This window comes from Lissotriton vulgaris, unplaced genomic scaffold, assembly GCF_964263255.1.
Source record: "Lissotriton vulgaris unplaced genomic scaffold, aLisVul1.2 SCAFFOLD_343, whole genome shotgun sequence".
Classification (NCBI taxonomy): Eukaryota; Metazoa; Chordata; class Amphibia; order Caudata; family Salamandridae; genus Lissotriton; species Lissotriton vulgaris.
Window position 1 is genome coordinate 121,776 of NW_028245779.1, and position 72,089 is coordinate 193,864.

Here is a 72,089-nt window from a genome sequence, read left to right on the forward strand (position 1 = left end):
ATCCATCTTGAGTATCAGAGTCCCACATACAGAGTGCAGGAAGGCAGGTTAAATAAGCTTCCCGTCTTTCAAAGTAAGTCAATCGCTCTAACATAAGACAACTCATTCCAGCTTCAAAGACATTAATTTCCTGTGATGATAAATTGCTTGCACTAGTATCTCAAGTAGGATTTTCAGCCTTGTAGACAGTCAACGTCTTTCATAAACTATCATTTGTGCCAATAGCGTCATCCATAAGGCTTCAGTCTGGACAAATAATATTTATGCAGAAGACCCCACTAAAAGGTGCTGAGAGCCATCAGACGCCCTGAAATTCTTTCAAACACAAGCAAAGCGATTAAATGAGAGTTTCACCTACCATGTAAATTGATCAAGGAAGTCGAAGGCTGGCGACTTTTTTTTTTTTGGGTCTCAGCAATGCAGGGAAATGGTTTCCGGCATCACTCCCTCTGCTGGTCATTCAGTATAATCTGCAGATGGAAAAGTCAACTGTTAGTTCATTAACAGAACTTGAACATTTCCAAACTAATGCAACACAACAAATATATTTGTATACTGTGCCAATAATCAGTGCTATGGCGCCTGTTACAATGCGAAAATCCACAGCTCACTTAAAAATTCAAACCTCAATTTTATTTTCAACCTAGCATACTTCTCTCAATCCAAAGCCTTATTTGCTATGACTCTCTACACCACGCTAGAACTAATGTTAGGATGTAAATAAAAAGATGTAAATGCTAGCCATGTGACAGGGGATCCTTCTCACTGCAATTATGTTAGGTTATGGTACAGCAATAACTATGGAGTGACCTGATACGCTTTTGTAGGAAGGCTTATGCTATAGTTAGTGGTAATATTAAAAACTATGAACAACAGATTCTAACATCTTTGTTGTTGCACATCCCTGTCAGTTAACCAATAGAGAACTCGAGAATATTACTATCACCTTCAACTACAAACAAATGGTATACAACGTTTAGCACGCATTTTTTACCACGCACTACCATTACAACGCAGGCATTACCACGCATACCATTACAACGCATTGCGCTGGGGGGCGCTCTAGGATAGGGAATAAGTTTAATTTTATATCCAACACCTTCCCTAGTGTCCACGGGGACTGGAGTTGGAATATAAAATTATACTTACCACTATCCAGCACCTCAAAGCGCTATGCGTTGTAACGGTATTCGTTGTAAATACCGCGTTGTAAAGGTATGCGTGGTAATAGTATGCGTGCTAACGTCATACATCCCAAACAAATGTATAAGTCTCTAATATTGCCCTAGTTTCTTTCATTTTAACATCTTTGTCTTCAGCTGGAAGTCCTGTCTAGCAGGCTACCTATTTCAATTCCATGAAAAATTTATCCATTTGCTTGATCTCACGTCAGATGCCATCATGCTGTAGCTTTATGACATCAGAGGAACTCATGACCAATCACCCTGGTGACTACAACACAGGACAATGAGACATTAGCAATTCCGCCCTAGTTAACTATCTGCTTTTATGACTGCAAGCCAAGGTGGAAGTGTATTGGGAAAGTACTCTGCACCATTGAAAGAACTGGGCTCCCCTTTTGAAAGTGGGTTAGAGTGACAAGAACACAGAGTATCCGAAAGAGCAATCCATCTTGAGTATCAGAGTCCCACATACAGAGTGCAGGAAGGCAGGTTAAATAAGCTTCCCGTCTTTCAAAGTAAGTCAATCGCTCTAACATAAGACAACTCATTCCAGCTTCAAAGACACTAATTTCCTGTGATGATAAATTGCTTGCACTAGTATCTCAAGTAGGATTTTCAGCCTTGTAGACAGTCAACGTCTTTCATAAACTATCATTTGTGCCAATAGCGTCATCCATAAGGCTTCAGTCTGGACAAATAATATTTATGCAGAAGACCCCACTAAAAGGTGCTGAGAGCCATCAGACGCCCTGAAATTCTTTCAAACACAAGCAAAGCGATTAAATGAGAGTTTCACCTACCATGTAAATTGATCAAGGAAGTCGAAGGCTGGCGACTTTTTTTTTTTTTGGGTCTCAGCAATGCAGGGAAATGGGTTCCGGCATCACTCCCTCTGCTGGTCATTCAGTATAATCTGCAGATGGAAAAGTCAACTGTTAGTTCATTAACAGAACTTGAACATTTCCAAACTAATGCAACACAACAAATATATTTGTATACTGTGCCAATAATCAGTGCTATGTCGCCTGTTACAATGCGAAAATCCACAGCTCACTTAAAAATTCAAACCTCAATTTTATTTTCAACCTAGCATACTTCTCTCAATCCAAAGCCTTATTTGCTATGACTCTCTACACCACGCTAGAACTAATGTTAGGATGTAAATAAAAAGATGTAAAAGCTAGCCATGTGACAGGGGATCCTTCTCACTGCAATTATGTTAGGTTATGGTACAGCAATAACTATGGAGTGACCTGATACCTTTTTGTAGGAAGGCTTATGCTATAGTTAGTGGTAATATTAAAAACTATGAACAACAGATTCTAACATCTTTGTTGTTGCACATCCCTGTCAGTTAACCAATAGAGAACTCGAGAATATTACTATCACCTTCAACTACAAACAAATGGTATACAACGTTTAGCACGCATTTTTTACCACGCACTACCATTACAACGCAGGCATTACCACGCATACCATTACAACGCATTGCGCTGGGGGGCGCTCTAGGATAGGGAATAAGTTTAATTTTATATCCAACACCTTCCCTAGTGTCCACGGGGACTGGAGTTGGAATATAAAATTATACTTACCACTATCCAGCACCTCAAAGCGCTATGCGTTGTAACGGTATTCGTTGTAAATACCGCGTTGTAAAGGTATGCGTGGTAATAGTATGCGTGCTAACGTCATACATCCCAAACAAATGTATAAGTCTCTAATATTGCCCTAGTTTCTTTCATTTTAACATCTTTGTCTTCAGCTGGAAGTCCTGTCTAGCAGGCTACCTATTTCAATTCCATGAAAAATGTATCCATTTGCTTGATCTCACGTCAGATGCCATCATGCTGTAGCTTTATGACATCAGAGGAACTCATGACCAATCACCCTGGTGACTACAACACAGGACAATGAGACATTAGCAATTCCGCCCTAGTTAACTATCTGCTTTTATGACTGCAAGCCAAGGTGGAAGTGTATTGGGAAAGTACTCTGCACCATTGAAAGAACTGGGCTCCCCTTTTGAAAGTGGGTTAGAGTGACAAGAACACAGAGTATCCGAAAGAGCAATCCATCTTGAGTATCAGAGTCCCACATACAGAGTGCAGGAAGGCAGGTTAAATAAGCTTCCCGTCTTTCAAAGTAAGTCAATCGCTCTAACATAAGACAACTCATTCCAGCTTCAAAGAAACTAATTTCCTGTGATGATAAATTGCTTGCACTAGTATCTCAAGTAGGATTTTCAGCCTTGTAGACAGTCAACGTCTTTCATAAACTATCATTTGTGCCAATAGAGTCATCCATAAGGCTTCAGTCTGGACAAATAATATTTATGCAGAAGACCCCACTAAAAGGTGCTGAGAGCCATCAGACGCCCTGAAATTCTTTCAAACACAAGCAAAGCGATTAAATGAGAGTTTCACCTACCATGTAAATTGATCAAGGAAGTCGAAGGCTGGCGACTTTTTTTTTTTTGGGCCTCAGCAATGCAGGGAAATGGTTTCCGGCATCACTCCCTCTGCTGGTCATTCAGTATAATCTGCAGATGGAAAAGTCAACTGTTAGTTCATTAACAGAACTTGAACATTTCCAAACTAATGCAACACAACAAATATATTTGTATACTGTGCCAATAATCAGTGCTATGGCGCCTGTTACAATGCGAAAATCCACAGCTCACATAAAAATTCAAACCTCAATTTTATTTTCAACCTAGCATACTTCTCTCAATCCAAAGCCTTATTTGCTATGACTCTCTACACCACGCTAGAACTAATGTTAGGATGTAAATAAAAAGATGTAAATGCTAGCCATGTGACAGGGGATCCTTCTCACTGCAATTATGTTAGGTTATGGTACAGCAATAACTATGGAGTGACCTGATAACTTTTTGTAGGAAGGCTTATGCTATAGTTAGTGGTAATATTAAAAACTATGAACAACAGATTCTAACATCTTTGTTGTTGCACATCCCTGTCAGTTAACCAATAGAGAACTCGAGAATATTACTATCACCTTCAACTACAAACAAATGGTATACAACGTTTAGCACGCATTTTTTACCACGCACTACCATTACAACGCAGTCATTACCACGCATACCATTACAACGCATTGCGCTGGGGGGCGCTCTAGGATAGGGAATAAGTTTAATTTTATATCCAACACCTTCCCTAGTGTCCACGGGGACTGGAGTTGGAATATAAAATTATACTTACCACTATCCAGCACCTCAAAGCGCTATGCGTTGTAACGGTATTCGTTGTAAATACCGCGTTGTAAAGGTATGCGTGGTAATAGTATGCGTGCTAACGTCATACATCCCAAACAAATGTATAAGTCTCTAATATTGCCCTAGTTTCTTTCATTTTAACATCTTTGTCTTCAGCTGGAAGTCCTGTCTAGCAGGCTACCTATTTCAATTCCATGAAAAATGTATCCATTTGCTTGATCTCACGTCAGATGCCATCATGCTGTAGCTTTATGACATCAGAGGAACTCCTGACCAATCACCCTGGTGACTACAACACAGGACAATGAGACATTAGCAATTCCGCCCTAGTTAACTATCTGCTATTATGACTGCAAGCCAAGGTGGAAGTGTATTGGGAAAGTACTCTGCACCATTGAAAGAACTGGGCTCCCCTTTTGAAAGTGGGTTAGAGTGACAAGAACACAGAGTATCCGAAAGAGCAATCCATCTTGAGTATCAGAGTCCCACATACAGAGTGCAGGAAGGCAGGTTAAATAAGCTTCCCGTCTTTCAAAGTAAGTCAATCGCTCTAACATAAGACAACTCATTCCAGCTTCAAAGACACTAATTTCCTGTGATGATAAATTGCTTGCACTAGTATCTCAAGTAGGATTTTCAGCCTTGTAGACAGTCAACGTCTTTCATAAACTATCATTTGTGCCAATAGCGTCATCCATAAGGCTTCAGTCTGGACAAATAATATTTATGCAGAAGACCCCACTAAAAGGTGCTGAGAGCCATCAGACGCCCTGAAATTCTTTCAAACACAAGCAAAGCGATTAAATGAGAGTTTCACCTACCATGTAAATTGATCAAGGAAGTCGAAGGCTGGCGACTTTTTTTTTTTTGGGTCTCAGCAATGCAGGGAAATGGTTTCCGGCATCACTCCCTCTGCTGGTCATTCAGTATAATCTGCAGATGGAAAAGTCAACTGTTAGTTCATTAACAGAACTTGAACATTTCCAAACTAATGCAACACAACAAATATATTTGTATACTGTGCCAATAATCAGTGCTATGGCGCCTGTTACAATGCGAAAATCCACAGCTCACTTAAAAATTCAAACCTCAATTTTATTTTCAACCTAGCATACTTCTCTCAATCCAAAGCCTTATTTGCTATGACTCTCTACACCACGCTAGAACTAATGTTAGGATGTAAATAAAAAGATGTAAATGCTAGCCATGTGACAGGGGATCCTTCTCACTGCAATTATGTTAGGTTATGGTACAGCAATAACTATGGAGTGACCTGATACCTTTTTGTAGGAAGGCTTATGCTATAGTTAGTGGTAATATTAAAAACTATGAACAACAGATTCTAACATCTTTGTTGTTGCACATCCCTGTCAGTTAACCAATAGAGAACTCGAGAATATTACTATCACCTTCAACTACAAACAAATGGTATACAACGTTTAGCACGCATTTTTTACCACGCACTACCATTACAACGCAGGCATTACCACGCATACCATTACAACGCATTGCGCTGGGGGGCGCTCTAGGATAGGGAATAAGTTTAATTTTATATCCAACACCTTCCCTAGTGTCCACGGGGACTGGAGTTGGAATATAAAATTATACTTACCACTATCCAGCACCTCAAAGCGCTATGCGTTGTAACGGTATTCGTTGTAAATACCGCGTTGTAAAGGTATGCGTGGTAATAGTATGCGTGCTAACGTCATACATCCCAAACAAATGTATAAGTCTCTAATATTGCCCTAGTTTCTTTCATTTTAACATCTTTGTCTTCAGCTGGAAGTCCTGTCTAGCAGGCTACCTATTTCAATTCCATGAAAAATGTATCCATTTGCTTGATCTCACGTCAGATGCCATCATGCTGTAGCTTTATGACATCAGAGGAACTCATGACCAATCACCCTGGTGACTACAACACAGGACAATGAGACATTAGCAATTCCGCCCTAGTTAACTATCTGCTATTATGACTGCAAGCCAAGGTGGAAGTGTATTGGGAAAGTACTCTGCACCATTGAAAAAACTGGGCTCCCCTTTTGAAAGTGGGTTAGAGTGACAAGAACACAGAGTATCCGAAAGAGCAATCCATCTTGAGTATCAGAGTCCCACATACAGAGTGCAGGAAGGCAGGTTAAATAAGCTTCCCGTCTTTCAAAGTAAGTCAATCGCTCTAACATAAGACAACTCATTCCAGCTTCAAAGACACTAATTTCCTGTGATGATAAATTGCTTGCACTAGTATCTCAAGTAGGATTTTCAGCCTTGTAGACAGTCAACGTCTTTCATAAACTATCATTTGTGCCAATAGCGTCATCCATAAGGCTTCAGTCTGGACAAATAATATTTATGCAGAAGACCCCACTAAAAGGTGCTGAGAGCCATCAGACGCCCTGAAATTCTTTCAAACACAAGCAAAGCGATTAAATGAGAGTTTCACCTACCATGTAAATTGATCAAGGAAGTCGAAGGCTGGCGACTTTTTTTTTTTTGGGTCTCAGCAATGCAGGGAAATGGTTTCCGGCATCACTCCCTCTGCTGGTCATTCAGTATAATCTGCAGATGGAAAAGTCAACTGTTAGTTCATTAACAGAACTTGAACATTTCCAAACTAATGCAACACAACAAATATATTTGTATACTGTGCCAATAATCAGTGCTATGGCGCCTGTTACAATGCGAAAATCCACAGCTCACTTAAAAATTCAAACCTCAATTTTATTTTCAACCTAGCATACTTCTCTCAATCCAAAGCCTTATTTGCTATGAATCTCTACACCACGCTAGAACTAATGTTAGGATGTAAATAAAAAGATGTAAATGCTAGCCATGTGACAGGGGATCCTTCTCACTGCAATTATGTTAGGTTATGGTACAGCAATAACTATGGAGTGACCTGATACCTTTTTGTAGGAAGGCTTATGCTATAGTTAGTGGTAATATTAAAAACTATGAACAACAGATTCTAACATCTTTGTTGTTGCACATCCCTGTCAGTTAACCAATAGAGAACTCGAGAATATTACTATCACCTTCAACTACAAACAAATGGTATACAACGTTTAGCACGCATTTTTTACCACGCACTACCATTACAACGTAGGCATTACCACGCATACCATTACAACGCATTGCGCTGGGGGGCGCTCTAGGATAGGGAATAAGTTTAATTTTATATCCAACACCTTCCCTAGTGTCCACGGGGACTGGAGTTGGAATATAAAATTATACTTACCACTATCCAGCACCTCAAAGCGCTATGCGTTGTAACGGTATTCGTTGTAAATACCGCGTTGTAAAGGTATGCGTGGTAATAGTATGCGTGCTAACGTCATACATCCCAAACAAATGTATAAGTCTCTAATATTGCCCTAGTTTCTTTCATTTTAACATCTTTGTCTTCAGCTGGAAGTCCTGTCTAGCAGGCTACCTATTTCAATTCCATGAAAAATGTATCCATTTGCTTGATCTCACGTCAGATGCCATCATGCTGTAGCTTTATGACATCAGAGGAACTCATGACCAATCACCCTGGTGACTACAACACAGGACAATGAGACATTAGCAATTCCGCCCTAGTTAACTATCTGCTTTTATGACTGCAAGCCAAGGTGGAAGTGTATTGGGAAAGTACTCTGCACCATTGAAAGAACTGGGCTCCCCTTTTGAAAGTGGGTTAGAGTGACAAGAACACAGAGTATCCGAAAGAGCAATCCATCTTGAGTATCAGAGTCCCACATACAGAGTGCAGGAAGGCAGGTTAAATAAGCTTCCCGTCTTTCAAAGTAAGTCAATCGCTCTAACATAAGACAACTCATTCCAGCTTCAAAGACACTAATTTCCTGTGATGATAAATTGCTTGCACTAGTATCTCAAGTAGGAATTTCAGCCTTGTAGACAGTCAACGTCTTTCATAAACTATCATTTGTGCCAATAGCGTCATCCATAAGGCTTCAGTCTGGACAAATAATATTTATGCAGAAGACCCCACTAAAAGGTGCTGAGAGCCATCAGACGCCCTGAAATTCTTTCAAACACAAGCAAAGCGATTAAATGAGAGTTTCACCTACCATGTAAATTGATCAAGGAAGTCGAAGGCTGGCGACTTTTTTTTTTTTGGGTCTCAGCAATGCAGGGAAATGGGTTCCGGCATCACTCCCTCTGCTGGTCATTCAGTATAATCTGCAGATGGAAAAGTCAACTGTTAGTTCATTAACAGAACTTGAACATTTCCAAACTAATGCAACACAACAAATATATTTGTATACTGTGCCAATAATCAGTGCTATGTCGCCTGTTACAATGCGAAAATCCACAGCTCACTTAAAAATTCAAACCTCAATTTTATTTTCAACCTAGCATACTTCTCTCAATCCAAAGCCTTATTTGCTATGACTCTCTACACCACGCTAGAACTAATGTTAGGATGTAAATAAAAAGATGTAAAAGCTAGCCATGTGACAGGGGATCCTTCTCACTGCAATTATGTTAGGTTATGGTACAGCAATAACTATGGAGTGACCTGATACCTTTTTGTAGGAAGGCTTATGCTATAGTTAGTGGTAATATTAAAAACTATGAACAACAGATTCTAACATCTTTGTTGTTGCACATCCCTGTCAGTTAACCAATAGAGAACTCGAGAATATTACTATCACCTTCAACTACAAACAAATGGTATACAACGTTTAGCACGCATTTTTTACCACGCACTACCATTACAACGCAGGCATTACCATGCTTACCATTACAACGCATTGCGCTGGGGGGCGCTCTAGGATAGGGAATAAGTTTAATTTTATATCCAACACCTTCCCTAGTGTCCACGGGGACTGGAGTTGGAATATAAAATTATACTTACCACTATCCAGCACCTCAAAGCGCTATGCGTTGTAACGGTATTCGTTGTAAATACCGCGTTGTAAAGGTATGCGTGGTAATAGTATGCGTGCTAACGTCATACATCCCAAACAAATGTATAAGTCTCTAATATTGCCCTAGTTTCTTTCATTTTAACATCTTTGTCTTCAGCTGGAAGTCCTGTCTAGCAGGCTACCTATTTCAATTCCATGAAAAATGTATCCATTTGCTTGATCTCACGTCAGATGCCATCATGCTGTAGCTTTATGACATCAGAGGAACTCATGACCAATCACCCTGGTGACTACAACACAGGACAATGAGACATTAGCAATTCCGCCCTAGTTAACTATCTGCTATTATGACTGCAAGCCAAGGTGGAAGTGTATTGGGAAAGTACTCTGCACCATTGAAAGAACTGGGCTCCTCTTTTGAAAGTGGGTTAGAGTGACAAGAACACAGAGTATCCGAAAGAGCAATCCATATTGAGTATCAGAGTCCCACATACAGAGTGCAGGAAGGCAGGTTAAATAAGCTTCCCGTCTTTCAAAGTAAGTCAATCGCTCTAACATAAGACAACTCATTCCAGCTTCAAAGACACTAATTTCCTGTGATGATAAATTGCTTGCACTAGTATCTCAAGTAGGATTTTCAGCCTTGTAGACAGTCAACGTCTTTCATAAACTATCATTTGTGCCAATAGCGTCATCCATAAGGCTTCAGTCTGGACAAATAATATTTATGCAGAAGACCCCACTAAAAGGTGCTGAGAGCCATCAGACGCCCTGAAATTCTTTCAAACACAAGCAAAGCGATTAAATGAGAGTTTCACCTACCATGTAAATTGATCAAGGAAGTCGAAGGCTGGCGACTTTCTTTTTTTTTGGGTCTCAGCAATGCAGGGAAATGGTTTCCGGCATCACTCCCTCTGCTGGTCATTCAGTATAATCTGCAGATGGAAAAGTCAACTGTTAGTTCATTAACAGAACTTGAACATTTCCAAACTAATGCAACACAACAAATATATTTGTATACTGTGCCAATAATCAGTGCTATGGCGCCTGTTACAATGCGAAAATCCACAGCTCACTTAAAAATTCAAACCTCAATTTTATTTTCAACCTAGCATACTTCTCTCAATCCAAAGCCTTATTTGCTATGACTCTCTACACCACGCTAGAACTAATGTTAGGATGTAAATAAAAAGATGTAAATGCTAGCCATGTGACAGGTGATCCTTCTCACTGCAATTATGTTAGGTTATGGTACAGCAATAACTATGGAGTGACCTGATACCTTTTTGTAGGAAGGCTTATGCTATAGTTAGTGGTAATATTAAAAACTATGAACAACAGATTCTAACATCTTTGTTGTTGCACATCCCTGTCAGTTAACCAATAGAGAACTCGAGAATATTACTATCACCTTCAACTACAAACAAATGGTATACAACGTTTAGCACGCATTTTTTACCACGCACTACCATTACAACGCAGGCATTACCACGCATACCATTACAACGCATTGCGCTGGGGGGCGCTCTAGAATAGGGAATAAGTTTAATTTTATATCCAACACCTTCCCTAGTGTCCACGGGGACTGGAGTTGGAATATAAAATTATACTTACCACTATCCAGCACCTCAAAGCGCTATGCGTTGTAACGGTATTCGTTGTAAATACCGCGTTGTAAAGGTATGCGTGGTAATAGTATGCGTGCTAACGTCATACATCCCAAACAAATGTATAAGTCTCTAATATTGCCCTAGTTTCTTTCATTTTAACATCTTTGTCTTCAGCTGGAAGTCCTGTCTAGCAGGCTACCTATTTCAATTCCATGAAAAATGTATCCATTTGCTTGATCTCACGTCAGATGCCATCATGCTGTAGCTTTATGACATCAGAGGAACTCATGACCAATCACCCTGGTGACTACAACACAGGACAATGAGACATTAGCAATTCCGCCCTAGTTAACTATCTGCTTTTATGACTGCAAGCCAAGGTGGAAGTGTATTGGGAAAGTACTCTGCACCATTGAAACAACTGGGCTCCCCTTTTGAAAGTGGGTTAGAGTGACAAGAACACAGAGTATCCGAAAGAGCAATCCATCTTGAGTATCAGAGTCCCACATACAGAGTGCAGGAAGGCAGGTTAAATAAGCTTCCCGTCTTTCAAAGTAAGTCAATCGCTCTAACATAAGACAACTCATTCCAGCTTCAAAGACACTAATTTCCTGTGATGATAAATTGCTTGCACTAGTATCTCAAGTAGGATTTTCAGCCTTGTAGACAGTCAACGTCTTTCATAAACTATCATTTGTGCCAATAGCGTCATCCATAAGGCTTCAGTCTGGACAAATAATATTTATGCAGAAGACCCCACTAAAAGGTGCTGAGAGCCATCAGACGCCCTGAAATTCTTTCAAACACAAGCAAAGCGATTAAATGAGAGTTTCACCTACCATGTAAATTGATCAAGGAAGTCGAAGGCTGGCGACTTTTTTTTTTTTGGGTCTCAGCAATGCAGGGAAATGGGTTCCGGCATCACTCCCTCTGCTGGTCATTCAGTATAATCTGCAGATGGAAAAGTCAACTGTTAGTTCATTAACAGAACTTGAACATTTCCAAACTAATGCAACACAACAAATATATTTGTATACTGTGCCAATAATCAGTGCTATGTCGCCTGTTACAATGCGAAAATCCACAGCTCACTTAAAAATTCAAACCTCAATTTTATTTTCAACCTAGCATACTTCTCTCAATCCAAAGCCTTATTTGCTATGACTCTCTACACCACGCTAGAACTAATGTTAGGATGTAAATAAAAAGATGTAAAAGCTAGCCATGTGACAGGGGATCCTTCTCACTGCAATTATGTTAGGTTATGGTACAGCAATAACTATGGAGTGACCTGATACCTTTTTGTAGGAAGGCTTATGCTATAGTTAGTGGTAATATTAAAAACTATGAACAACAGATTCTAACATCTTTGTTGTTGCACATCCCTGTCAGTTAACCAATAGAGAACTCGAGAATATTACTATCACCTTCAACTACAAACAAATGGTATACAACGTTTAGCACGCATTTTTTACCACGCACTACCATTACAACGCAGGCATTACCACGCATACCATTACAACGCATTGCGCTGGGGGGCGCTCTAGGATAGGGAATAAGTTTAATTTTATATCCAACACCTTCCCTAGTGTCCACGGGGACTGGAGTTGGAATATAAAATTATACTTACCACTATCCAGCACCTCAAAGCGCTATGCGTTGTAACGGTATTCGTTGTAAATACCGCGTTGTAAAGGTATGCGTGGTAATAGTATGCGTGCTAACGTCATACATCCCAAACAAATGTATAAGTCTCTAATATTGCCCTAGTTTCTTTCATTTTAACATCTTTGTCTTCAGCTGGAAGTCCTGTCTAGCAGGCTACCTATTTCAATTCCATGAAAAATGTATCCATTTGCTTGATCTCACGTCAGATGCCATCATGCTGTAGCTTTATGACATCAGAGGAACTCATGACCAATCACCCTGGTGACTACAACACAGGACAATGAGACATTAGCAATTCCGCCCTAGTTAACTATCTGCTATTATGACTGCAAGCCAAGGTGAAAGTGTATTGGGAAAGTACTCTGCACCATTGAAAGAACTGGGCTCCCCTTTTGAAAGTGGGTTAGAGTGACAAGAACACAGAGTATCCGAAAGAGCAATCCATCTTGAGTATCAGAGTCCCACATACAGAGTGCAGGAAGGCAGGTTAAATAAGCTTCCCGTCTTCCAAAGTAAGTTAATCGCTCTAACATAAGACAACTCATTCCAGCTTCAAAGACACTAATTTCCTGTGATGATAAATTGCTTGCACTAGTATCTCAAGTAGGATTTTCAGCCTTGTAGACAGTCAACGTCTTTCATAAACTATCATTTGTGCCAATAGCGTCATCCATAAGGCTTCAGTCTGGACAAATAATATTTATGCAGAAGACCCCACTAAAAGGTGCTGAGAGCCATCAGACGCCCTGAAATTCTTTCAAACACAAGCAAAGCGATTAAATGAGAGTTTCACCTACCATGTAAATTGATCAAGGAAGTCGAAGGCTGGCGACTTTTTTTTTTTTTGGGTCTCAGCAATGCAGGGAAATGGTTTCCGGCATCACTCCCTCTGCTGGTCATTCAGTATAATCTGCAGATGGAAAAGTCAACTGTTAGTTCATTAACAGAACTTGAACATTTCCAAACTAATGCAACACAACAAATATATTTGTATACTGTGCCAATAATCAGTGCTATGGCGCCTGTTACAATGCGAAAATCCACAGCTCACTTAAAAATTCAAACCTCAATTTTATTTTCAACCTAGCATACTTCTCTCAATCCAAAGCCTTATTTGCTATGACTCTCTACACCACGCTAGAACTAATGTTAGGATGTAAATAAAAAGATGTAAATGCTAGCCATGTGACAGGGGATCCTTCTCACTGCAATTATGTTAGGTTATGGTACAGCAATAACTATGGAGTGACCTGATACCTTTTTGTAGGAAGGCTTATGCTATAGTTAGTGGTAATATTAAAAACTATGAACAACAGATTCTAACATCTTTGTTGTTGCACATCCCTGTCAGTTAACCAATAGAGAACTCGAGAATATTACTATCACCTTCAACTACAAACAAATGGTATACAACGTTTAGCACGCATTTTTTACCACGCACTACCATTACAACGCAGGCATTACCACGCATACCATTACAACGCATTGCGCTGGGGGGCGCTCTAGGATAGGGAATAAGTTTAATTTTATATCCAACACCTTCCCTAGTGTCCACGGGGACTGGAGTTGGAATATAAAATTATACTTACCACTATCCAGCACCTCAAAGCGCTATGCGTTGTAACGGTATTCGTTGTAAATACCGCGTTGTAAAGGTATGCGTGGTAATAGTATGCGTGCTAACGTCATACATCCCAAACAAATGTATAAGTCTCTAATATTGCCCTAGTTTCTTTCATTTTAACATCTTTGTCTTCAGCTGGAAGTCCTGTCTAGCAGGCTACCTATTTCAATTCCATGAAAAATGTATCCATTTGCTTGATCTCACGTCAGATGCCATCATGCTGTAGCTTTATGACATCAGAGGAACTCATGACCAATCACCCTGGTGACTACAACACAGGACAATGAGACATTAGCAATTCCGCCCTAGTTAACTATCTGCTATTATGACTGCAAGCCAAGGTGAAAGTGTATTGGGAAAGTACTCTGCACCATTGAAAGAACTGGGCTCCCCTTTTGAAAGTGGGTTAGAGTGACAAGAACACAGAGTATCCGAAAGAGCAATCCATCTTGAGTATCAGAGTCCCACATACAGAGTGCAGGAAGGCAGGTTAAATAAGCTTCCCGTCTTCCAAAGTAAGTTAATCGCTCTAACATAAGACAACTCATTCCAGCTTCAAAGACACTAATTTCCTGTGATGATAAATTGCTTGCACTAGTATCTCAAGTAGGATTTTCAGCCTTGTAGACAGTCAACGTCTTTCATAAACTATCATTTGTGCCAATAGCGTCATCCATAAGGCTTCAGTCTGGACAAATAATATTTATGCAGAAGACCCCACTAAAAGGTGCTGAGAGCCATCAGACGCCCTGAAATTCTTTCAAACACAAGCAAAGCGATTAAATGAGAGTTTCACCTACCATGTAAATTGATCAAGGAAGTCGAAGGCTGGCGACTTTTTTTTTTTTTGGGTCTCAGCAATGCAGGGAAATGGTTTCCGGCATCACTCCCTCTGCTGGTCATTCAGTATAATCTGCAGATGGAAAAGTCAACTGTTAGTTCATTAACAGAACTTGAACATTTCCAAACTAATGCAACACAACAAATATATTTGCATACTGTGCCAATAATCAGTGCTATGGCGCCTGTTACAATGCGAAAATCCACAGCTCACTTAAAAATTCAAACCTCAATTTTATTTTCAACCTAGCATACTTCTCTCAATCCAAAGCCTTATTTGCTATGACTCTCTACACCACGCTAGAACTAATGTTAGGATGTAAATAAAAAGATGTAAATGCTAGCCATGTGACAGGGGATCCTTCTCACTGCAATTATGTTAGGTTATGGTACAGCAATAACTATGGAGTGACCTGATACCTTTTTGTAGGAAGGCTTATGCTATAGTTAGTGGTAATATTAAAAACTATGAACAACAGATTCTAACATCTTTGTTGTTGCACATCCCTGTCAGTTAACCAATAGAGAACTCGAGAATATTACTATCACCTTCAACTACAAACAAATGGTATACAACGTTTAGCACGCATTTTTTACCACGCACTACCATTACAACGCAGGCATTACCACGCATACCATTACAACGCATTGCGCTGGGGGGCGCTCTAGGATAGGGAATAAGTTTAATTTTATATCCAACACCTTCCCTAGTGTCCACGGGGACTGGAGTTGGAATATAAAATTATACTTACCACTATCCAGCACCTCAAAGCGCTATGCGTTGTAACGGTATTCGTTGTAAATACCGCGTTGTAAAGGTATGCGTGGTAATAGTATGCGTGCTAACGTCATACATCCCAAACAAATGTATAAGTCTCTAATATTGCCCTAGTTTCTTTCATTTTAACATCTTTGTCTTCAGCTGGAAGTCCTGTCTAGCAGGCTACCTATTTCAATTCCATGAAAAATGTATCCATTTGCTTGATCTCACGTCAGATGCCATCATGCTGTAGCTTTATGACATCAGAGGAACTCATGACCAATCACCCTGGTGACTACAACACAGGACAATGAGACATTAGCAATTCCGCCCTAGTTAACTATCTGCTATTATGACTGCAAGCCAAGGTGAAAGTGTATTGGGAAAGTACTCTGCACCATTGAAAGAACTGGGCTCCCCTTTTGAAAGTGGGTTAGAGTGACAAGAACACAGAGTATCCGAAAGAGCAATCCATCTTGAGTATCAGAGTCCCACATACAGAGTGCAGGAAGGCAGGTTAAATAAGCTTCCCGTCTTCCAAAGTAAGTTAATCGCTCTAACATAAGACAACTCATTCCAGCTTCAAAGACACTAATTTCCTGTGATGATAAATTGCTTGCACTAGTATCTCAAGTAGGATTTTCAGCCTTGTAGACAGTCAACGTCTTTCATAAACTATCATTTGTGCCAATAGCGTCATCCATAAGGCTTCAGTCTGGACAAATAATATTTATGCAGAAGACCCCACTAAAAGGTGCTGAGAGCCATCAGACGCCCTGAAATTCTTTCAAACACAAGCAAAGCGATTAAATGAGAGTTTCACCTACCATGTAAATTGATCAAGGAAGTCGAAGGCTGGCGACGTTTTTTTTTTTTGGGTCTCAGCAATGCAGGGAAATGGTTTCCGGCATCACTCCCTCTGCTGGTCATTCAGTATAATCTGCAGATGGAAAAGTCAACTGTTAGTTCATTAACAGAACTTGAACATTTCCAAACTAATGCAACACAACAAATATATTTGCATACTGTGCCAATAATCAGTGCTATGGCGCCTGTTACAATGCGAAAATCCACAGCTCACTTAAAAATTCAAACCTCAATTTTATTTTCAACCTAGCATACTTCTCTCAATCCAAAGCCTTATTTGCTATGACTCTCTACACCACGCTAGAACTAATGTTAGGATGTAAATAAAAAGATGTAAATGCTAGCCATGTGACAGGGGATCCTTCTCACTGCAATTATGTTAGGTTATGGTACAGCAATAACTATGGAGTGACCTGATACCTTTTTGTAGGAAGGCTTATGCTATAGTTAGTGGTAATATTAAAAACTATGAACAACAGATTCTAACATCTTTGTTGTTGCACATCCCTGTCAGTTAACCAATAGAGAACTCGAGAATATTACTATCACCTTCAACTACAAACAAATGGTATACAACGTTTAGCACGCATTTTTTACCACGCACTACCATTACAACGCAGGCATTACCACGCATACCATTACAACGCATTGCGCTGGGGGGCGCTCTAGGATAGGGAATAAGTTTAATTTTATATCCAACACCTTCCCTAGTGTCCACGGGGACTGGAGTTGGAATATAAAATTATACTTACCACTATCCAGCACCTCAAAGCGCTATGCGTTGTAACGGTATTCGTTGTAAATACCGCGTTGTAAAGGTATGCGTGGTAATAGTATGCGTGCTAACGTCATACATCCCAAACAAATGTATAAGTCTCTAATATTGCCCTAGTTTCTTTCATTTTAACATCTTTGTCTTCAGCTGGAAGTCCTGTCTAGCAGGCTACCTATTTCAATTCCATGAAAAATGTATCCATTTGCTTGATCTCACGTCAGATGCCATCATGCTGTAGCTTTATGACATCAGAGGAACTCATGACCAATCACCCTGGTGACTACAACACAGGACAATGAGACATTAGCAATTCCGCCCTAGTTAACTATCTGCTATTATGACTGCAAGCCAAGGTGAAAGTGTATTGGGAAAGTACTCTGCACCATTGAAAGAACTGGGCTCCCCTTTTGAAAGTGGGTTAGAGTGACAAGAACACAGAGTATCCGAAAGAGCAATCCATATTGAGTATCAGAGTCCCACATACAGAGTGCAGGAAGGCAGGTTAAATAAGCTTCCCGTCTTTCAAAGTAAGTCAATCGCTCTAACATAAGACAACTCATTCCAGCTTCAAAGACACTAATTTCCTGTGATGATAAATTGCTTGCACTAGTATCTCAAGTAGGATTTTCAGCCTTGTAGACAGTCAACGTCTTTCATAAACTATCATTTGTGCCAATAGCGTCATCCATAAGGCTTCAGTCTGGACAAATAATATTTATGCAGAAGACCCCACTAAAAGGTGCTGAGAGCCATCAGACGCCCTGAAATTCTTTCAAACACAAGCAAAGCGATTAAATGAGAGTTTCACCTACCATGTAAATTGATCAAGGAAGTCGAAGGCTGGCGACTTTCTTTTTTTTTGGGTCTCAGCAATGCAGGGAAATGGTTTCCGGCATCACTCCCTCTGCTGGTCATTCAGTATAATCTGCAGATGGAAAAGTCAACTGTTAGTTCATTAACAGAACTTGAACATTTCCAAACTAATGCAACACAACAAATATATTTGTATACTGTGCCAATAATCAGTGCTATGGCGCCTGTTACAATGCGAAAATCCACAGCTCACTTAAAAATTCAAACCTCAATTTTATTTTCAACCTAGCATACTTCTCTCAATCCAAAGCCTTATTTGCTATGACTCTCTACACCACGCTAGAACTAATGTTAGGATGTAAATAAAAAGATGTAAATGCTAGCCATGTGACAGGTGATCCTTCTCACTGCAATTATGTTAGGTTATGGTACAGCAATAACTATGGAGTGACCTGATACCTTTTTGTAGGAAGGCTTATGCTATAGTTAGTGGTAATATTAAAAACTATGAACAACAGATTCTAACATCTTTGTTGTTGCACATCCCTGTCAGTTAACCAATAGAGAACTCGAGAATATTACTATCACCTTCAACTACAAACAAATGGTATACAACGTTTAGCACGCATTTTTTACCACGCACTACCATTACAACGCAGGCATTACCACGCATACCATTACAACGCATTGCGCTGGGGGGCGCTCTAGAATAGGGAATAAGTTTAATTTTATATCCAACACCTTCCCTAGTGTCCACGGGGACTGGAGTTGGAATATAAAATTATACTTACCACTATCCAGCACCTCAAAGCGCTATGCGTTGTAACGGTATTCGTTGTAAATACCGCGTTGTAAAGGTATGCGTGGTAATAGTATGCGTGCTAACGTCATACATCCCAAACAAATGTATAAGTCTCTAATATTGCCCTAGTTTCTTTCATTTTAACATCTTTGTCTTCAGCTGGAAGTCCTGTCTAGCAGGCTACCTATTTCAATTCCATGAAAAATGTATCCATTTGCTTGATCTCACGTCAGATGCCATCATGCTGTAGCTTTATGACATCAGAGGAACTCATGACCAATCACCCTGGTGACTACAACACAGGACAATGAGACATTAGCAATTCCGCCCTAGTTAACTATCTGCTTTTATGACTGCAAGCCAAGGTGGAAGTGTATTGGGAAAGTACTCTGCACCATTGAAAGAACTGGGCTCCCCTTTTGAAAGTGGGTTAGAGTGACAAGAACACAGAGTATCCGAAAGAGCAATCCATCTTGAGTATCAGAGTCCCACATACAGAGTGCAGGAAGGCAGGTTAAATAAGCTTCCCGTCTTTCAAAGTAAGTCAATCGCTCTAACATAAGACAACTCATTCCAGCTTCAAAGACACTAATTTCCTGTGATGATAAATTGCTTGCACTAGTATCTCAAGTAGGATTTTCAGCCTTGTAGACAGTCAACGTCTTTCATAAACTATCATTTGTGCCAATAGCGTCATCCATAAGGCTTCAGTCTGGACAAATAATATTTATGCAGAAGACCCCACTAAAAGGTGCTGAGAGCCATCAGACGCCCTGAAATTCTTTCAAACACAAGCAAAGCGATTAAATGAGAGTTTCACCTACCATGTAAATTGATCAAGGAAGTCGAAGGCTGGCGACTTTTTTTTTTTTGGGTCTCAGCAATGCAGGGAAATGGGTTCCGGCATCACTCCCTCTGCTGGTCATTCAGTATAATCTGCAGATGGAAAAGTCAACTGTTAGTTCATTAACAGAACTTGAACATTTCCAAACTAATGCAACACAACAAATATATTTGTATACTGTGCCAATAATCAGTGCTATGTCGCCTGTTACAATGCGAAAATCCACAGCTCACTTAAAAATTCAAACCTCAATTTTATTTTCAACCTAGCATACTTCTCTCAATCCAAAGCCTTATTTGCTATGACTCTCTACACCACGCTAGAACTAATGTTAGGATGTAAATAAAAAGATGTAAAAGCTAGCCATGTGACAGGGGATCCTTCTCACTGCAATTATGTTAGGTTATGGTACAGCAATAACTATGGAGTGACCTGATACCTTTTTGTAGGAAGGCTTATGCTATAGTTAGTGGTAATATTAAAAACTATGAACAACAGATTCTAACATCTTTGTTGTTGCACATCCCTGTCAGTTAACCAATAGAGAACTCGAGAATATTACTATCACCTTCAACTACAAACAAATGGTATACAACGTTTAGCACGCATTTTTTACCACGCACTACCATTACAACGCAGGCATTACCACGCATACCATTACAACGCATTGCGCTGGGGGGCGCTCTAGGATAGGGAATAAGTTTAATTTTATATCCAACACCTTCCCTAGTGTCCACGGGGACTGGAGTTGGAATATAAAATTATACTTACCACTATCCAGCACCTCAAAGCGCTATGCGTTGTAACGGTATTCGTTGTAAATACCGCGTTGTAAAGGTATGCGTGGTAATAGTATGCGTGCTAACGTCATACATCCCAAACAAATGTATAAGTCTCTAATATTGCCCTAGTTTCTTTCATTTTAACATCTTTGTCTTCAGCTGGAAGTCCTGTCTAGCAGGCTACCTATTTCAATTCCATGAAAAATGTATCCATTTGCTTGATCTCACGTCAGATGCCATCATGCTGTAGCTTTATGACATCAGAGGAACTCATGACCAATCACCCTGGTGACTACAACACAGGACAATGAGACATTAGCAATTCCGCCCTAGTTAACTATCTGCTATTATGACTGCAAGCCAAGGTGAAAGTGTATTGGGAAAGTACTCTGCACCATTGAAAGAACTGGGCTCCCCTTTTGAAAGTGGGTTAGAGTGACAAGAACACAGAGTATCCGAAAGAGCAATCCATCTTGAGTATCAGAGTCCCACATACAGAGTGCAGGAAGGCAGGTTAAATAAGCTTCCCGTCTTCCAAAGTAAGTTAATCGCTCTAACATAAGACAACTCATTCCAGCTTCAAAGACACTAATTTCCTGTGATGATAAATTGCTTGCACTAGTATCTCAAGTAGGATTTTCAGCCTTGTAGACAGTCAACGTCTTTCATAAATTATCATTTGTGCCAATAGCGTCATCCATAAGGCTTCAGTCTGGACAAATAATATTTATGCAGAAGACCCCACTAAAAGGTGCTGAGAGCCATCAGACGCCCTGAAATTCTTTCAAACACAAGCAAAGCGATTAAATGAGAGTTTCACCTACCATGTAAATTGATCAAGGAAGTCGAAGGCTGGCGACTTTTTTTTTTTTTGGGTCTCAGCAATGCAGGGAAATGGTTTCCGGCATCACTCCCTCTGCTGGTCATTCAGTATAATCTGCAGATGGAAAAGTCAACTGTTAGTTCATTAACAGAACTTGAACATTTCCAAACTAATGCAACACAACAAATATATTTGTATACTGTGCCAATAATCAGTGCTATGGCGCCTGTTACAATGCGAAAATCCACAGCTCACTTAAAAATTCAAACCTCAATTTTATTTTCAACCTAGCATACTTCTCTCAATCCAAAGCCTTATTTGCTATGACTCTCTACACCACGCTAGAACTAATGTTAGGATGTAAATAAAAAGATGTAAATGCTAGCCATGTGACAGGGGATCCTTCTCACTGCAATTATGTTAGGTTATGGTACAGCAATAACTATGGAGTGACCTGATACCTTTTTGTAGGAAGGCTTATGCTATAGTTAGTGGTAATATTAAAAACTATGAACAACAGATTCTAACATCTTTGTTGTTGCACATCCCTGTCAGTTAACCAATAGAGAACTCGAGAATATTACTATCACCTTCAACTACAAACAAATGGTATACAACGTTTAGCACGCATTTTTTACCACGCACTACCATTACAACGCAGGCATTACCACGCATACCATTACAACGCATTGCGCTGGGGGGCGCTCTAGGATAGGGAATAAGTTTAATTTTATATCCAACACCTTCCCTAGTGTCCACGGGGACTGGAGTTGGAATATAAAATTATACTTACCACTATCCAGCACCTCAAAGCGCTATGCGTTGTAACGGTATTCGTTGTAAATACCGCGTTGTAAAGGTATGCGTGGTAATAGTATGCGTGCTAACGTCATACATCCCAAACAAATGTATAAGTCTCTAATATTGCCCTAGTTTCTTTCATTTTAACATCTTTGTCTTCAGCTGGAAGTCCTGTCTAGCAGGCTACCTATTTCAATTCCATGAAAAATGTATCCATTTGCTTGATCTCACGTCAGATGCCATCATGCTGTAGCTTTATGACATCAGAGGAACTCATGACCAATCACCCTGGTGACTACAACACAGGACAATGAGACATTAGCAATTCCGCCCTAGTTAACTATCTGCTATTATGACTGCAAGCCAAGGTGAAAGTGTATTGGGAAAGTACTCTGCACCATTGAAAGAACTGGGCTCCCCTTTTGAAAGTGGGTTAGAGTGACAAGAACACAGAGTATCCGAAAGAGCAATCCATCTTGAGTATCAGAGTCCCACATACAGAGTGCAGGAAGGCAGGTTAAATAAGCTTCCCGTCTTCCAAAGTAAGTTAATCGCTCTAACATAAGACAACTCATTCCAGCTTCAAAGACACTAATTTCCTGTGATGATAAATTGCTTGCACTAGTATCTCAAGTAGGATTTTCAGCCTTGTAGACAGTCAACGTCTTTCATAAACTATCATTTGTGCCAATAGCGTCATCCATAAGGCTTCAGTCTGGACAAATAATATTTATGCAGAAGACCCCACTAAAAGGTGCTGAGAGCCATCAGACGCCCTGAAATTCTTTCAAACACAAGCAAAGCGATTAAATGAGAGTTTCACCTACCATGTAAATTGATCAAGGAAGTCGAAGGCTGGCGACTTTTTTTTTTTTTGGGTCTCAGCAATGCAGGGAAATGGTTTCCGGCATCACTCCCTCTGCTGGTCATTCAGTATAATCTGCAGATGGAAAAGTCAACTGTTAGTTCATTAACAGAACTTGAACATTTCCAAACTAATGCAACACAACAAATATATTTGCATACTGTGCCAATAATCAGTGCTATGGCGCCTGTTACAATGCGAAAATCCACAGCTCACTTAAAAATTCAAACCTCAATTTTATTTTCAACCTAGCATACTTCTCTCAATCCAAAGCCTTATTTGCTATGACTCTCTACACCACGCTAGAACTAATGTTAGGATGTAAATAAAAAGATGTAAATGCTAGCCATGTGACAGGGGATCCTTCTCACTGCAATTATGTTAGGTTATGGTACAGCAATAACTATGGAGTGACCTGATACCTTTTTGTAGGAAGGCTTATGCTATAGTTAGTGGTAATATTAAAAACTATGAACAACAGATTCTAACATCTTTGTTGTTGCACATCCCTGTCAGTTAACCAATAGAGAACTCGAGAATATTACTATCACCTTCAACTACAAACAAATGGTATACAACGTTTAGCACGCATTTTTTACCACGCACTACCATTACAACGCAGGCATTACCACGCATACCATTACAACGCATTGCGCTGGGGGGCGCTCTAGGATAGGGAATAAGTTTAATTTTATATCCAACACCTTCCCTAGTGTCCACGGGGACTGGAGTTGGAATATAAAATTATACTTACCACTATCCAGCACCTCAAAGCGCTATGCGTTGTAACGGTATTCGTTGTAAATACCGCGTTGTAAAGGTATGCGTGGTAATAGTATGCGTGCTAACGTCATACATCCCAAACAAATGTATAAGTCTCTAATATTGCCCTAGTTTCTTTCATTTTAACATCTTTGTCTTCAGCTGGAAGTCCTGTCTAGCAGGCTACCTATTTCAATTCCATGAAAAATGTATCCATTTGCTTGATCTCACGTCAGATGCCATCATGCTGTAGCTTTATGACATCAGAGGAACTCATGACCAATCACCCTGGTGACTACAACACAGGACAATGAGACATTAGCAATTCCGCCCTAGTTAACTATCTGCTATTATGACTGCAAGCCAAGGTGAAAGTGTATTGGGAAAGTACTCTGCACCATTGAAAGAACTGGGCTCCCCTTTTGAAAGTGGGTTAGAGTGACAAGAACACAGAGTATCCGAAAGAGCAATCCATCTTGAGTATCAGAGTCCCACATACAGAGTGCAGGAAGGCAGGTTAAATAAGCTTCCCGTCTTCCAAAGTAAGTTAATCGCTCTAACATAAGACAACTCATTCCAGCTTCAAAGACACTAATTTCCTGTGATGATAAATTGCTTGCACTAGTATCTCAAGTAGGATTTTCAGCCTTGTAGACAGTCAACGTCTTTCATAAACTATCATTTGTGCCAATAGCGTCATCCATAAGGCTTCAGTCTGGACAAATAATATTTATGCAGAAGACCCCACTAAAAGGTGCTGAGAGCCATCAGACGCCCTGAAATTCTTTCAAACACAAGCAAAGCGATTAAATGAGAGTTTCACCTACCATGTAAATTGATCAAGGAAGTCGAAGGCTGGCGACTTTTTTTTTTTTTGGGTCTCAGCAATGCAGGGAAATGGTTTCCGGCATCACTCCCTCTGCTGGTCATTCAGTATAATCTGCAGATGGAAAAGTCAACTGTTAGTTCATTAACAGAACTTGAACATTTCCAAACTAATGCAACACAACAAATATATTTGCATACTGTGCCAATAATCAGTGCTATGGCGCCTGTTACAATGCGAAAATCCACAGCTCACTTAAAAATTCAAACCTCAATTTTATTTTCAACCTAGCATACTTCTCTCAATCCAAAGCCTTATTTGCTATGACTCTCTACACCACGCTAGAACTAATGTTAGGATGTAAATAAAAAGATGTAAATGCTAGCCATGTGACAGGGGATCCTTCTCACTGCAATTATGTTAGGTTATGGTACAGCAATAACTATGGAGTGACCTGATACCTTTTTGTAGGAAGGCTTATGCTATAGTTAGTGGTAATATTAAAAACTATGAACAACAGATTCTAACATCTTTGTTGTTGCACATCCCTGTCAGTTAACCAATAGAGAACTCGAGAATATTACTATCACCTTCAACTACAAACAAATGGTATACAACGTTTAGCACGCATTTTTTACCACGCACTACCATTACAACGCAGGCATTACCACGCATACCATTACAACGCATTGCGCTGGGGGGCGCTCTAGGATAGGGAATAAGTTTAATTTTATATCCAACACCTTCCCTAGTGTCCACGGGGACTGGAGTTGGAATATAAAATTATACTTACCACTATCCAGCACCTCAAAGCGCTATGCGTTGTAACGGTATTCGTTGTAAATACCGCGTTGTAAAGGTATGCGTGGTAATAGTATGCGTGCTAACGTCATACATCCCAAACAAATGTATAAGTCTCTAATATTGCCCTAGTTTCTTTCATTTTAACATCTTTGTCTTCAGCTGGAAGTCCTGTCTAGCAGGCTACCTATTTCAATTCCATGAAAAATGTATCCATTTGCTTGATCTCACGTCAGATGCCATCATGCTGTAGCTTTATGACATCAGAGGAACTCATGACCAATCACCCTGGTGACTACAACACAGGACAATGAGACATTAGCAATTCCGCCCTAGTTAACTATCTGCTATTATGACTGCAAGCCAAGGTGGAAGTGTATTGGGAAAGTACTCTGCACCATTGAAAGAACTGGGCTCCCCTTTTGAAAGTGGGTTAGAGTGACAAGAACACAGAGTATCCGAAAGAGCAATCTATCTTGAGTATCAGAGTCCCACATACAGAGTGCAGGAAGGCAGGTTAAATAAGCTTCCCGTCTTCCAAAGTAAGTTAATCGCTCTAACATAAGACAACTCATTCCAGCTTCAAAGACACTAATTTCCTGTGATGATAAATTGCTTGCACTAGTATCTCAAGTAGGATTTTCAGCCTTGTAGACAGTCAACGTCTTTCATAAACTATCATTTGTGCCAATAGCGTCATCCATAAGGCTTCAGTCTGGACAAATAATATTTATGCAGAAGACCCCACTAAAAGGTGCTGAGAGCCATCAGACGCCCTGAAATTCTTTCAAACACAAGCAAAGCGATTAAATGAGAGTTTCACCTACCATGTAAATTGATCAAGGAAGTCGAAGGCTGGCGACTTTTTTTTTTTTTGGGTCTCAGCAATGCAGGGAAATGGTTTCCGGCATCACTCCCTCTGCTGGTCATTCAGTATAATCTGCAGATGGAAAAGTCAACTGTTAGTTCATTAACAGAACTTGAACATTTCCAAACTAATGCAACACAACAAATATATTTGCATACTGTGCCAATAATCAGTGCTATGGCGCCTGTTACAATGCGAAAATCCACAGCTCACTTAAAAATTCAAACCTCAATTTTATTTTCAACCTAGCATACTTCTCTCAATCCAAAGCCTTATTTGCTATGACTCTCTACACCACGCTAGAACTAATGTTAGGATGTAAATAAAAAGATGTAAATGCTAGCCATGTGACAGGGGATCCTTCTCACTGCAATTATGTTAGGTTATGGTACAGCAATAACTATGGAGTGACCTGATACCTTTTTGTAGGAAGGCTTATGCTATAGTTAGTGGTAATATTAAAAACTATGAACAACAGATTCTAACATCTTTGTTGTTGCACATCCCTGTCAGTTAACCAATAGAGAACTCGAGAATATTACTATCACCTTCAACTACAAACAAATGGTATACAACGTTTAGCACGCATTTTTTACCACGCACTACCATTACAACGCAGGCATTACCACGCATACCATTACAACGCATTGCGCTGGGGGGCGCTCTAGGATAGGGAATAAGTTTAATTTTATATCCAACACCTTCCCTAGTGTCCACGGGGACTGGAGTTGGAATATAAAATTATACTTACCACTATCCAGCACCTCAAAGCGCTATGCGTTGTAACGGTATTCGTTGTAAATACCGCGTTGTAAAGGTATGCGTGGTAATAGTATGCGTGCTAACGTCATACATCCCAAACAAATGTATAAGTCTCTAATATTGCCCTAGTTTCTTTCATTTTAACATCTTTGTCTTCAGCTGGAAGTCCTGTCTAGCAGGCTACCTATTTCAATTCCATGAAAAATGTATCCATTTGCTTGATCTCACGTCAGATGCCATCATGCTGTAGCTTTATGACATCAGAGGAACTCATGACCAATCACCCTGGTGACTACAACACAGGACAATGAGACATTAGCAATTCCGCCCTAGTTAACTATCTGCTATTATGACTGCAAGCCAAGGTGGAAGTGTATTGGGAAAGTACTCTGCACCATTGAAAGAACTGGGCTCCCCTTTTGAAAGTGGGTTAGAGTGACAAGAACACAGAGTATCCGAAAGAGCAATCCATCTTGAGTATCAGAGTCCCACATACAGAGTGCAGGAAGGCAGGTTAAATAAGCTTCCCGTCTTTCAAAGTAAGTTAATCGCTCTAACATAAGACAACTCATTCCAGCTTCAAAGACACTAATTTCCTGTGATGATAAATTGCTTGCACTAGTATCTCAAGTAGGATTTTCAGCCTTGTAGACAGTCAACGTCTTTCATAAACTATCATTTGTGCCAATAGCGTCATCCATAAGGCTTCAGTCTGGACAAATAATATTTATGCAGAAGACCCCACTAAAAAGTGCTGAGAGCCATCAGACGCCCTGAAATTCTTTCAAACACAAGCAAAGCGATTAAATGAGAGTTTCACCTACCATGTAAATTGATCAAGGAAGTCGAAGGCTGGCGACTTTTTTTTTTTTTGGGTCTCAGCAATGCAGGGAAATGGTTTCCGGCATCACTCCCTCTGCTGGTCATTCAGTATAATCTGCAGATGGAAAAGTCAACTGTTAGTTCATTAACAGAACTTGAACATTTCCAAACTAATGCAACACAACAAATATATTTGTATACTGTGCCAATAATCAGTGCTATGGCGCCTGTTACAATGCGAAAATCCACAGCTCACTTAAAAATTCAAACCTCAATTTTATTTTCAACCTAGCATACTTCTCTCAATCCAAAGCCTTATTTGCTATGACTCTCTACACCACGCTAGAACTAATGTTAGGATGTAAATAAAAAGATGTAAATGCTAGCCATGTGACAGGGGATCCTTCTCACTGCAATTATGTTAGGTTATGGTACAGCAATAACTATGGAGTGACCTGATACGTTTTTGTAGGAAGGCTTATGCTATAGTTAGTGGTAATATTAAAAACTATGAACAACAGATTCTAACATCTTTGTTGTTGCACATCCCTGTCAGTTAACCAATAGAGAACTCGAGAATATTACTATCACCTTCAACTACAAACAAATGGTATACAACGTTTAGCACGCATTTTTTACCACGCACTACCATTACAACGCAGGCATTACCACGCATACCATTACAACGCATTGCGCTGGGGGGCGCTCTAGGATAGGGAATAAGTTTAATTTTATATCCAACACCTTCCCTAGTGTCCACGGGGACTGGAGTTGGAATATAAAATTATACTTACCACTATCCAGCACCTCAAAGCGCTATGCGTTGTAACGGTATTCGTTGTAAATACCGCGTTGTAAAGGTATGCGTGGTAATAGTATGCGTGCTAACGTCATACATCCCAAACAAATGTATAAGTCTCTAATATTGCCCTAGTTTCTTTCATTTTAACATCTTTGTCTTCAGCTGGAAGTCCTGTCTAGCAGGCTACCTATTTCAATTCCATGAAAAATGTATCCATTTGCTTGATCTCACGTCAGATGCCATCATGCTGTAGCTTTATGACATCAGAGGAACTCATGACCAATCACCCTGGTGACTACAACACAGGACAATGAGACATTAGCAATTCCGCCCTAGTTAACTATCTGCTTTTATGACTGCAAGCCAAGGTGGAAGTGTATTGGGAAAGTACTCTGCACCATTGAAAGAACTGGGCTCCCCTTTTGAAAGTGGGTTAGAGTGACAAGAACACAGAGTATCCGAAAGAGCAATCCATCTTGAGTATCAGAGTCCCACATACAGAGTGCAGGAAGGCAGGTTAAATAAGCTTCCCGTCTTTCAAAGTAAGTCAATCGCTCTAACATAAGACAACTCATTCCAGCTTCAAAGACACTAATTTCCTGTGATGATAAATTGCTTGCACTAGTATCTCAAGTAGGATTTTCAGCCTTGTAGACAGTCAACGTCTTTCATAAACTATCATTTGTGCCAATAGCGTCATCCATAAGGCTTCAGTCTGGACAAATAATATTTATGCAGAAGACCCCACTAAAAGGTGCTGAGAGCCATCAGACGCCCTGAAATTCTTTCAAACACAAGCAAAGCGATTAAATGAGAGTTTCACCTACCATGTAAATTGATCAAGGAAGTCGAAGGCTGGCGACTTTTTTTTTTTTGGGTCTCAGCAATGCAGGGAAATGGTTTCCGGCATCACTCCCTCTGCTGGTCATTCAGTATAATCTGCAGATGGAAAAGTCAACTGTTAGTTCATTAACAGAACTTGAACATTTCCAAACTAATGCAACACAACAAATATATTTGTATACTGTGCCAATAATCAGTGCTATGGCGCCTGTTACAATGCGAAAATCCACAGCTCACTTAAAAATTCAAACCTCAATTTTATTTTCAACCTAGCATACTTCTCTCAATCCAAAGCCTTATTTGCTATGACTCTCTACACCACGCTAGAACTAATGTTAGGATGTAAATAAAAAGATGTAAATGCTAGCCATGTGACAGGGGATCCTTCTCACTGCAATTATGTTAGGTTATGGTACAGCAATAACTATGGAGTGACCTGATACCTTTTTGTAGGAAGGCTTATGCTATAGTTAGTGGTAATATTAAAAACTATGAACAACAGATTCTAACATCTTTGTTGTTGCACATCCCTGTCAGTTAACCAATAGAGAACTCGAGAATATTACTATCACCTTCAACTACAAACAAATGGTATACAACGTTTAGCACGCATTTTTTACCACGCACTACCATTACAACGCAGGCATTACCACGCATACCATTACAACGCATTGCGCTGGGGGGCGCTCTAGGATAGGGAATAAGTTTAATTTTATATCCAACACCTTCCCTAGTGTCCACGGGGACTGGAGTTGGAATATAAAATTATACTTACCACTATCCAGCACCTCAAAGCGCTATGCGTTGTAACGGTATTCGTTGTAAATACCGCGTTGTAAAGGTATGCGTGGTAATAGTATGCGTGCTAACGTCATACATCCCAAACAAATGTATAAGTCTCTAATATTGCCCTAGTTTCTTTCATTTTAACATCTTTGTCTTCAGCTGGAAGTCCTGTCTAGCAGGCTACCTATTTCAATTCCATGAAAAATGTATCCATTTGCTTGATCTCACGTCAGATGCCATCATGCTGTAGCTTTATGACATCAGAGGAACTCATGACCAATCACCCTGGTGACTACAACACAGGACAATGAGACATTAGCAATTCCGCCCTAGTTAACTATCTGCTATTATGACTGCAAGCCAAGGTGAAAGTGTATTGGGAAAGTACTCTGCACCATTGAAAGAACTGGGCTCCCCTTTTGAAAGTGGGTTAGAGTGACAAGAACACAGAGTATCCGAAAGAGCAATCCATCTTGAGTATCAGAGTCCCACATACAGAGTGCAGGAAGGCAGGTTAAATAAGCTTCCCGTCTTCCAAAGTAAGTTAATCGCTCTAACATAAGACAACTCATTCCAGCTTCAAAGACACTAATTTCCTGTGATGATAAATTGCTTGCACTAGTATCTCAAGTAGGATTTTCAGCCTTGTAGACAGTCAACGTCTTTCATAAACTATCATTTGTGCCAATAGCGTCATCCATAAGGCTTCAGTCTGGACAAATAATATTTATGCAGAAGACCCCACTAAAAGGTGCTGAGAGCCATCAGACGCCCTGAAATTCTTTCAAACACAAGCAAAGCGATTAAATGAGAGTTTCACCTACCATGTAAATTGATCAAGGAAGTCGAAGGCTGGCGACTTTTTTTTTTTTTGGGTCTCAGCAATGCAGGGAAATGGTTTCCGGCATCACTCCCTCTGCTGGTCATTCAGTATAATCTGCAGATGGAAAAGTCAACTGTTAGTTCATTAACAGAACTTGAACATTTCCAAACTAATGCAACACAACAAATATATTTGCATACTGTGCCAATAATCAGTGCTATGGCGCCTGTTACAATGCGAAAATCCACAGCTCACTTAAAAATTCAAACCTCAATTTTATTTTCAACCTAGCATACTTCTCTCAATCCAAAGCCTTATTTGCTATGACTCTCTACACCACGCTAGAACTAATGTTAGGATGTAAATAAAAAGATGTAAATGCTAGCCATGTGACAGGGGATCCTTCTCACTGCAATTATGTTAGGTTATGGTACAGCAATAACTATGGAGTGACCTGATACCTTTTTGTAGGAAGGCTTATGCTATAGTTAGTGGTAATATTAAAAACTATGAACAACAGATTCTAACATCTTTGTTGTTGCACATCCCTGTCAGTTAACCAATAGAGAACTCGAGAATATTACTATCACCTTCAACTACAAACAAATGGTATACAACGTTTAGCACGCATTTTTTACCACGCACTACCATTACAACGCAGGCATTACCACGCATACCATTACAACGCATTGCGCTGGGGGGCGCTCTAGGATAGGGAATAAGTTTAATTTTATATCCAACACCTTCCCTAGTGTCCACGGGGACTGGAGTTGGAATATAAAATTATACTTACCACTATCCAGCACCTCAAAGCGCTATGCGTTGTAACGGTATTCGTTGTAAATACCGCGTTGTAAAGGTATGCGTGGTAATAGTATGCGTGCTAACGTCATACATCCCAAACAAATGTATAAGTCTCTAATATTGCCCTAGTTTCTTTCATTTTAACATCTTTGTCTTCAGCTGGAAGTCCTGTCTAGCAGGCTACCTATTTCAATTCCATGAAAAATGTATCCATTTGCTTGATCTCACGTCAGATGCCATCATGCTGTAGCTTTATGACATCAGAGGAACTCATGACCAATCACCCTGGTGACTACAACACAGGACAATGAGACATTAGCAATTCCGCCCTAGTTAACTATCTGCTATTATGACTGCAAGCCAAGGTGAAAGTGTATTGGGAAAGTACTCTGCACCATTGAAAGAACTGGGCTCCCCTTTTGAAAGTGGGTTAGAGTGACAAGAACACAGAGTATCCGAAAGAGCAATCCATCTTGAGTATCAGAGTCCCACATACAGAGTGCAGGAAGGCAGGTTAAATAAGCTTCCCGTCTTCCAAAGTAAGTTAATCGCTCTAACATAAGACAACTCATTCCAGCTTCAAAGACACTAATTTCCTGTGATGATAAATTGCTTGCACTAGTATCTCAAGTAGGATTTTCAGCCTTGTAGACAGTCAACGTCTTTCATAAACTATCATTTGTGCCAATAGCGTCATCCATAAGGCTTCAGTCTGGACAAATAATATTTATGCAGAAGACCCCACTAAAAGGTGCTGAGAGCCATCAGACGCCCTGAAATTCTTTCAAACACAAGCAAAGCGATTAAATGAGAGTTTCACCTACCATGTAAATTGATCAAGGAAGTCGAAGGCTGGCGACTTTTTTTTTTTTTGGGTCTCAGCAATGCAGGGAAATGGTTTCCGGCATCACTCCCTCTGCTGGTCATTCAGTATAATCTGCAGATGGAAAAGTCAACTGTTAGTTCATTAACAGAACTTGAACATTTCCAAACTAATGCAACACAACAAATATATTTGCATACTGTGCCAATAATCAGTGCTATGGCGCCTGTTACAATGCGAAAATCCACAGCTCACTTAAAAATTCAAACCTCAATTTTATTTTCAACCTAGCATACTTCTCTCAATCCAAAGCCTTATTTGCTATGACTCTCTACACCACGCTAGAACTAATGTTAGGATGTAAATAAAAAGATGTAAATGCTAGCCATGTGACAGGGGATCCTTCTCACTGCAATTATGTTAGGTTATGGTACAGCAATAACTATGGAGTGACCTGATACCTTTTTGTAGGAAGGCTTATGCTATAGTTAGTGGTAATATTAAAAACTATGAACAACAGATTCTAACATCTTTGTTGTTGCACATCCCTGTCAGTTAACCAATAGAGAACTCGAGAATATTACTATCACCTTCAACTACAAACAAATGGTATACAACGTTTAGCACGCATTTTTTACCACGCACTACCATTACAACGCAGGCATTACCACGCATACCATTACAACGCATTGCGCTGGGGGGCGCTCTAGGATAGGGAATAAGTTTAATTTTATATCCAACACCTTCCCTAGTGTCCACGGGGACTGGAGTTGGAATATAAAATTATACTTACCACTATCCAGCACCTCAAAGCGCTATGCGTTGTAACGGTATTCGTTGTAAATACCGCGTTGTAAAGGTATGCGTGGTAATAGTATGCGTGCTAACGTCATACATCCCAAACAAATGTATAAGTCTCTAATATTGCCCTAGTTTCTTTCATTTTAACATCTTTGTCTTCAGCTGGAAGTCCTGTCTAGCAGGCTACCTATTTCAATTCCATGAAAAATGTATCCATTTGCTTGATCTCACGTCAGATGCCATCATGCTGTAGCTTTATGACATCAGAGGAACTCATGACCAATCACCCTGGTGACTACAACACAGGACAATGAGACATTAGCAATTCCGCCCTAGTTAACTATCTGCTATTATGACTGCAAGCCAAGGTGGAAGTGTATTGGGAAAGTACTCTGCACCATTGAAAGAACTGGGCTCCCCTTTTGAAAGTGGGTTAGAGTGACAAGAACACAGAGTATCCGAAAGAGCAATCTATCTTGAGTATCAGAGTCCCACATACAGAGTGCAGGAAGGCAGGTTAAATAAGCTTCCCGTCTTCCAAAGTAAGTTAATCGCTCTAACATAAGACAACTCATTCCAGCTTCAAAGACACTAATTTCCTGTGATGATAAATTGCTTGCACTAGTATCTCAAGTAGGATTTTCAGCCTTGTAGACAGTCAACGTCTTTCATAAACTATCATTTGTGCCAATAGCGTCATCCATAAGGCTTCAGTCTGGACAAATAATATTTATGCAGAAGACCCCACTAAAAGGTGCTGAGAGCCATCAGACGCCCTGAAATTCTTTCAAACACAAGCAAAGCGATTAAATGAGAGTTTCACCTACCATGTAAATTGATCAAGGAAGTCGAAGGCTGGCGACTTTTTTTTTTTTTGGGTCTCAGCAATGCAGGGAAATGGTTTCCGGCATCACTCCCTCTGCTGGTCATTCAGTATAATCTGCAGATGGAAAAGTCAACTGTTAGTTCATTAACAGAACTTGAACATTTCCAAACTAATGCAACACAACAAATATATTTGCATACTGTGCCAATAATCAGTGCTATGGCGCCTGTTACAATGCGAAAATCCACAGCTCACTTAAAAATTCAAACCTCAATTTTATTTTCAACCTAGCATACTTCTCTCAATCCAAAGCCTTATTTGCTATGACTCTCTACACCACGCTAGAACTAATGTTAGGATGTAAATAAAAAGATGTAAATGCTAGCCATGTGACAGGGGATCCTTCTCACTGCAATTATGTTAGGTTATGGTACAGCAATAACTATGGAGTGACCTGATACCTTTTTGTAGGAAGGCTTATGCTATAGTTAGTGGTAATATTAAAAACTATGAACAACAGATTCTAACATCTTTGTTGTTGCACATCCCTGTCAGTTAACCAATAGAGAACTCGAGAATATTACTATCACCTTCAACTACAAACAAATGGTATACAACGTTTAGCACGCATTTTTTACCACGCACTACCATTACAACGCAGGCATTACCACGCATACCATTACAACGCATTGCGCTGGGGGGCGCTCTAGGATAGGGAATAAGTTTAATTTTATATCCAACACCTTCCCTAGTGTCCACGGGGACTGGAGTTGGAATATAAAATTATACTTACCACTATCCAGCACCTCAAAGCGCTATGCGTTGTAACGGTATTCGTTGTAAATACCGCGTTGTAAAGGTATGCGTGGTAATAGTATGCGTGCTAACGTCATACATCCCAAACAAATGTATAAGTCTCTAATATTGCCCTAGTTTCTTTCATTTTAACATCTTTGTCTTCAGCTGGAAGTCCTGTCTAGCAGGCTACCTATTTCAATTCCATGAAAAATGTATCCATTTGCTTGATCTCACGTCAGATGCCATCATGCTGTAGCTTTATGACATCAGAGGAACTCATGACCAATCACCCTGGTGACTACAACACAGGACAATGAGACATTAGCAATTCCGCCCTAGTTAACTATCTGCTATTATGACTGCAAGCCAAGGTGGAAGTGTATTGGGAAAGTACTCTGCACCATTGAAAGAACTGGGCTCCCCTTTTGAAAGTGGGTTAGAGTGACAAGAACACAGAGTATCCGAAAGAGCAATCCATCTTGAGTATCAGAGTCCCACATACAGAGTGCAGGAAGGCAGGTTAAATAAGCTTCCCGTCTTTCAAAGTAAGTTAATCGCTCTAACATAAGACAACTCATTCCAGCTTCAAAGACACTAATTTCCTGTGATGATAAATTGCTTGCACTAGTATCTCAAGTAGGATTTTCAGCCTTGTAGACAGTCAACGTCTTTCATAAACTATCATTTGTGCCAATAGCGTCATCCATAAGGCTTCAGTCTGGACAAATAATATTTATGCAGAAGACCCCACTAAAAAGTGCTGAGAGCCATCAGACGCCCTGAAATTCTTTCAAACACAAGCAAAGCGATTAAATGAGAGTTTCACCTACCATGTAAATTGATCAAGGAAGTCGAAGGCTGGCGACTTTTTTTTTTTTTGGGTCTCAGCAATGCAGGGAAATGGTTTCCGGCATCACTCCCTCTGCTGGTCATTCAGTATAATCTGCAGATGGAAAAGTCAACTGTTAGTTCATTAACAGAACTTGAACATTTCCAAACTAATGCAACACAACAAATATATTTGTATACTGTGCCAATAATCAGTGCTATGGCGCCTGTTACAATGCGAAAATCCACAGCTCACTTAAAAATTCAAACCTCAATTTTATTTTCAACCTAGCATACTTCTCTCAATCCAAAGCCTTATTTGCTATGACTCTCTACACCACGCTAGAACTAATGTTAGGATGTAAATAAAAAGATGTAAATGCTAGCCATGTGACAGGGGATCCTTCTCACTGCAATTATGTTAGGTTATGGTACAGCAATAACTATGGAGTGACCTGATACGTTTTTGTAGGAAGGCTTATGCTATAGTTAGTGGTAATATTAAAAACTATGAACAACAGATTCTAACATCTTTGTTGTTGCACATCCCTGTCAGTTAACCAATAGAGAACTCGAGAATATTACTATCACCTTCAACTACAAACAAATGGTATACAACGTTTAGCACGCATTTTTTACCACGCACTACCATTACAACGCAGGCATTACCACGCATACCATTACAACGCATTGCGCTGGGGGGCGCTCTAGGATAGGGAATAAGTTTAATTTTATATCCAACACCTTCCCTAGTGTCCACGGGGACTGGAGTTGGAATATAAAATTATACTTACCACTATCCAGCACCTCAAAGCGCTATGCGTTGTAACGGTATTCGTTGTAAATACCGCGTTGTAAAGGTATGCGTGGTAATAGTATGCGTGCTAACGTCATACATCCCAAACAAATGTATAAGTCTCTAATATTGCCCTAGTTTCTTTCATTTTAACATCTTTGTCTTCAGCTGGAAGTCCTGTCTAGCAGGCTACCTATTTCAATTCCATGAAAAATGTATCCATTTGCTTGATCTCACGTCAGATGCCATCATGCTGTAGCTTTATGACATCAGAGGAACTCATGACCAATCACCCTGGTGACTACAACACAGGACAATGAGACATTAGCAATTCCGCCCTAGTTAACTATCTGCTTTTATGACTGCAAGCCAAGGTGGAAGTGTATTGGGAAAGTACTCTGCACCATTGAAAGAACTGGGCTCCCCTTTTGAAAGTGGGTTAGAGTGACAAGAACACAGAGTATCCGAAAGAGCAATCCATCTTGAGTATCAGAGTCCCACATACAGAGTGCAGGAAGGCAGGTTAAATAAGCTTCCCGTCTTTCAAAGTAAGTCAATCGCTCTAACATAAGACAACTCATTCCAGCTTCAAAGACACTAATTTCCTGTGATGATAAATTGCTTGCACTAGTATCTCAAGTAGGATTTTCAGCCTTGTAGACAGTCAACGTCTTTCATAAACTATCATTTGTGCCAATAGCGTCATCCATAAGGCTTCAGTCTGGACAAATAATATTTATGCAGAAGACCCCACTAAAAGGTGCTGAGAGCCATCAGACGCCCTGAAATTCTTTCAAACACAAGCAAAGCGATTAAATGAGAGTTTCACCTACCATGTAAATTGATCAAGGAAGTCGAAGGCTGGCGACTTTTTTTTTTTTGGGTCTCAGCAATGCAGGGAAATGGTTTCCGGCATCACTCCCTCTGCTGGTCATTCAGTATAATCTGCAGATGGAAAAGTCAACTGTTAGTTCATTAACAGAACTTGAACATTTCCAAACTAATGCAACACAACAAATATATTTGTATACTGTGCCAATAATCAGTGCTATGGCGCCTGTTACAATGCGAAAATCCACAGCTCACTTAAAAATTCAAACCTCAATTTTATTTTCAACCTAGCATACTTCTCTCAATCCAAAGCCTTATTTGCTATGACTCTCTACACCACGCTAGAACTAATGTTAGGATGTAAATAAAAAGATGTAAATGCTAGCCATGTGACAGGGGATCCTTCTCACTGCAATTATGTTAGGTTATGGTACAGCAATAACTATGGAGTGACCTGATACCTTTTTGTAGGAAGGCTTATGCTATAGTTAGTGGTAATATTAAAAACTATGAACAACAGATTCTAACATCTTTGTTGTTGCACATCCCTGTCAGTTAACCAATAGAGAACTCGAGAATATTACTATCACCTTCAACTACAAACAAATGGTATACAACGTTTAGCACGCATTTTTTACCACGCACTACCATTACAACGCAGGCATTACCACGCATACCATTACAACGCATTGCGCTGGGGGGCGCTCTAGGATAGGGAATAAGTTTAATTTTATATCCAACACCTTCCCTAGTGTCCACGGGGACTGGAGTTGGAATATAAAATTATACTTACCACTATCCAGCACCTCAAAGCGCTATGCGTTGTAACGGTATTCGTTGTAAATACCGCGTTGTAAAGGTATGCGTGGTAATAGTATGCGTGCTAACGTCATACATCCCAAACAAATGTATAAGTCTCTAATATTGCCCTAGTTTCTTTCATTTTAACATCTTTGTCTTCAGCTGGAAGTCCTGTCTAGCAGGCTACCTATTTCAATTCCATGAAAAATGTATCCATTTGCTTGATCTCACGTCAGATGCCATCATGCTGTAGCTTTATGACATCAGAGGAACTCATGACCAATCACCCTGGTGACTACAACACAGGACAATGAGACATTAGCAATTCCGCCCTAGTTAACTATCTGCTATTATGACTGCAAGCCAAGGTGAAAGTGTATTGGGAAAGTACTCTGCACCATTGAAAGAACTGGGCTCCCCTTTTGAAAGTGGGTTAGAGTGACAAGAACACAGAGTATCCGAAAGAGCAATCCATCTTGAGTATCAGAGTCCCACATACAGAGTGCAGGAAGGCAGGTTAAATAAGCTTCCCGTCTTCCAAAGTAAGTTAATCGCTCTAACATAAGACAACTCATTCCAGCTTCAAAGACACTAATTTCCTGTGATGATAAATTGCTTGCACTAGTATCTCAAGTAGGATTTTCAGCCTTGTAGACAGTCAACGTCTTTCATAAACTATCATTTGTGCCAATAGCGTCATCCATAAGGCTTCAGTCTGGACAAATAATATTTATGCAGAAGACCCCACTAAAAGGTGCTGAGAGCCATCAGACGCCCTGAAATTCTTTCAAACACAAGCAAAGCGATTAAATGAGAGTTTCACCTACCATGTAAATTGATCAAGGAAGTCGAAGGCTGGCGACTTTTTTTTTTTTTGGGTCTCAGCAATGCAGGGAAATGGTTTCCGGCATCACTCCCTCTGCTGGTCATTCAGTATAATCTGCAGATGGAAAAGTCAACTGTTAGTTCATTAACAGAACTTGAACATTTCCAAACTAATGCAACACAACAAATATATTTGCATACTGTGCCAATAATCAGTGCTATGGCGCCTGTTACAATGCGAAAATCCACAGCTCACTTAAAAATTCAAACCTCAATTTTATTTTCAACCTAGCATACTTCTCTCAATCCAAAGCCTTATTTGCTATGACTCTCTACACCACGCTAGAACTAATGTTAGGATGTAAATAAAAAGATGTAAATGCTAGCCATGTGACAGGGGATCCTTCTCACTGCAATTATGTTAGGTTATGGTACAGCAATAACTATGGAGTGACCTGATACCTTTTTGTAGGAAGGCTTATGCTATAGTTAGTGGTAATATTAAAAACTATGAACAACAGATTCTAACATCTTTGTTGTTGCACATCCCTGTCAGTTAACCAATAGAGAACTCGAGAATATTACTATCACCTTCAACTACAAACAAATGGTATACAACGTTTAGCACGCATTTTTTACCACGCACTACCATTACAACGCAGGCATTACCACGCATACCATTACAACGCATTGCGCTGGGGGGCGCTCTAGGATAGGGAATAAGTTTAATTTTATATCCAACACCTTCCCTAGTGTCCACGGGGACTGGAGTTGGAATATAAAATTATACTTACCACTATCCAGCACCTCAAAGCGCTATGCGTTGTAACGGTATTCGTTGTAAATACCGCGTTGTAAAGGTATGCGTGGTAATAGTATGCGTGCTAACGTCATACATCCCAAACAAATGTATAAGTCTCTAATATTGCCCTAGTTTCTTTCATTTTAACATCTTTGTCTTCAGCTGGAAGTCCTGTCTAGCAGGCTACCTATTTCAATTCCATGAAAAATGTATCCATTTGCTTGATCTCACGTCAGATGCCATCATGCTGTAGCTTTATGACATCAGAGGAACTCATGACCAATCACCCTGGTGACTACAACACAGGACAATGAGACATTAGCAATTCCGCCCTAGTTAACTATCTGCTATTATGACTGCAAGCCAAGGTGAAAGTGTATTGGGAAAGTACTCTGCACCATTGAAAGAACTGGGCTCCCCTTTTGAAAGTGGGTTAGAGTGACAAGAACACAGAGTATCCGAAAGAGCAATCCATCTTGAGTATCAGAGTCCCACATACAGAGTGCAGGAAGGCAGGTTAAATAAGCTTCCCGTCTTCCAAAGTAAGTTAATCGCTCTAACATAAGACAACTCATTCCAGCTTCAAAGACACTAATTTCCTGTGATGATAAATTGCTTGCACTAGTATCTCAAGTAGGATTTTCAGCCTTGTAGACAGTCAACGTCTTTCATAAACTATCATTTGTGCCAATAGCGTCATCCATAAGGCTTCAGTCTGGACAAATAATATTTATGCAGAAGACCCCACTAAAAGGTGCTGAGAGCCATCAGACGCCCTGAAATTCTTTCAAACACAAGCAAAGCGATTAAATGAGAGTTTCACCTACCATGTAAATTGATCAAGGAAGTCGAAGGCTGGCGACTTTTTTTTTTTTTGGGTCTCAGCAATGCAGGGAAATGGTTTCCGGCATCACTCCCTCTGCTGGTCATTCAGTATAATCTGCAGATGGAAAAGTCAACTGTTAGTTCATTAACAGAACTTGAACATTTCCAAACTAATGCAACACAACAAATATATTTGCATACTGTGCCAATAATCAGTGCTATGGCGCCTGTTACAATGCGAAAATCCACAGCTCACTTAAAAATTCAAACCTCAATTTTATTTTCAACCTAGCATACTTCTCTCAATCCAAAGCCTTATTTGCTATGACTCTCTACACCACGCTAGAACTAATGTTAGGATGTAAATAAAAAGATGTAAATGCTAGCCATGTGACAGGGGATCCTTCTCACTGCAATTATGTTAGGTTATGGTACAGCAATAACTATGGAGTGACCTGATACCTTTTTGTAGGAAGGCTTATGCTATAGTTAGTGGTAATATTAAAAACTATGAACAACAGATTCTAACATCTTTGTTGTTGCACATCCCTGTCAGTTAACCAATAGAGAACTCGAGAATATTACTATCACCTTCAACTACAAACAAATGGTATACAACGTTTAGCACGCATTTTTTACCACGCACTACCATTACAACGCAGGCATTACCACGCATACCATTACAACGCATTGCGCTGGGGGGCGCTCTAGGATAGGGAATAAGTTTAATTTTATATCCAACACCTTCCCTAGTGTCCACGGGGACTGGAGTTGGAATATAAAATTATACTTACCACTATCCAGCACCTCAAAGCGCTATGCGTTGTAACGGTATTCGTTGTAAATACCGCGTTGTAAAGGTATGCGTGGTAATAGTATGCGTGCTAACGTCATACATCCCAAACAAATGTATAAGTCTCTAATATTGCCCTAGTTTCTTTCATTTTAACATCTTTGTCTTCAGCTGGAAGTCCTGTCTAGCAGGCTACCTATTTCAATTCCATGAAAAATGTATCCATTTGCTTGATCTCACGTCAGATGCCATCATGCTGTAGCTTTATGACATCAGAGGAACTCATGACCAATCACCCTGGTGACTACAACACAGGACAATGAGACATTAGCAATTCCGCCCTAGTTAACTATCTGCTATTATGACTGCAAGCCAAGGTGGAAGTGTATTGGGAAAGTACTCTGCACCATTGAAAGAACTGGGCTCCCCTTTTGAAAGTGGGTTAGAGTGACAAGAACACAGAGTATCCGAAAGAGCAATCTATCTTGAGTATCAGAGTCCCACATACAGAGTGCAGGAAGGCAGGTTAAATAAGCTTCCCGTCTTCCAAAGTAAGTTAATCGCTCTAACATAAGACAACTCATTCCAGCTTCAAAGACACTAATTTCCTGTGATGATAAATTGCTTGCACTAGTATCTCAAGTAGGATTTTCAGCCTTGTAGACAGTCAACGTCTTTCATAAACTATCATTTGTGCCAATAGCGTCATCCATAAGGCTTCAGTCTGGACAAATAATATTTATGCAGAAGACCCCACTAAAAGGTGCTGAGAGCCATCAGACGCCCTGAAATTCTTTCAAACACAAGCAAAGCGATTAAATGAGAGTTTCACCTACCATGTAAATTGATCAAGGAAGTCGAAGGCTGGCGACTTTTTTTTTTTTTGGGTCTCAGCAATGCAGGGAAATGGTTTCCGGCATCACTCCCTCTGCTGGTCATTCAGTATAATCTGCAGATGGAAAAGTCAACTGTTAGTTCATTAACAGAACTTGAACATTTCCAAACTAATGCAACACAACAAATATATTTGCATACTGTGCCAATAATCAGTGCTATGGCGCCTGTTACAATGCGAAAATCCACAGCTCACTTAAAAATTCAAACCTCAATTTTATTTTCAACCTAGCATACTTCTCTCAATCCAAAGCCTTATTTGCTATGACTCTCTACACCACGCTAGAACTAATGTTAGGATGTAAATAAAAAGATGTAAATGCTAGCCATGTGACAGGGGATCCTTCTCACTGCAATTATGTTAGGTTATGGTACAGCAATAACTATGGAGTGACCTGATACCTTTTTGTAGGAAGGCTTATGCTATAGTTAGTGGTAATATTAAAAACTATGAACAACAGATTCTAACATCTTTGTTGTTGCACATCCCTGTCAGTTAACCAATAGAGAACTCGAGAATATTACTATCACCTTCAACTACAAACAAATGGTATACAACGTTTAGCACGCATTTTTTACCACGCACTACCATTACAACGCAGGCATTACCACGCATACCATTACAACGCATTGCGCTGGGGGGCGCTCTAGGATAGGGAATAAGTTTAATTTTATATCCAACACCTTCCCTAGTGTCCACGGGGACTGGAGTTGGAATATAAAATTATACTTACCACTATCCAGCACCTCAAAGCGCTATGCGTTGTAACGGTATTCGTTGTAAATACCGCGTTGTAAAGGTATGCGTGGTAATAGTATGCGTGCTAACGTCATACATCCCAAACAAATGTATAAGTCTCTAATATTGCCCTAGTTTCTTTCATTTTAACATCTTTGTCTTCAGCTGGAAGTCCTGTCTAGCAGGCTACCTATTTCAATTCCATGAAAAATGTATCCATTTGCTTGATCTCACGTCAGATGCCATCATGCTGTAGCTTTATGACATCAGAGGAACTCATGACCAATCACCCTGGTGACTACAACACAGGACAATGAGACATTAGCAATTCCGCCCTAGTTAACTATCTGCTTTTATGACTGCAAGCCAAGGTGGAAGTGTATTGGGAAAGTACTCTGCACCATTGAAAGAACTGGGCTCCCCTTTTGAAAGTGGGTTAGAGTGACAAGAACACAGAGTATCCGAAAGAGCAATCCATCTTGAGTATCAGAGTCCCACATACAGAGTGCAGGAAGGCAGGTTAAATAAGCTTCCCGTCTTTCAAAGTAAGTCAATCGCTCTAACATAAGACAACTCATTCCAGCTTCAAAGACACTAATTTCCTGTGATGATAAATTGCTTGCACTAGTATCTCAAGTAGGATTTTCAGCCTTGTAGACAGTCAACGTCTTTCATAAACTATCATTTGTGCCAATAGCGTCATCCATAAGGCTTCAGTCTGGACAAATAATATTTATGCAGAAGACCCCACTAAAAGGTGCTGAGAGCCATCAGACGCCCTGAAATTCTTTCAAACACAAGCAAAGCGATTAAATGAGAGTTTCACCTACCATGTAAATTGATCAAGGAAGTCGAAGGCTGGCGACTTTTTTTTTTTTGGGTCTCAGCAATGCAGGGAAATGGTTTCCGGCATCACTCCCTCTGCTGGTCATTCAGTATAATCTGCAGATGGAAAAGTCAACTGTTAGTTCATTAACAGAACTTGAACATTTCCAAACTAATGCAACACAACAAATATATTTGTATACTGTGCCAATAATCAGTGCTATGGCGCCTGTTACAATGCGAAAATCCACAGCTCACTTAAAAATTCAAACCTCAATTTTATTTTCAACCTAGCATACTTCTCTCAATCCAAAGCCTTATTTGCTATGACTCTCTACACCACGCTAGAACTAATGTTAGGATGTAAATAAAAAGATGTAAATGCTAGCCATGTGACAGGGGATCCTTCTCACTGCAATTATGTTAGGTTATGGTACAGCAATAACTATGGAGTGACCTGATACCTTTTTGTAGGAAGGCTTATGCTATAGTTAGTGGTAATATTAAAAACTATGAACAACAGATTCTAACATCTTTGTTGTTGCACATCCCTGTCAGTTAACCAATAGAGAACTCGAGAATATTACTATCACCTTCAACTACAAACAAATGGTATACAACGTTTAGCACGCATTTTTTACCACGCACTACCATTACAACGCAGGCATTACCACGCATACCATTACAACGCATTGCGCTGGGGGGCGCTCTAGGATAGGGAATAAGTTTAATTTTATATCCAACACCTTCCCTAGTGTCCACGGGGACTGGAGTTGGAATATAAAATTATACTTACCACTATCCAGCACCTCAAAGCGCTATGCGTTGTAACGGTATTCGTTGTAAATACCGCGTTGTAAAGGTATGCGTGGTAATAGTATGCGTGCTAACGTCATACATCCCAAACAAATGTATAAGTCTCTAATATTGCCCTAGTTTCTTTCATTTTAACATCTTTGTCTTCAGCTGGAAGTCCTGTCTAGCAGGCTACCTATTTCAATTCCATGAAAAATGTATCCATTTGCTTGATCTCACGTCAGATGCCATCATGCTGTAGCTTTATGACATCAGAGGAACTCATGACCAATCACCCTGGTGACTACAACACAGGACAATGAGACATTAGCAATTCCGCCCTAGTTAACTATCTGCTATTATGACTGCAAGCCAAGGTGGAAGTGTATTGGGAAAGTACTCTGCACCATTGAAAGAACTGGGCTCCCCTTTTGAAAGTGGGTTAGAGTGACAAGAACACAGAGTATCCGAAAGAGCAATCCATCTTGAGTATCAGAGTCCCACATACAGAGTGCAGGAAGGCAGGTTAAATAAGCTTCCCGTCTTCCAAAGTAAGTTAATCGCTCTAACATAAGACAACTCATTCCAGCTTCAAAGACACTAATTTCCTGTGATGATAAATTGCTTGCACTAGTATCTCAAGTAGGATTTTCAGCCTTGTAGACAGTCAACGTCTTTCATAAACTATCATTTGTGCCAATAGCGTCATCCATAAGGCTTCAGTCTGGACAAATAATATTTATGCAGAAGACCCCACTAAAAGGTGCTGAGAGCCATCAGACGCCCTGAAATTCTTTCAAACACAAGCAAAGCGATTAAATGAGAGTTTCACCTACCATGTAAATTGATCAAGGAAGTCGAAGGCTGGCGACTTTTTTTTTTTTTGGGTCTCAGCAATGCAGGGAAATGGTTTCCGGCATCACTCCCTCTGCTGGTCATTCAGTATAATCTGCAGATGGAAAAGTCAACTGTTAGTTCATTAACAGAACTTGAACATTTCCAAACTAATGCAACACAACAAATATATTTGTATACTGTGCCAATAATCAGTGCTATGGCGCCTGTTACAATGCGAAAATCCACAGCTCACTTAAAAATTCAAACCTCAATTTTATTTTCAACCTAGCATACTTCTCTCAATCCAAAGCCTTATTTGCTATGACTCTCTACACCACGCTAGAACTAATGTTAGGATGTAAATAAAAAGATGTAAATGCTAGCCATGTGACAGGGGATCCTTCTCACTGCAATTATGTTAGGTTATGGTACAGCAATAACTATGGAGTGACCTGATACCTTTTTGTAGGAAGGCTTATGCTATAGTTAGTGGTAATATTAAAAACTATGAACAACAGATTCTAACATCTTTGTTGTTGCACATCCCTGTCAGTTAACCAATAGAGAACTCGAGAATATTACTATCACCTTCAACTACAAACAAATGGTATACAACGTTTAGCACGCATTTTTTACCACGCACTACCATTACAACGCAGGCATTACCACGCATACCATTACAACGCATTGCGCTGGGGGGCGCTCTAGGATAGGGAATAAGTTTAATTTTATATCCAACACCTTCCCTAGTGTCCACGGGGACTGGAGTTGGAATATAAAATTATACTTACCACTATCCAGCACCTCAAAGCGCTATGCGTTGTAACGGTATTCGTTGTAAATACCGCGTTGTAAAGGTATGCGTGGTAATAGTATGCGTGCTAACGTCATACATCCCAAACAAATGTATAAGTCTCTAATATTGCCCTAGTTTCTTTCATTTTAACATCTTTGTCTTCAGCTGGAAGTCCTGTCTAGCAGGCTACCTATTTCAATTCCATGAAAAATGTATCCATTTGCTTGATCTCACGTCAGATGCCATCATGCTGTAGCTTTATGACATCAGAGGAACTCATGACCAATCACCCTGGTGACTACAACACAGGACAATGAGACATAAGCAATTCCGCCCTAGTTAACTATCTGCTATTATGACTGCAAGCCAAGGTGAAAGTGTATTGGGAAAGTACTCTGCACCATTGAAAGAACTGGGCTCCCCTTTTGAAAGTGGGTTAGAGTGACAAGAACACAGAGTATCCGAAAGAGCAATCCATCTTGAGTATCAGAGTCCCACATACAGAGTGCAGGAAGGCAGGTTAAATAAGCTTCCCGTCTTCCAAAGTAAGTTAATCGCTCTAACATAAGACAACTCATTCCAGCTTCAAAGACACTAATTTCCTGTGATGATAAATTGCTTGCACTAGTATCTCAAGTAGGATTTTCAGCCTTGTAGACAGTCAACGTCTTTCATAAACTATCATTTGTGCCAATAGCGTCATCCATAAGGCTTCAGTCTGGACAAATAATATTTATGCAGAAGACCCCACTAAAAGGTGCTGAGAGCCATCAGACGCCCTGAAATTCTTTCAAACACAAGCAAAGCGATTAAATGAGAGTTTCACCTACCATGTAAATTGATCAAGGAAGTCGAAGGCTGGCGACTTTTTTTTTTTTTGGGTCTCAGCAATGCAGGGAAATGGTTTCCGGCATCACTCCCTCTGCTGGTCATTCAGTATAATCTGCAGATGGAAAAGTCAACTGTTAGTTCATTAACAGAACTTGAACATTTCCAAACTAATGCAACACAACAAATATATTTGCATACTGTGCCAATAATCAGTGCTATGGCGCCTGTTACAATGCGAAAATCCACAGCTCACTTAAAAATTCAAACCTCAATTTTATTTTCAACCTAGCATACTTCTCTCAATCCAAAGCCTTATTTGCTATGACTCTCTACACCACGCTAGAACTAATGTTAGGATGTAAATAAAAAGATGTAAATGCTAGCCATGTGACAGGGGATCCTTCTCACTGCAATTATGTTAGGTTATGGTACAGCAATAACTATGGAGTGACCTGATACCTTTTTGTAGGAAGGCTTATGCTATAGTTAGTGGTAATATTAAAAACTATGAACAACAGATTCTAACATCTTTGTTGTTGCACATCCCTGTCAGTTAACCAATAGAGAACTCGAGAATATTACTATCACCTTCAACTACAAACAAATGGTATACAACGTTTAGCACGCATTTTTTACCACGCACTACCATTACAACGCAGGCATTACCACGCATACCATTACAACGCATTGCGCTGGGGGGCGCTCTAGGATAGGGAATAAGTTTAATTTTATATCCAACACCTTCCCTAGTGTCCACGGGGACTGGAGTTGGAATATAAAATTATACTTACCACTATCCAGCACCTCAAAGCGCTATGCGTTGTAACGGTATTCGTTGTAAATACCGCGTTGTAAAGGTATGCGTGGTAATAGTATGCGTGCTAACGTCATACATCCCAAACAAATGTATAAGTCTCTAATATTGCCCTAGTTTCTTTCATTTTAACATCTTTGTCTTCAGCTGGAAGTCCTGTCTAGCAGGCTACCTATTTCAATTCCATGAAAAATGTATCCATTTGCTTGATCTCACGTCAGATGCCATCATGCTGTAGCTTTATGACATCAGAGGAACTCATGACCAATCACCCTGGTGACTACAACACAGGACAATGAGACATTAGCAATTCCGCCCTATTTAACTATCTGCTATTATGACTGCAAGCCAAGGTGGAAGTGTATTGGGAAAGTACTCTGCACCATTGAAAAAACTGGGCTCCCCTTTTGAAAGTGGGTTAGAGTGACAAGAACACAGAGTATCCGAAAGAGCAATCCATCTTGAGTATCAGAGTCCCACATACAGAGTGCAGGAAGGCAGGTTAAATAAGCTTCCCGTCTTTCAAAGTAAGTCAATCGCTCTAACATAAGACAACTCATTCCAGCTTCAAAGACACTAATTTCCTGTGATGATAAATTGCTTGCACTAGTATCTCAAGTAGGATTTTCAGCCTTGTAGACAGTCAACGTCTTTCATAAACTATCATTTGTGCCAATAGCGTCATCCATAAGGCTTCAGTCTGGACAAATAATATTTATGCAGAAGACCCCACTAAAAGGTGCTGAGAGCCATCAGACGCCCTGAAATTCTTTCAAACACAAGCAAAGCGATTAAATGAGAGTTTCACCTACCATGTAAATTGATCAAGGAAGTCGAAGGCTGGCGACTTTTTTTTTTTTGGGTCTCAGCAATGCAGGGAAATGGTTTCCGGCATCACTCCCTCTGCTGGTCATTCAGTATAATCTGCAGATGGAAAAGTCAACTGTTAGTTCATTAACAGAACTTGAACATTTCCAAACTAATGCAACACAACAAATATATTTGTATACTGTGCCAATAATCAGTGCTATGGCGCCTGTTACAATGCGAAAATCCACAGCTCACTTAAAAATTCAAACCTCAATTTTATTTTCAACCTAGCATACTTCTCTCAATCCAAAGCCTTATTTGCTATGACTCTCTACACCACGCTAGAACTAATGTTAGGATGTAAATAAAAAGATGTAAATGCTAGCCATGTGACAGGGGATCCTTCTCACTGCAATTATGTTAGGTTATGGTACAGCAATAACTATGGAGTGACCTGATACCTTTTTGTAGGAAGGCTTATGCTATAGTTAGTGGTAATATTAAAAACTATGAACAACAGATTCTAACATCTTTGTTGTTGCACATCCCTGTCAGTTAACCAATAGAGAACTCGAGAATATTACTATCACCTTCAACTACAAACAAATGGTATACAACGTTTAGCACGCATTTTTTACCACGCACTACCATTACAACGCAGGCATTACCACGCATACCATTACAACGCATTGCGCTGGGGGGCGCTCTAGGATAGGGAATAAGTTTAATTTTATATCCAACACCTTCCCTAGTGTCCACGGGGACTGGAGTTGGAATATAAAATTATACTTACCACTATCCAGCACCTCAAAGCGCTATGCGTTGTAACGGTATTCGTTGTAAATACCGCGTTGTAAAGGTATGCGTGGTAATAGTATGCGTGCTAACGTCATACATCCCAAACAAATGTATAAGTCTCTAATATTGCCCTAGTTTCTTTCATTTTAACATCTTTGTCTTCAGCTGGAAGTCCTGTCTAGCAGGCTACCTATTTCAATTCCATGAAAAATGTATCCATTTGCTTGATCTCACGTCAGATGCCATCATGCTGTAGCTTTATGACATCAGAGGAACTCATGACCAATCACCCTGGTGACTACAACACAGGACAATGAGACATTAGCAATTCCGCCCTAGTTAACTATCTGCTATTATGACTGCAAGCCAAGGTGGAAGTGTATTGGGAAAGTACTCTGCACCATTGAAAGAACTGGGCTCCCCTTTTGAAAGTGGGTTAGAGTGACAAGAACACAGAGTATCCGAAAGAGCAATCCATCTTGAGTATCAGAGTCCCACATACAGAGTGCAGGAAGGCAGGTTAAATAAGCTTCCCGTCTTCCAAAGTAAGTTAATCGCTCTAACATAAGACAACTCATTCCAGCTTCAAAGACACTAATTTCCTGTGATGATAAATTGCTTGCACTAGTATCTCAAGTAGGATTTTCAGCCTTGTAGACAGTCAACGTCTTTCATAAACTATCATTTGTGCCAATAGCGTCATCCATAAGGCTTCAGTCTGGACAAATAATATTTATGCAGAAGACCCCACTAAAAGGTGCTGAGAGCCATCAGACGCCCTGAAATTCTTTCAAACACAAGCAAAGCGATTAAATGAGAGTTTCACCTACCATGTAAATTGATCAAGGAAGTCGAAGGCTGGCGACTTTTTTTTTTTTTGGGTCTCAGCAATGCAGGGAAATGGTTTCCGGCATCACTCCCTCTGCTGGTCATTCAGTATAATCTGCAGATGGAAAAGTCAACTGTTAGTTCATTAACAGAACTTGAACATTTCCAAACTAATGCAACACAACAAATATATTTGTATACTGTGCCAATAATCAGTGCTATGGCGCCTGTTACAATGCGAAAATCCACAGCTCACTTAAAAATTCAAACCTCAATTTTATTTTCAACCTAGCATACTTCTCTCAATCCAAAGCCTTATTTGCTATGACTCTCTACACCACGCTAGAACTAATGTTAGGATGTAAATAAAAAGATGTAAATGCTAGCCATGTGACAGGGGATCCTTCTCACTGCAATTATGTTAGGTTATGGTACAGCAATAACTATGGAGTGACCTGATACCTTTTTGTAGGAAGGCTTATGCTATAGTTAGTGGTAATATTAAAAACTATGAACAACAGATTCTAACATCTTTGTTGTTGCACATCCCTGTCAGTTAACCAATAGAGAACTCGAGAATATTACTATCACCTTCAACTACAAACAAATGGTATACAACGTTTAGCACGCATTTTTTACCACGCACTACCATTACAACGCAGGCATTACCACGCATACCATTACAACGCATTGCGCTGGGGGGCGCTCTAGGATAGGGAATAAGTTTAATTTTATATCCAACACCTTCCCTAGTGTCCACGGGGACTGGAGTTGGAATATAAAATTATACTTACCACTATCCAGCACCTCAAAGCGCTATGCGTTGTAACGGTATTCGTTGTAAATACCGCGTTGTAAAGGTATGCGTGGTAATAGTATGCGTGCTAACGTCATACATCCCAAACAAATGTATAAGTCTCTAATATTGCCCTAGTTTCTTTCATTTTAACATCTTTGTCTTCAGCTGGAAGTCCTGTCTAGCAGGCTACCTATTTCAATTCCATGAAAAATGTATCCATTTGCTTGATCTCACGTCAGATGCCATCATGCTGTAGCTTTATGACATCAGAGGAACTCATGACCAATCACCCTGGTGACTACAACACAGGACAATGAGACATTAGCAATTCCGCCCTAGTTAACTATCTGCTATTATGACTGCAAGCCAAGGTGAAAGTGTATTGGGAAAGTACTCTGCACCATTGAAAGAACTGGGCTCCCCTTTTGAAAGTGGGTTAGAGTGACAAGAACACAGAGTATCCGAAAGAGCAATCCATCTTGAGTATCAGAGTCCCACATACAGAGTGCAGGAAGGCAGGTTAAATAAGCTTCCCGTCTTCCAAAGTAAGTTAATCGCTCTAACATAAGACAACTCATTCCAGCTTCAAAGACACTAATTTCCTGTGATGATAAATTGCTTGCACTAGTATCTCAAGTAGGATTTTCAGCCTTGTAGACAGTCAACGTCTTTCATAAACTATCATTTGTGCCAATAGCGTCATCCATAAGGCTTCAGTCTGGACAAATAATATTTATGCAGAAGACCCCACTAAAAGGTGCTGAGAGCCATCAGACGCCCTGAAATTCTTTCAAACACAAGCAAAGCGATTAAATGAGAGTTTCACCTACCATGTAAATTGATCAAGGAAGTCGAAGGCTGGCGACTTTTTTTTTTTTTGGGTCTCAGCAATGCAGGGAAATGGTTTCCGGCATCACTCCCTCTGCTGGTCATTCAGTATAATCTGCAGATGGAAAAGTCAACTGTTAGTTCATTAACAGAACTTGAACATTTCCAAACTAATGCAACACAACAAATATATTTGCATACTGTGCCAATAATCAGTGCTATGGCGCCTGTTACAATGCGAAAATCCACAGCTCACTTAAAAATTCAAACCTCAATTTTATTTTCAACCTAGCATACTTCTCTCAATCCAAAGCCTTATTTGCTATGACTCTCTACACCACGCTAGAACTAATGTTAGGATGTAAATAAAAAGATGTAAATGCTAGCCATGTGACAGGGGATCCTTCTCACTGCAATTATGTTAGGTTATGGTACAGCAATAACTATGGAGTGACCTGATACCTTTTTGTAGGAAGGCTTATGCTATAGTTAGTGGTAATATTAAAAACTATGAACAACAGATTCTAACATCTTTGTTGTTGCACATCCCTGTCAGTTAACCAATAGAGAACTCGAGAATATTACTATCACCTTCAACTACAAACAAATGGTATACAACGTTTAGCACGCATTTTTTACCACGCACTACCATTACAACGCAGGCATTACCATGCATACCATTACAACGCATTGCGCTGGGGGGCGCTCTAGGATAGGGAATAAGTTTAATTTTATATCCAACACCTTCCCTAGTGTCCACGGGGACTGGAGTTGGAATATAAAATTATACTTACCACTATCCAGCACCTCAAAGCGCTATGCGTTGTAACGGTATTCGTTGTAAATACCGCGTTGTAAAGGTATGCGTGGTAATAGTATGCGTGCTAACGTCATACATCCCAAACAAATGTATAAGTCTCTAATATTGCCCTAGTTTCTTTCATTTTAACATCTTTGTCTTCAGCTGGAAGTCCTGTCTAGCAGGCTACCTATTTCAATTCCATGAAAAATGTATCCATTTGCTTGATCTCACGTCAGATGCCATCATGCTGTAGCTTTATGACATCAGAGGAACTCATGACCAATCACCCTGGTGACTACAACACAGGACAATGAGACATTAGCAATTCCGCCCTAGTTAACTATCTGCTATTATGACTGCAAGCCAAGGTGAAAGTGTATTGGGAAAGTACTCTGCACCATTGAAAAAACTGGGCTCCCCTTTTGAAAGTGGGTTAGAGTGACAAGAACACAGAGTATCCGAAAGAGCAATCCATCTTGAGTATCAGAGTCCCACATACAGAGTGCAGGAAGGCAGGTTAAATAAGCTTCCCGTCTTTCAAAGTAAGTCAATCGCTCTAACATAAGACAACTCATTCCAGCTTCAAAGACACTAATTTCCTGTGATGATAAATTGCTTGCACTAGTATCTCAAGTAGGATTTTCAGCCTTGTAGACAGTCAACGTCTTTCATAAACTATCATTTGTGCCAATAGCGTCATCCATAAGGCTTCAGTCTGGACAAATAATATTTATGCAGAAGACCCCACTAAAAGGTGCTGAGAGCCATCAGACGCCCTGAAATTCTTTCAAACACAAGCAAAGCGATTAAATGAGAGTTTCACCTACCATGTAAATTGATCAAGGAAGTCGAAGGCTGGCGACTTTTTTTTTTTTGGGTCTCAGCAATGCAGGGAAATGGTTTCCGGCATCACTCCCTCTGCTGGTCATTCAGTATAATCTGCAGATGGAAAAGTCAACTGTTAGTTCATTAACAGAACTTGAACATTTCCAAACTAATGCAACACAACAAATATATTTGTATACTGTGCCAATAATCAGTGCTATGGCGCCTGTTACAATGCGAAAATCCACAGCTCACTTAAAAATTCAAACCTCAATTTTATTTTCAACCTAGCATACTTCTCTCAATCCAAAGCCTTATTTGCTATGACTCTCTACACCACGCTAGAACTAATGTTAGGATGTAAATAAAAAGATGTAAATGCTAGCCATGTGACAGGGGATCCTTCTCACTGCAATTATGTTAGGTTATGGTACAGCAATAACTATGGAGTGACCTGATACCTTTTTGTAGGAAGGCTTATGCTATAGTTAGTGGTAATATTAAAAACTATGAACAACAGATTCTAACATCTTTGTTGTTGCACATCCCTGTCAGTTAACCAATAGAGAACTCGAGAATATTACTATCACCTTCAACTACAAACAAATGGTATACAACGTTTAGCACGCATTTTTTACCACGCACTACCATTACAACGCAGGCATTACCACGCATACCATTACAACGCATTGCGCTGGGGGGCGCTCTAGGATAGGGAATAAGTTTAATTTTATATCCAACACCTTCCCTAGTGTCCACGGGGACTGGAGTTGGAATATAAAATTATACTTACCACTATCCAGCACCTCAAAGCGCTATGCGTTGTAACGGTATTCGTTGTAAATACCGCGTTGTAAAGGTATGCGTGGTAATAGTATGCGTGCTAACGTCATACATCCCAAACAAATGTATAAGTCTCTAATATTGCCCTAGTTTCTTTCATTTTAACATCTTTGTCTTCAGCTGGAAGTCCTGTCTAGCAGGCTACCTATTTCAATTCCATGAAAAATGTATCCATTTGCTTGATCTCACGTCAGATGCCATCATGCTGTAGCTTTATGACATCAGAGGAACTCATGACCAATCACCCTGGTGACTACAACACAGGACAATGAGACATTAGCAATTCCGCCCTAGTTAACTATCTGCTATTATGACTGCAAGCCAAGGTGAAAGTGTATTGGGAAAGTACTCTGCACCATTGAAAGAACTGGGCTCCCCTTTTGAAAGTGGGTTAGAGTGACAAGAACACAGAGTATCCGAAAGAGCAATCCATCTTGAGTATCAGAGTCCCACATACAGAGTGCAGGAAGGCAGGTTAAATAAGCTTCCCGTCTTCCAAAGTAAGTTAATCGCTCTAACATAAGACAACTCATTCCAGCTTCAAAGACACTAATTTCCTGTGATGATAAATTGCTTGCACTAGTATCTCAAGTAGGATTTTCAGCCTTGTAGACAGTCAACGTCTTTCATAAACTATCATTTGTGCCAATAGCGTCATCCATAAGGCTTCAGTCTGGACAAATAATATTTATGCAGAAGACCCCACTAAAAGGTGCTGAGAGCCATCAGACGCCCTGAAATTCTTTCAAACACAAGCAAAGCGATTAAATGAGAGTTTCACCTACCATGTAAATTGATCAAGGAAGTCGAAGGCTGGCGACTTTTTTTTTTTTGGGTCTCAGCAATGCAGGGAAATGGTTTCCGGCATCACTCCCTCTGCTGGTCATTCAGTATAATCTGCAGATGGAAAAGTCAACTGTTAGTTCATTAACAGAACTTGAACATTTCCAAACTAATGCAACACAACAAATATATTTGTATACTGTGCCAATAATCAGTGCTATGGCGCCTGTTACAATGCGAAAATCCACAGCTCACTTAAAAATTCAAACCTCAATTTTATTTTCAACCTAGCATACTTCTCTCAATCCAAAGCCTTATTTGCTATGACTCTCTACACCACGCTAGAACTAATGTTAGGATGTAAATAAAAAGATGTAAATGCTAGCCATGTGACAGGGGATCCTTCTCACTGCAATTATGTTAGGTTATGGTACAGCAATAACTATGGAGTGACCTGATACCTTTTTGTAGGAAGGCTTATGCTATAGTTAGTGGTAATATTAAAAACTATGAACAACAGATTCTAACATCTTTGTTGTTGCACATCCCTGTCAGTTAACCAATAGAGAACTCGAGAATATTACTATCACCTTCAACTACAAACAAATGGTATACAACGTTTAGCACGCATTTTTTACCACGCACTACCATTACAACGCAGGCATTACCACGCATACCATTACAACGCATTGCGCTGGGGGGCGCTCTAGGATAGGGAATAAGTTTAATTTTATATCCAACACCTTCCCTAGCGTCCACGGGGACTGGAGTTGGAATATAAAATTATACTTACCACTATCCAGCACCTCAAAGCGCTATGCGTTGTAACGGTATTCGTTGTAAATACCGCGTTGTAAAGGTATGCGTGGTAATAGTATGCGTGCTAACGTCATACATCCCAAACAAATGTATAAGTCTCTAATATTGCTAGTTTCTTTCATTTTAACATCTTTGTCTTCAGCTGGAAGTCCTGTCTAGCAGGCTACCTATTTCAATTCCATGAAAAATGTATCCATTTGCTTGATCTCACGTCAGATGCCATCATTGTGTAGCTTTATGACATCAGAGGAACTCATGACCAATCACCCTGGTGACTACAACACAGGACAATGAGACATTAGCAATTCCGCCCTAGTTAACTATCTGCTATTATGACTGCAAGCCAAGGTGGAAGTGTATTGGGAAAGTACTCTGCACCATTGAAAGAACTGGGCTCCCCTTTTGAAAGTGGGTTAGAGTGACAAGAACACAGAGTATCCGAAAGAGCAATCCATCTTGAGTATCAGAGTCCCACATACAGAGTGCAGGAAGGCAGGTTAAATAAGCTTCCCGTCTTTCAAAGTAAGTCAATCGCTCTAACATAAGACAACTCATTCCAGCTTCAAAGACACTAATTTCCTGTGATGATAAATTGCTTGCACTAGTATCTCAAGTAGGATTTTCAGCCTTGTAGACAGTCAACGTCTTTCATAAACTATCATTTATGCCAATAGCGTCATCCATATGGCTTCAGTCTGGACAAATAATATTTATGCAGAAGACCCCACTAAAAGGTGCTGAGAGCCATCAGACGCCCTGAAACTCTTTCAAACACAAGCAAAGCGATTAAATGAGAGTTTCACCTACCATGTAAATTGATCAAGGAAGTTGAAGGCTGGCGATTTTTTTTTTTTTGGGGTCTCAGCTATGCAGGGAAATGGTTTCCGGCATCACTCCCTCTGCTGGTCATTCAGTATAATCTGCAGATGGAAAAGTCAACTGTTAGTTCATTAACAGAACTTGAACATTTCCAAACTAATGCAACACAACAAATATATTTGTATACTGTGCCAATAATCAGTGCTATGGCGCCTGTTACAATGCGAAAATCCACAGCTCACTTAAAAATTCAAACCTCAATTTTATTTTCAACCTAGCATACTTCTCTCAATCCAAAGCCTTATTTGCTATGACTCTCTACACCACGCTAGAACTAATGTTAGGATGTAAATAAAAAGATGTAAATGCTAGCCATGTGACAGGGGATCCTTCTCACTGCAATTATGTTAGGTTATGGTACAGCAATAACTATGGAGTGACCTGATACCTTTTTGTAGGAAGGCTTATGCTATAGTTAGTGGTAATATTAAAAACTATGAACAACAGATTCTAACATCTTTGTTGTTGCACATCCCTGTCAGTTAACCAATAGAGAACTCGAGAATATTACTATCACCTTCAACTACAAACAAATGGTATACAACGTTTAGCACGCATTTTTTACCACGCACTACCATTACAACGCAGGCATTACCACGCATACCATTACAACACATTGCGCTGGGGGGCGCTCTAGGATAGGGAATAAGTTTAATTTTATATCCAACACCTTCCCTAGTGTACACGGGGACTGGAGTTGGAATATAAAATTATACTTACCACTATCCAGCACCTCAAAGCACTATGCGTTGTAACAGTATTCGTTGTAAATGCCGCGTTGTAAAGGTATGCGTGGTAATAGTATGCGTGCTAACGTCATACATATCAAACAAATGTAGAAGTCTCTAATATTGCCCTAGTTTCTTTCATTTTAACATCTTTGTCTTCAGCTGTAAGTCCTGTCTAGCAGGCTACCTATTTCAATTCCATGAAAAATGTATCCATTTGCTTGATCTCACGTCAGATGCCATCATGCTGTAGCTTTATGACATCAGAGGAACTCATGACCAATCACCCTGGTGACTACAACACAGGACAATGAGACATTAGCAATTCCGCCCTAGTTAACTATCTGCTATTATGACTGCAAGCCAAGGTGGAAGTGTATTGGGAAAGTACTCTGCACCATTGAAAGAACTGGGCTCCCCTTTTGAAAGTGGGTTAGAGTGACAAGAACACAGAGTATCCGAAAGAGCAATCCATCTTGAGTATCAGAGTCCCACATACAGAGTGCAGGAAGGCAGGTTAAATAAGCTTCCCGTCTTTCAAAGTAAGTCAATCGCTCTAACATAAGACAACTCATTCCAGCTTCAAAGACACTAATTTCCTGTGATGATAAATTGCTTGCACTAGTATCTCAAGTAGGATTTTCAGCCTTGTAGACAGTCAACGTCTTTCATAAACTATCATTTATGCCAATAGCGTCATCCATATGGCTTCAGTCTGGACAAATAATATTTATGCAGAAGACCCCACTAAAAGGTGCTGAGAGCCATCAGACGCCCTGAAACTCTTTCAAACACAAGCAAAGCGATTAAATGAGAGTTTCACCTACCATGTAAATTGATCAAGGAAGTCGAAGGCTGGCGACTTTTTTTTTTTTTGGGTCTCAGCAATGCAGGGAAATGGTTTCCGGCATCACTCCCTCTGCTGGTCATTCAGTATAATCTGCAGATGGAAAAGTCAACTGTTAGTTCATTAACAGAACTTGAACATTTCCAAACTAATGCAACACAACAAATATATTTGTATACTGTGCCAATAATCAGTGCTATGGCGCCTGTTACAATGCGAAAATCCACAGCTCACTTAAAAATTCAAACCTCAATTTTATTTTCAACCTAGCATACTTCTCTCAATCCAAAGCCTTATTTGCTATGACTCTCTACACCACGCTAGAACTAATGTTAGGATGTAAATAAAAAGATGTAAATGCTAGCCATGTGACAGGGGATCCTTCTCACTGCAATTATGTTAGGTTATGGTACAGCAATAACTATGGAGTGACCTGATACCTTTTTGTAGGAAGGCTTATGCTATAGTTAGTGGTAATATTAAAAACTATGAACAACAGATTCTAACATCTTTGTTGTTGCACATCCCTGTCAGTTAACCAATAGAGAACTCGAGAATATTACTATCACCTTCAACTACAAACAAATGGTATACAACGTTTAGCATGCATTTTTTACCACGCACTACCATTACAACGCAGGCATTACTACGCATACCATTACAACGCATTGCGCTGGGGGGCGCTCTAGGATAGGGAATAAGTTTAATTTTATATCCAACACCTTCCCTAGTGTCCACGGGGACTGGAGTTGGAATATAAAATTATACTTACCACTATCCAGCACCTCAAAGCGCTATGCGTTGTAACGGTATTCGTTGTAAATACTGCGTTGTAAAGGTATGCGTGGTAATAGTATGCATGCTAACATCATACATAGCAAATAAATGTATAAGTCTCTAATATTGCCCTAGTTTCTTTCATTTTAACATCTTTGTCTTCAGCTGGAAGTCCTGTCTAGCAGGCTACCTATTTCAATTCCATGAAAAATGTATCCATTTGCTTGATCTCACGTCAGATGCCATCATTGTGTAGCTTTATGACATCAGAGGAACTCATGACCAATCACCCTGGTGACTACAACACAGGACAATGAGACATTAGCAATTCCGCCCTAGTTAACTATCTGCTATTATGACTGCAAGCCAAGGTGGAAGTGTATTGGGAAAGTACTCTGCACCATTGAAAGAACTGGGCTCCCCTTTTGAAAGTGGGTTAGAGTGACAAGAACACAGAGTATCCGAAAGAGCAATCCATCTTGAGTATCAGAGTCCCACATACAGAGTGCAGGAAGGCAGGTTAAATAAGCTTCCCGTCTTTCAAAGTAAGTCAATCGCTCTAACATAAGACAACTCATTCCAGCTTTAAAGACACTAATTTCCTGTGATGATAAATTGCTTGCACTAGTATCTCAAGTAGGATTTTCAGCCTTGTAGACAGTCAACGTCTTTCATAAACTATCATTTATGCCAATAGCGTCATCCATATGGCTTCAGTCTGGACAAATAATATTTATGCAGAAGACCCCACTAAAAGGTGCTGAGAGCCATCAGACGCCCTGAAACTCTTTCAAACACAAGCAAAGCGATTAAATGAGAGTTTCACCTACCATGTAAATTGATCAAGGAAGTTGAAGGCTGGCGATTTTTTTTTTTTTGGGGTCTCAGCTATGCAGGGAAATGGTTTCCGGCATCACTCCCTCTGCTGGTCATTCAGTATAATCTGCAGATGGAAAAGTCAACTGTTAGTTCATTAACAGAACTTGAACATTTCCAAACTAATGCAACACAACAAATATATTTGTATACTGTGCCAATAATCAGTGCTATGGCGCCTGTTACAATGCGAAAATCCACAGCTCACTTAAAAATTCAAACCTCAATTTTATTTTCAACCTAGCATACTTCTCTCAATCCAAAGCCTTATTTGCTATGACTCTCTACACCACGCTAGAACTAATGTTAGGATGTAAATAAAAAGATGTAAATGCTAGCCATGTGACAGGGGATCCTTCTCACTGCAATTATGTTAGGTTATGGTACAGCAATAACTATGGAGTGACCTGATACCTTTTTGTAGGAAGGCTTATGCTATAGTTAGTGGTAATATTAAAAACTATGAACAACAGATTCTAACATCTTTGTTGTTGCACATCCCTGTCAGTTAACCAATAGAGAACTCGAGAATATTACTATCACCTTCAACTACAAACAAATGGTATACAACGTTTAGCACGCATTTTTTACCACGCACTACCATTACAACGCAGGCATTACCACGCATACCATTACAACACATTGCGCTGGGGGGCGCTCTAGGATAGGGAATAAGTTTAATTTTATATCCAACACCTTCCCTAGTGTACACGGGGACTGGAGTTGGAATATAAAATTATACTTACCACTATCCAGCACCTCAAAGCACTATGCGTTGTAACAGTATTCGTTGTAAATGCCGCGTTGTAAAGGTATGCGTGGTAATAGTATGCGTGCTAACGTCATACATATCAAACAAATGTAGAAGTCTCTAATATTGCCCTAGTTTCTTTCATTTTAACATCTTTGTCTTCAGCTGTAAGTCCTGTCTAGCAGGCTACCTATTTCAATTCCATGAAAAATGTATCCATTTGCTTGATCTCACGTCAGATGCCATCATGCTGTAGCTTTATGACATCAGAGGAACTCATGACCAATCACCCTGGTGACTACAACACAGGACAATGAGACATTAGCAATTCCGCCCTAGTTAACTATCTGCTATTATGACTGCAAGCCAAGGTGGAAGTGTATTGGGAAAGTACTCTGCACCATTGAAAGAACTGGGCTCCCCTTTTGAAAGTGGGTTAGAGTGACAAGAACACAGAGTATCCGAAAGAGCAATCCATCTTGAGTATCAGAGTCCCACATACAGAGTGCAGGAAGGCAGGTTAAATAAGCTTCCCGTCTTTCAAAGTAAGTCAATCGCTCTAACATAAGACAACTCATTCCAGCTTCAAAGACACTAATTTCCTGTGATGATAAATTGCTTGCACTAGTATCTCAAGTAGGATTTTCAGCCTTGTAGACAGTCAACGTCTTTCATAAACTATCATTTATGCCAATAGCGTCATCCATATGGCTTCAGTCTGGACAAATAATATTTATGCAGAAGACCCCACTAAAAGGTGCTGAGAGCCATCAGACGCCCTGAAACTCTTTCAAACACAAGCAAAGCGATTAAATGAGAGTTTCACCTACCATGTAAATTGATCAAGGAAGTCGAAGGCTGGCGACTTTTTTTTTTTTTGGGTCTCAGCAATGCAGGGAAATGGTTTCCGGCATCACTCCCTCTGCTGGTCATTCAGTATAATCTGCAGATGGAAAAGTCAACTGTTAGTTCATTAACAGAACTTGAACATTTCCAAACTAATGCAACACAACAAATATATTTGTATACTGTGCCAATAATCAGTGCTATGGCGCCTGTTACAATGCGAAAATCCACAGCTCACTTAAAAATTCAAACCTCAATTTTATTTTCAACCTAGCATACTTCTCTCAATCCAAAGCCTTATTTGCTATGACTCTCTACACCACGCTAGAACTAATGTTAGGATGTAAATAAAAAGATGTAAATGCTAGCCATGTGACAGGGGATCCTTCTCACTGCAATTATGTTAGGTTATGGTACAGCAATAACTATGGAGTGACCTGATACCTTTTTGTAGGAAGGCTTATGCTATAGTTAGTGGTAATATTAAAAACTATGAACAACAGATTCTAACATCTTTGTTGTTGCACATCCCTGTCAGTTAACCAATAGAGAACTCGAGAATATTACTATCACCTTCAACTACAAACAAATGGTATACAACGTTTAGCATGCATTTTTTACCACGCACTACCATTACAACGCAGGCATTACTACGCATACCATTACAACGCATTGCGCTGGGGGGCGCTCTAGGATAGGGAATAAGTTTAATTTTATATCCAACACCTTCCCTAGTGTCCACGGGGACTGGAGTTGGAATATAAAATTATACTTACCACTATCCAGCACCTCAAAGCGCTATGCGTTGTAACGGTATTCGTTGTAAATACTGCGTTGTAAAGGTATGCGTGGTAATAGTATGCATGCTAACGTCATACATAGCAAATAAATGTATAAGTCTCTAATATTGCCCTAGTTTCTTTCATTTTAACATCTTTGTCTTCAGCTGGAAGTCCTGTCTAGCAGGCTACCTATTTCAATTCCATGAAAAATGTATCCATTTGCTTGATCTCACGTCAGATGCCATCATTGTGTAGCTTTATGACATCAGAGGAACTCATGACCAATCACCCTGGTGACTACAACACAGGACAATGAGACATTAGCAATTCCGCCCTAGTTAACTATCTGCTATTATGACTGCAAGCCAAGGTGGAAGTGTATTGGGAAAGTACTCTGCACCATTGAAAGAACTGGGCTCCCCTTTTGAAAGTGGGTTAGAGTGACAAGAACACAGAGTATCCGAAAGAGCAATCCATCTTGAGTATCAGAGTCCCACATACAGAGTGCAGGAAGGCAGGTTAAATAAGCTTCCCGTCTTTCAAAGTAAGTCAATCGCTCTAACATAAGACAACTCATTCCAGCTTCAAAGACACTAATTTCCTGTGATGATAAATTGCTTGCACTAGTATCTCAAGTAGGATTTTCCGCCTTGTAGACAGTCAACGTCTTTCATAAACTATCATTTATGCCAATAGCGTCATCCATATGGCTTCAGTCTGGACAAATAATATTTATGCAGAAGACCCCACTAAAAGGTGCTGAGAGCCATCAGACGCCCTGAAACTCTTTCAAACACAAGCAAAGCGATTAAATGAGAGTTTCACCTACCATGTAAATTGATCAAGGAAGTCGAAGGCTGGCGACTTTTTTTTTTTTTTGGGTCTCAGCTATGCAGGGAAATGGTTTCCGGCATCACTCCCTCTGCTGGTCATTCAGTATAATCTGCAGATGGAAAAGTCAACTGTTAGTTCATTAACAGAACTTGAACATTTCCAAACTAATGCAACACAACAAATATATTTGTATACTGTGCCAATAATCAGTGCTATGGCGCCTGTTACAATGCGAAAATCCACAGCTCACTTAAAAATTCAAACCTCAATTTTATTTTCAACCTAGCATACTTCTCTCAATCCAAAGCCTTATTTGCTATGACTCTCTACACCACGCTAGAACTAATGTTAGGATGTAAATAAAAAGATGTAAATGCTAGCCATGTGACAGGGGATCCTTCTCACTGCAATTATGTTAGGTTATGGTACAGCAATAACTATGGAGTGACCTGATACCTTTTTGTAGGAAGGCTTATGCTATAGTTAGTGGTAATATTAAAAACTATGAACAACAGATTCTAACATCTTTGTTGTTGCACATCCCTGTCAGTTAACCAATAGAGAACTCGAGAATATTACTATCACCTTCAACTACAAACAAATGGTATACAACGTTTAGCACGCATTTTATACCACGCACTACCATTACAACGCAGGCATTACTACGCATACCATTACAACGCATTGCGCTGGGGGGCGCTCTAGGATAGGGAATAAGTTTAATTTTATATCCAACACCTTCCCTAGTGTCCACGGGGACTGGAGTTGGAATATAAAATTATACTTACCACTATCCAGCACCTCAAAGCGCTATGCGTTGTAACGGTATTCGTTGTAAATACTGCGTTGTAAAGGTATGCGTGGTAATAGTATGCATGCTAACGTCATACATAGCAAATAAATGTATAAGTCTCTAATATTGCCCTAGTTTCTTTCATTTTAACATCTTTGTCTTCAGCTGGAAGTCCTGTCTAGCAGGCTACCTATTTCAATTCCATGAAAAATGTATCCATTTGCTTGATCTCACGTCAGATGCCATCATTGTGTAGCTTTATGACATCAGAGGAACTCATGACCAATCACCCTGGTGACTACAACACAGGACAATGAGACATTAGCAATTCCGCCCTAGTTAACTATCTGCTATTATGACTGCAAGCCAAGGTGGAAGTGTATTGGGAAAGTACTCTGCACCATTGAAAGAACTGGGCTCCCCTTTTGAAAGTGGGTTAGAGTGACAAGAACACAGAGTATCCGAAAGAGCAATCCATCTTGAGTATCAGAGTCCCACATACAGAGTGCAGGAAGGCAGGTTAAATAAGCTTCCCGTCTTTCAAAGTAAGTCAATCGCTCTAACATAAGACAACTCATTCCAGCTTCAAAGACACTAATTTCCTGTGATGATAAATTGCTTGCACTAGTATCTCAAGTAGGATTTTCCGCCTTGTAGACAGTCAACGTCTTTCATAAACTATCATTTATGCCAATAGCGTCATCCATATGGCTTCAGTCTGGACAAATAATATTTATGCAGAAGACCCCACTAAAAGGTGCTGAGAGCCATCAGACGCCCTGAAACTCTTTCAAACACAAGCAAAGCGATTAAATGAGAGTTTCACCTACCATGTAAATTGATCAAGGAAGTCGAAGGCTGGCGACTTTTTTTTTTTTTTGGGTCTCAGCTATGCAGGGAAATGGTTTCCGGCATCACTCCCTCTGCTGGTCATTCAGTATAATCTGCAGATGGAAAAGTCAACTGTTAGTTCATTAACAGAACTTGAACATTTCCAAACTAATGCAACACAACAAATATATTTGTATACTGTGCCAATAATCAGTGCTATGGCGCCTGTTACAATGCGAAAATCCACAGCTCACTTAAAAATTCAAACCTCAATTTTATTTTCAACCTAGCATACTTCTCTCAATCCAAAGCCTTATTTGCTATGACTCTCTACACCACGCTAGAACTAATGTTAGGATGTAAATAAAAAGATGTAAATGCTAGCCATGTGACAGGGGATCCTTCTCACTGCAATTATGTTAGGTTATGGTACAGCAATAACTATGGAGTGACCTGATACCTTTTTGTAGGAAGGCTTATGCTATAGTTAGTGGTAATATTAAAAACTATGAACAACAGATTCTAACATCTTTGTTGTTGCACATCCCTGTCAGTTAACCAATAGAGAACTCGAGAATATTACTATCACCTTCAACTACAAACAAATGGTATACAACGTTTAGCACGCATTTTATACCACGCACTACCATTACAACGCAGGCATTACTACGCATACCATTACAACGCATTGCGCTGGGGGGCGCTCTAGGATAGGGAATAAGTTTAATTTTATATCCAACACCTTCCCTAGTGTCCACGGGGACTGGAGTTGGAATATAAAATTATACTTACCACTATCCAGCACCTCAAAGCGCTATGCGTTGTAACGGTATTCGTTGTAAATACTGCGTTGTAAAGGTATGCGTGGTAATAGTATGCATGCTAACGTCATACATAGCAAATAAATGTATAAGTCTCTAATATTGCCCTAGTTTCTTTCATTTTAACATCTTTGTCTTCAGCTGGAAGTCCTGTCTAGCAGGCTACCTATTTCAATTCCATGAAAAATGTATCCATTTGCTTGATCTCACGTCAGATGCCATCATTGTGTAGCTTTATGACATCAGAGGAACTCATGACCAATCACCCTGGTGACTACAACACAGGACAATGAGACATTAGCAATTCCGCCCTAGTTAACTATCTGCTATTATGACTGCAAGCCAAGGTGGAAGTGTATTGGGAAAGTACTCTGCACCATTGAAAGAACTGGGCTCCCCTTTTGAAAGTGGGTTAGAGTGACAAGAACACAGAGTATCCGAAAGAGCAATCCATCTTGAGTATCAGAGTCCCACATACAGAGTGCAGGAAGGCAGGTTAAATAAGCTTCCCGTCTTTCAAAGTAAGTCAATCGCTCTAACATAAGACAACTCATTCCAGCTTCAAAGACACTAATTTCCTGTGATGATAAATTGCTTGCACTAGTATCTCAAGTAGGATTTTCCGCCTTGTAGACAGTCAACGTCTTTCATAAACTATCATTTATGCCAATAGCGTCATCCATATGGCTTCAGTCTGGACAAATAATATTTATGCAGAAGACCCCACTAAAAGGTGCTGAGAGCCATCAGACGCCCTGAAACTCTTTCAAACACAAGCAAAGCGATTAAATGAGAGTTTCACCTACCATGTAAATTGATCAAGGAAGTCGAAGGCTGGCGACTTTTTTTTTTTTTTGGGTCTCAGCTATGCAGGGAAATGGTTTCCGGCATCACTCCCTCTGCTGGTCATTCAGTATAATCTGCAGATGGAAAAGTCAACTGTTAGTTCATTAACAGAACTTGAACATTTCCAAACTAATGCAACACAACAAATATATTTGTATACTGTGCCAATAATCAGTGCTATGGCGCCTGTTACAATGCGAAAATCCACAGCTCACTTAAAAATTCAAACCTCAATTTTATTTTCAACCTAGCATACTTCTCTCAATCCAAAGCCTTATTTGCTATGACTCTCTACACCACGCTAGAACTAATGTTAGGATGTAAATAAAAAGATGTAAATGCTAGCCATGTGACAGGGGATCCTTCTCACTGCAATTATGTTAGGTTATGGTACAGCAATAACTATGGAGTGACCTGATACCTTTTTGTAGGAAGGCTTATGCTATAGTTAGTGGTAATATTAAAAACTATGAACAACAGATTCTAACATCTTTGTTGTTGCACATCCCTGTCAGTTAACCAATAGAGAACTCGAGAATATTACCATCACCTTCAACTACAAACAAATGGTATACAACGTTTAGCACGCATTTTTTACCACGCACTACCATTACAACGCAGGCATTACCACGCATACCATTACAACGCATTGCGCTGGGGGGCGCTCTAGGATAGGGAATAAGTTTAATTTTATATCCAACACCTTCCCTAGTGTCCACGGGGACTGGAGTTGGAATATAAAATTATACTTACCACTATCCAGCACCTCAAAGCGCTATGCGTTGTAACGGTATTCGTTGTAAATACTGCGTTGTAAAGGTATGCGTGGTAATAGTATGCGTGCTAACGTCATACATAGCAAACAAATGTATAAGTCTCTAATATTGCCCTAGTTTCTTTCATTTTAACATCTTTGTGTTCAGCTGGAAGTCCTGTCTAGCAGGCTACCTATTTCAATTCCATGAAAAATGTATCCATTTGCTTGATCTCACGTCAGATGCCATCATGCTGTAGCTTTATGACATCAGAGGAACTCATGACCAATCACCCTGGTGACTACAACACAGGATAATGAGACATTAGCAATTCCGCCCTAGTTAACTATCTGCTATTATGACTGCAAGCCAAGGTGGAAGTGTATTGGGAAAGTACTCTGCACCATTGAAAGAACTGGGCTCCCCTTTTGAAAGTGGGTTAGAGTGACAAGAACACAGAGTATCCGAAAGAGCAATCCATCTTGAGTATCAGAGTCCCACATACAGAGTGCAGGAAGGCAGGTTAAATAAGCTTCCCGTCTTTCATAGTAAGTCAATCGCTCTAACATAAGACAACTCATTCCAGCTTCAAAGACACTAATTTCCTGTGATGATAAATTGCTTGCACTAGTATCTCAAGTAGGATTTTCAGCCTTGTAGACAGTCAACGTCTTTCATAAACTATCATTTATGCCAATAGCGTCATCCATATGGCTTCAGTCTGGACAAATAATATTTATGCAGAAGACCCCACTAAAAGGTGCTGAGAGCCATCAGACGCCCTGAAACTCTTTCAAACACAAGCAAAGCGATTAAATGAGAGTTTCACCTACCATGTAAATTGATCAAGGAAGTTGAAGGCTGGCGATTTTTTTTTTTGGGGGTCTCAGCTATGCAGGGAAATGGTTTCCGGCATCACTCCCTCTGCTGGTCATTCAGTATAATCTGCAGATGGAAAAGTCAACTGTTAGTTCATTAACAGAACTTGAACATTTCCAAACTAATGCAACACAACAAATATATTTGTATACTGTGCCAATAATCAGTGCTATGGCGCCTGTTACAATGCGAAAATCCACAGCTCACTTAAAAATTCAAACCTCAATTTTATTTTCAACCTAGCATACTTCTCTCAATCCAAAGCCTTATTTGCTATGACTCTCTACACCACGCTAGAACTAATGTTAGGATGTAAATAAAAAGATGTAAATGCTAGCCATGTGACAGGGGATCCTTCTCACTGCAATTATGTTAGGTTATGGTACAGCAATAACTATGGAGTGACCTGATACCTTTTTGTAGGAAGGCTTATGCTATAGTTAGTGGTAATATTAAAAACTATGAACAACAGATTCTAACATCTTTGTTGTTGCACATCCCTGTCAGTTAACCAATAGAGAACTCGAGAATATTACTATCACCTTCAACTACAAACAAATGGTATACAACGTTCAGCACGCATTTTTTACCACGCACTACCATTACAACGCAGGCATTACCACGCATACCATTACAACACATTGCGCTGGGGGGCGCTCTAGGATAGGGAATAAGTTTAATTTTATATCCAACACCTTCCCTAGTGTCCACGGGGACTGGAGTTGGAATATAAAATTATACTTACCACTATCCAGCACCTCAAAGCACTATGCGTTGTAACAGTATTCGTTGTAAATGCCGCGTTGTAAAGGTATGCGTGGTAATAGTATGCGTGCTAACGTCATACATACCAAACAAATGTAGAAGTCTCTAATATTGCCCTAGTTTCTTTCATTTTAACATCTTTGTCTTCAGCTGGAAGTCCTGTCTAGCAGGCTACCTATTTCAATTCCATGAAAAATGTATCCATTTGCTTGATCTCACGTCAGATGCCATCATGCTGTAGCTTTATGACATCAGAGGAACTCATGACCAATCACCCTGGTGACTACAACACAGGACAATGAGACATTAGCAATTCCGCCCTAGTTAACTATCTGCTATTATGACTGCAAGCCAAGGTGGAAGTGTATTGGGAAAGTACTCTGCACCATTGAAAGAACTGGGCTCCCCTTTTGAAAGTGGGTTAGAGTGACAAGAACACAGAGTATCCGAAAGAGCAATCCATCTTGAGTATCAGAGTCCCACATACAGAGTGCAGGAAGGCAGGTTAAATAAGCTTCCCGTCTTTCAAAGTAAGTCAATCGCTCTAACATAAGACAACTCATTCCAGCTTCAAAGACACTAATTTCCTGTGATGATAAATTGCTTGCACTAGTATCTCAAGTAGGATTTTCAGCCTTGTAGACAGTCAACGTCTTTCATAAACTATCATTTATGCCAATAGCGTCATCCATATGGCTTCAGTCTGGACAAATAATATTTATGCAGAAGACCCCACTAAAAGGTGCTGAGAGCCATCAGACGCCCTGAAACTCTTTCAAACACAAGCAAAGCGATTAAATGAGAGTTTCACCTACCATGTAAATTGATCAAGGAAGTCGAAGGCTGGCGACTTTTTTTTTTTTTGGGTCTCAGCTATGCAGGGAAATGGTTTCCGGCATCACTCCCTCTGCTGGTCATTCAGTATAATCTGCAGATGGAAAAGTCAACTGTTAGTTCATTAACAGAACTTGAACATTTCCAAACTAATGCAACACAACAAATATATTTGTATACTGTGCCAATAATCAGTGCTATGGCGCCTGTTACAATGCGAAAATCCACAGCTCACTTAAAAATTCAAACCTCAATTTTATTTTCAACCTAGCATACTTCTCTCAATCCAAAGCCTTATTTGCTATGACTCTCTACACCACGCTAGAACTAATGTTAGGATGTAAATAAAAAGATGTAAATGCTAGCCATGTGACAGGGGATCCTTCTCACTGCAATTATGTTAGGTTATGGTACAGCAATAACTATGGAGTGACCTGATACCTTTTTGTAGGAAGGCTTATGCTATAGTTAGTGGTAATATTAAAAACTATGAACAACAGATTCTAACATCTTTGTTGTTGCACATCCCTGTCAGTTAACCAATAGAGAACTCGAGAATATTACCATCACCTTCAACTACAAACAAATGGTATACAACGTTTAGCACGCATTTTTTACCACGCACTACCATTACAACGCAGGCATTACCACGCATACCATTACAACGCATTGCACTGGGGGGCGCTCTAGGATAGGGAATAAGTTTAATTTTATATCCAACACCTTCCCTAGTGTCCACGGGGACTGGAGTTGGAATATAAAATTATACTTACCACTATCCAGCACCTCAAAGCGCTATGCGTTGTAACGGTATTCGTTGTAAATACTGCGTTGTAAAGGTATGCGTGGTAATAGTATGCGTGCTAACGTCATACATAGCAAACAAATGTATAAGTCTCTAATATTGCCCTAGTTTCTTTCATTTTAACATCTTTGTGTTCAGCTGGAAGTCCTGTCTAGCAGGCTACCTATTTCAATTCCATGAAAAATGTATCCATTTGCTTGATCTCACGTCAGATGCCATCATGCTGTAGCTTTATGACATCAGAGGAACTCATGACCAATCACCCTGGTGACTACAACACAGGATAATGAGACATTAGCAATTCCGCCCTAGTTAACTATCTGCTATTATGACTGCAAGCCAAGGTGGAAGTGTATTGGGAAAGTACTCTGCACCATTGAAAGAACTGGGCTCCCCTTTTGAAAGTGGGTTAGAGTGACAAGAACACAGAGTATCCGAAAGAGCAATCCATCTTGAGTATCAGAGTCCCACATACAGAGTGCAGGAAGGCAGGTTAAATAAGCTTCCCGTCTTTCATAGTAAGTCAATCGCTCTAACATAAGACAACTCATTCCAGCTTCAAAGACACTAATTTCCTGTGATGATAAATTGCTTGCACTAGTATCTCAAGTAGGATTTTCAGCCTTGTAGACAGTCAACGTCTTTCATAAACTATCATTTATGCCAATAGCGTCATCCATATGGCTTCAGTCTGGACAAATAATATTTATGCAGAAGACCCCACTAAAAGGTGCTGAGAGCCATCAGACACCCTGAAACTCTTTCAAACACAAGCAAAGCGATTAAATGAGAGTTTCACCTACCATGTAAATTGATCAAGGAAGTCGAAGGCTGGCGACTTTTTTTTTTTTTTGGGTCTCAGCTATGCAGGGAAATGGTTTCCGGCATCACTCCCTCTGCTGGTCATTCAGTATAATCTGCAGATGGAAAAGTCAACTGTTAGTTCATTAACAGAACTT

General features: G+C 39.9%; 1 long non-coding RNA gene across 1 annotated transcript; it reads right to left on the bottom strand.

Annotated features, from left to right (window-relative positions):
• Positions 1–24,805: 24,805 nt before the first annotated feature.
• On the bottom strand, positions 24,806–52,512 carry LOC147666292 (uncharacterized). Its single transcript, XR_015304848.1, has 18 exons — positions 52,412–52,512; positions 50,785–50,897; positions 49,159–49,270; positions 47,532–47,644; positions 45,905–46,017; positions 44,279–44,390; positions 42,652–42,764; positions 41,025–41,137; positions 39,398–39,510; positions 37,772–37,883; positions 36,145–36,257; positions 34,518–34,630; positions 32,891–33,003; positions 31,264–31,376; positions 29,638–29,749; positions 28,011–28,123; positions 26,384–26,496; positions 24,806–24,869 (listed from the first exon to the last, which is right to left on the bottom strand). It is a non-coding gene; the product is annotated as an uncharacterized LOC147666292 (long non-coding RNA).
• Positions 52,513–72,089: the final 19,577 nt, after the last annotated feature.